The sequence below is a fragment of the Eutrigla gurnardus genome, assembly GCF_963514095.1.
Source record: "Eutrigla gurnardus genome assembly, chromosome: 14".
NCBI classification, from domain to species: domain Eukaryota; kingdom Metazoa; phylum Chordata; class Actinopteri; order Perciformes; family Triglidae; genus Eutrigla; species Eutrigla gurnardus.
In genome coordinates this window covers 24,219,564-24,291,652 of record NC_139937.1, presented here as the reverse complement: position 1 = coordinate 24,291,652, position 72,089 = coordinate 24,219,564, and the positions used below count along the sequence as shown (strand labels likewise).

General features: G+C 44.6%; 3 protein-coding genes across 3 annotated transcripts in view; 2 read left to right on the top strand and 1 right to left on the bottom strand.

The window, feature by feature from the left end:
- Nucleotides 1-22,912: 22,912 nt before the first annotated feature.
- On the top strand, nt 22,913-26,915 carry caspa (caspase a). Its single transcript, XM_084027704.1, has 3 exons — nt 22,913-22,998; nt 23,847-23,866; nt 26,355-26,915. Exons 1-3 carry the CDS (start codon nt 22,950-22,952, stop codon nt 26,679-26,681), a joined length of 396 nt encoding a protein of 131 aa, XP_083883830.1. The 5' UTR covers nt 22,913-22,949; the 3' UTR covers nt 26,682-26,915.
- Nucleotides 26,916-27,057: 142 nt separating this feature from the next.
- LOC311025015 (NACHT, LRR and PYD domains-containing protein 1b allele 5-like) lies at nt 27,058-37,109 on the top strand. Its single transcript, XM_084027679.1, has 10 exons — nt 27,058-27,111; nt 27,211-27,284; nt 27,398-27,612; nt 28,519-28,769; nt 28,854-28,982; nt 29,281-29,416; nt 29,550-29,579; nt 29,699-29,746; nt 30,454-30,525; nt 36,520-37,109. The coding sequence occupies exons 1-10, from the start codon at nt 27,082-27,084 to the stop codon at nt 36,783-36,785; spliced, it is 1,251 nt and encodes a 416-aa protein (XP_083883805.1). The 5' UTR covers nt 27,058-27,081; the 3' UTR covers nt 36,786-37,109.
- Nucleotides 37,110-70,461: 33,352 nt separating this feature from the next.
- The window catches only part of LOC311024879 (uncharacterized protein), a gene marked incomplete at its 5' end in the record, with an annotated part of 15,014 nt that continues 13,386 nt past the window's right edge, over nt 70,462-72,089 (bottom strand). The window contains one exon of the mRNA XM_084027454.1: nt 70,462-71,123. Within this exon, the coding sequence (XP_083883580.1) occupies nt 70,849-71,123 (275 nt within the window). The 3' untranslated portion in view covers nt 70,462-70,848. The remainder of the gene's footprint in view (nt 71,124-72,089) is intronic.

Genomic DNA, 72,089 nt, shown 5'->3' with positions numbered 1-72,089 from the left:
GTCCCCCGGCAACAGTGCCTGGTATACCTCGACGACATCCTGGCTCATGGAAGTTCCTTCGAGACAGCTCTGGGAGCCCTGCGTCAAGTGCTGGAGAGGATAAGGACTGCTGGCCTTAAGCTTCACCCAGAAAAGTGCCACTTCATGCAGCGAGAGGTAACCTTTTTGGGTCACAAGGTGGGAGAGGAGGGCATTGGCACTCTGGGGAACAAGGTGCAGGCTGTCACCGATTGGCCAGCACCCACCAACCAGAAGCAGCTGAAGAGCTTCTTGGGCCTAGCCTCGTACTACAGGAGGTTCGTACGGGGCTTCTCCTGCACCGCTGCCCCCCTGTTTCAGCTGCTACAAAAAGACTGCGACTTTCTCTGGACCGAGCAGTGTCAGGGGGCCTTCACCAGCCTTCAACGGGCTCTGAGCGAAGCCCCGGTTCTTGCCCCAGCTGATCCCTCCTTGCCATTCCTCCTGGATACGGACGCTAGTGGCTCGGGGGTGGGTGGTGTGCTGTCCCAGACTGGCCCCGATGGGGAACGGGTGGTGGCATATTTCAGCCGAGCGTTCAACAAGGCTGAAAGGCGCTACTGTGTCACCCGCAGGGAGCTCTTGGCTGTAGTGCTGTCCATCAGGCATTTCAAGTTCTATCTGTGCGGCCCACTGTTCAGAGTGAGGACAGACCACGCGGCTCTCCAGTGGCTCATGACATTCAAAGAGCCAGAGGGACAGGTCGCCAGGTGGATAGAAGAGCTCCAGGCTTTCAACTTCACCGTGGAGCATCGGCCGGGGGCCCGCCACACCAACGCCGATGCCCTGTCACGTCGCCCGTGTGCCGCGGTGGGGTGCCAGTATTGCGAGCGGAGAGAGACTCGAGAGAGAGAACTGCAGGAGGAAAACGGGGGCTGTACCGCTGTGCGTCGAGTAGAAGAACTCATCTGCCGCGAGCTGCAGATGGTCGACCCAGCTGAATGGAGACAGCAACAGGAGCAGGACCCCGACCTTAAACCTGTGCTACAGTGGGTGGAGGCTCAGCAGCAGCCACCATGGGAGGAAGTGGCAAGGTTCTCAGCAATAACCAAGGGGCTGTGGGCCAAATTCAGGGCTCTGCGGCTGTGTCAGGGGGTACTACAGCGGGCGTGGTCACAACCAGCAACAGGAGAACAGAGATGGCAGGTCGTGGTCCCCCATGGCCTGCAAGAGGCAGTGTTGGAGGCCATGCATGGAGCTGCAGGTTCGGGGCACTTTGGAGTGACTAAGACACTTAGACGCCTTCGCCAGAGCTTCTACTGGGGCCAGTGTCGGCGGGACGTAGAGGACTTCTGCCGCCGCTGCGATGCCTGTACAGCACGTAAGGGTCCCCCCGGTCGTTCTCACGCCCCACTCCAGCAGCATACAGTGGGAGCCCCCATGGAGAGGGTGGCGGTGGATGTAGTAGGGCCGCTGCCTCGCTCCGACAAGGGTAACCGCTATGTACTCTCGGCCATCGACTACTTCACTAAATGGCCCGAAGCTTACGCTATTCCCGATCAGGAGGCAGTGACGGTGGCCGATGCACTAGTGGAAGGCATGTTCAGCCGTTTCGGAGTGCCGGAGACCATTCACAGCGACCAGGGGAGGAATTTTGAGTCCCGGGTTTTTGCCTCTATGTGTGAGCGCCTAGGGATGCACAAAACCCGCACCACGCCCTTGCACCCTCAGAGCGATGGCTTAGTGGAGCGGTTTCATCGCACGTTGGGCCAGCAGCTGGCCATCATCACGTCACAGCACCAGAGAGATTGGGACGACCACCTACCCCTGGTGCTCATGGCTTGCCGCTCTGCCATGCAGGAAACCACCTCCTGTACGCCCTCCCTTCTCATGCTGGGGAGAGAGCTCCGTACCCCTGCCGAGCTGTCGTTTGGCCGACCACCAGACTCCCCAGAGGCCCCGCCAGGTCCAGAGTATGCCAGGAGGCTGCAGAACCGCCTGGATTTGGCCCACGCTTTTGCCCGGAAACAGCAGCAGCAAGCTGGGCTGAGGCAGAAGCGTAATTATGACGTGAGGACCCGAGGGAGACATTTTCGGGCTGGGGAACTGGTCTGGGTCTACAGCCCTCAGAGGAAAAAGGGGCGGTGCCCTAAGCTTGAGAGCCAGTGGGTGGGCCCTTGCAAGATACTGGAGAGGTGGGGAGAGGTGGTGTACAGGGTGCAGCTCCCCGGCAGGGGGAGGAGGGTGGCGCTTCATCGAGACCGGTTGGCCCCGTACCGTGGGGGCTCACAGGGGCAAGCAGAGGGGACACCAGCCTCGCCTATTCAGCCTCCCACGTCTCATCCAAATGGCGACGCCTCCATTTCCCGGCCTGGGATGCCAGGACTCCCACCCCCAACTCCGCCAGAGCTCACTCTGAGGCCCCCGTCAGGCCCAGACCCAGCTGAACCACCCCCCTCACCGTCACAGTCCCCTCCTCACGGGGAGAGCAACTCAGCCCCTGGTCCAGGTGCTCCAGCCCAGGAAGGAGGGCGGCCCCGTCGTCAGAGGAGACCCCCGGGGCGTTACAGGGACTTTGAAGACACTCTCTGGGAAGAGGAGTAGTTAGGAGTGAGACCCGAGTTCTTAGAAGGGCAAGAATGCGCCCTGGGCTCACTGGAAGTGATGGCAGTCTGCCCAGATCTTCCTAGTTAGTAAAAGAAATGTTGGACATTAAAAAAAAAAAAAAAATAAATAACATGCACAATTTGAGCTGTTTTATGCTCATGTATTTTTCTGTTCTGTTCTGTTAGTCTCCTCGAGGGCGAGGATCTTTGTGGTGGGGGGGTAGTGTAGCGACCCTGGTATGTGTACTAGTGAGTGACAGCGCTGTAGTCCAATCACAAGCAGGGTTACTAGGTCCAGCAACATGGGGGCTTGTGATTGGGGGAGGTTGCGCAGTGTGTGTGGGTGTCTTCCTGTGCGAGCTCCGAGTAGGAGTGTGTAAAATGTGGGTGTAGAGCGATACATGTGTGCCTTGTTAAGCTGCTGTAAAGTTGTGAAGTTCGTGGAATAAAGCCAACCGGCTGTTACACCGGATACCTGCCTCCGTTTCTGGTATGATTGCTACAGTATATAATTCTAAAGAACTAAAGTCGGTCCCCTGGTGCTGTGCTGTTTGTAGTTACGTGGTTCTTTAGCCACTAAGGAGAGGTGCAATTGAATGCGAGAGGATGATAAATCACTCAATAGACCTCAGAACAATTTGTCCCCCTCACTTCTGAAATGATGGCTACGCCGCTGTATATATATATATATATATATATATATATATATATATATATATAACATATCCTCTTTGGTTTGCTGCTGTGTTCTATCGCTTGAGCACTATAGTCACGTTGACTTTGTTGTCCGACTTGACGGCGTTTGGCTGCCGTCTCTTTTAGAGCCCGCCCCCTCAGACACCTGCAGCTCTCGTCGGCGTGATAAGTCAAGTCAAGTCAAGCCAAGACCATCCCGAACAAGCCTGACACCGCCCGATCTGCTCATCACAGCCAAGTAAACGGAGAAGAAGGCTCGAAGGAGAAGACACACCTTTTCACTTTTCAAGAGAGCAACAGTCCTGTAACCTCAGCGATCAATGATTTGCCGCAATCATACAAAAGTGGACGGACTCTGACAGCTGAAGTTACGAGCTGTTTAAAAAGGTTTGTAAAACGACATTTACTTCTTTTTGTTCTTTTCTTACTTTCACTTTCGTAGTTTGAACTAATTGTCGGGTTTTAACGTTAAAACGGTGTGAGAACGCTTTCCTGATGACATCACCGTTGTTACTAATGATGCATTAACTAAACTGAGATGTTTTCACCAAACCGTTTGACTAGAAAATAGACGAAGTTCAACCAGGATGACAGAGAGGGAGGATTACGCAACAATTAAATCGACAGCAGATTCACACAAAATCAACTAATGCAATCCACCTTTACCAGCTGCATAATATTACATCCATCCATCCATTTTCTACCGCTTATCCTGTATTTAGGGTCACGGGGGGGCTGGAGCCGATCCCAGCTGTCATTGGGCGAAGGCAGGGTACACCCTGGACAGGACGCCAGTCTATCACAGGGAGACATGTAGAGACAAACAACCATTCACGCTCACATTCACACCTACGGGCAATTTAGAGTCACCAATGAACCTAGCCCCATCCTGCATGTCTTTGGACTGTGGGAGGAAGCCGGAGAACCCGGAGAGAACCCACGCTTACACGGGGAGAACATGCAAACTCCACACAGAAGGAACCCGGGCCGACCCGGGAATCGAACCCAGGACCCTCTTGCTGTGAGGCGAGAGTGCTACCCACTACACCACCGTGCAGCCCTCATAATATTACATATATGTATTATATCTTAACAGTATACACACATTTATCCATATGATTATTAGGACTATATACACACAACCATATATGTATTTATACATAATGGGTATTATATTCATAATTAGTAGTTTTGGTACTTATGGACCTTTGCTTTACTAACATTTTGATTGTTTCTACCGTTATATTACTACTTCCACTTAAAGGTTGAGTAGGTGATTCTCTCCAGCAGTGACGGCGCGGGGGGGCGGGGGGGGGGGGGGGGGGGGGGGCAAGCAGGGTCTCCTGTCAAAGGCTGCGCCCCCCCTTTTTGCCCCCCCTCCCCTCGAAATATTTATGGATTAAAAACTATAACAAATATAGAACAAATTAAGACACTGAGACATTAACAATCAATCATCTGAAGAAATATTGTTTATAACGTTCCTATGGTGATTTTTTTTTTTTTCCTGTGTCGTGCGATTTGATTGGCTGGTTTGCACGCAGACGGCAGGCTGAATTTGACGTTCACGTTAGCGGTGGTTGATGCGTAGCGGCTAGTTAGCAATTGTGTCAACAGAGCGAAATGGACTGATTTGTGATAGCCAAAAAGCGAATAAGAGTGGACGATGGTGGTGGTGATTTACGGACGCAGGACAGAGTGATGACGGACTTGGAGGATGAGGATGAAAGCGAGGATGACGAAGGGGCGGTAGTAGGTGAGGAGAAGAGAGAAAGGAGGAGGAGGGGAGAGGAGAAGAGAGAAAGACAGCATTGGAGAGCGAGTGAAGCAGAGTTTAGAGGACAAGAAGGGAGGAAGAGGAGAGGAAGACAGGAGTGGAGAGTGAATGAGGAGGAGTTTAGAGGAGAGGAAGACAGGAGTAGAGAGTGAGGAGGAGGAGTTTAGAGGAGAGGAAGACAGGAGTGGAGAGTGAGGAGGAGGAGTTTAGAGGAGAGGAAGACAGGAGTGGAGAGTGAGGAGGAGGAGTTTAGAGGAGAGGAAGAGGAGGAAGACAGGAGTGGAGTGTGAAGGAGGAGGAGTTTAGAGGAGAGGAAGAGGAGGAAGACAGGAGTGGAGAGTGAGGAGGAGGAGTTTAGAGGAGAGGAAGACAGGAGTGGAGAGTGAGGAGGAGGAGTTTAGAGGAGAGGAAGACAGGAGTGGAGAGTGAGGAGGAGGAGTTTAGAGGAGAGGAAGACAGGAGCGGAGAGTGAGGAAGAGGAGTTTAGAGGAGAGGAAGAGGAGGAAGACAGGAGTGGAGTGTGAAGGAGAGGAGAACAGAAGGAGAGAGTGAGTTTAGTGAGTTCAGAGACAGTTGTAAGAGTATACGGTATACAACTATACACTGTGCTACACTTCTCAGTTACAGTCTTGTAAATCCACAGATGTTCTCTGTGGTGGATTTGTATTGTTTTTTGTGCTTGTTGTTTGGCACTTCATTTCATTAAAGTTAAATATGCTTGTGTTTGTTTGATGATAAACGTTTAGTAACATGCATTCGACAATATGTAGTGTATCAGCACGGCCACGGGAACAGTACATCTATATCTATTATAGTATTATTTGTTGGTGTCAGAATTCACTAGCACCTCCTATAAACAATCAGACACCCTCATTGCCCCCCCAATAATAATTTTCTGGTGCCGCCGCTGCTCTTCAGAAACACTATCTGTTGTATTATTTGAAATCCTCTCAACATACCGATACCAATAAATACATTAAATGTTGGACATAAAAATAATTTAAAAAAAGTCACCTGTGGCCATGGTAGGACTGGAAAAACCCCGTCCAATCAAAAAAGACGGGTTGGAGAAAATAATTGGCCTGTCCATCAATGCTTACTTCCTGATTGCACTCTGCCGATCTCGACCATTTGTTTGGCGTTCTGGGGGCGGGGCTTTGAACAGAGGTCTGAACGGAGGGGGCGGGGCTTTTTTGGTTCAGCAATGAGTCCAAAGTATGGTTTTTCCAAATGACCTAATAGGGACCTTTATGTACTTCTTCCACCACTCAGGGTAGGATTAGGTACTCTAGATAGTTTAGTATGCCAAGTAAATACAATTATATTGAGGACCCGGTATATAAATACTATGAAATGTAGTACTTGTACTATCTAGTTGTTTTTACAGATATTTCTTTCCTGGGAAAAGCAGAAATCAATGGTTAACTGTTTAAATATGGATTGTTTGAGTAATTTATCAAGCAGAAATGTTAAAAATTCACTGGCTTAAGTTCCTCAAATAAAAGGATTTGCCACTTTTCTCTTTAATGTTACTGGAAATTAAATAACTTTGAGCCCCAGGGGGCTGTACTACGAAGCGAGTTCAACATACCCAGGGTATCTTTCAGAGATCCAGCTTACAGTTTTTTTCAATTGTTTACATGCAATTTTGAAAACCGGGTTCTTTTTTTCAAAATATAATCACAATTATCCAAACACCACACTCAATTTGCATAATTCCTAGAATATTTGATAAATTACACACTTCAGTCAAAACATATACACATATTTGTAAAAATGCTATTAGTTTTCATTTAACCAACACAGTCCTCAATGATCAGACACTATTGCAGCCAGTTTCTGTGATAAATTAAAAACACATTTGTAAAAAAAAACAAATTTTCGGAAATAGCATGTGCTAGATTTTTGGCCAGACATTGTTATGTAAGGGATAATTTAGATGTCAAAAAAATAGTGACAAACCCACAACATTCTTCATGATTAGTTTGAGATATAGGGAGAATGTACACAAATAGGCCTACTATAAACTTACCAAGCACTGCACAACACTGATGCTGCAGACTGAATATTTCAAGTATTTATTTTATCTACCTCTTCCTCTATCTCCTTCTTCTCCTCTTCCTCTACCTGGGCCTCCTCCTCCTCTTCCTCTACCTGGGCCTCCTCCTCTACCTCCTCCTCCTCTTCCTCTACCTGGGCCTCCTCCTATACCTCCTTCTCCTCTTTGAGCTCCCCCTCTCATTCTCTCTCTTCTTCTTCTTCTAGCTCCGTCCATTTTTGTTGAAGACAGGTGAACTCACCTGCTGCCTTTTATAGCACACCTGAGTGCTGCGTTTTCAAATAAGCCCATGTGTGCTTCCACACTTGGTGGATGTGATTATCCAATGTGTTCATTAGTGTGGTCATTGGCAATCCGGGGCTTTGTAATGACAAGGAAGTAACCTCACAATCCTGATCTGTGTCTAAGGTGTGAAAATGTGTGTAGCGTTTTACAAATCCCTGTGTGTAATGTTTTGCAAATATGTGGAGGTGTTTTGCTCCTTGGAGTAGAATTTCGCAAATTGTGTGGAAATGTTTATTTTAGTGTGTAAACAATCGTAAAAAACTATAAGTAACCCTAACAAAGGCAATCGGAGATAAGCGGTCACACGAAGCTGGTTATCAACTTGTTAACTCAACCCAGGGTTTACCTGTCCAGCTATGAGCGCGTGCACATGAAAGAGGCGGCGTTTGCAGCATTTGACCAATCACATACATGGATCAGTCTACGGCAGCGGAGCGGCGTATTTCACGTACGAGGATCGAACCATAATCTTACAGAAATACGAAGAAGTTAAACATATAATACAGGCAAAAAGCAACAGTTTCATCCGCCAAATGCAGGAAGGACAGCTGGCAAAAACTCACCGACTATGTGAATGCGGAAGTCGTGTTAATAGTATTAGTAGTATAATATGACTGCCTCATCATAAGGACACTAGTAGATCTGACTGATTACATGATCACATTAATTTCGCTGATAGCTTAGTGGTAGAGTTACCGCCCCATTTTACGAGGCTCCTTGCAGCGGTCCCGGTTTGAACCACCCTTCAGCCGTCTTTTAAAGCATGTCGTCGCTCTCTCTCGTCCCTTTAACTCTTATGATGTCCTTCCGCAATAAAAGGCCAAACATATAACTTTAAAACAATGAATTTGCTGCTTGGATCTATTCTTATAACGTTGTTTATGACACATTCCTATATTGGTATTTTTTTAATGATTTAATTTTGTTTCGGCGTTGCCATATAACTGAGCCTTAATGTGTTTACCTGTTGAAATGATTGCTTTTCTTGGTGTTCTGATTGTTAAAGTAAGACAGCATTCTGTGAATGATGTAAGTGTTCATGAGACAACAGAGGTCTGCATGAAGCCTGTGAACAAGAAGTGTTAATATTCCCTCATTTTATTTTACAGCTACTTGATCCTCAGTGGCAGCGACTGATAGAAAAACAATGGCCGAAGGTAGGAGCGCCGGTATTCTCTCACACAGCTGTTACTCAAAAAAGCAAGAACATGCAACATGTTGTACAAATGTAGTGACAAATACATATATTTGATATATAATATGATGATATTATGATATAATATATGGAATGGAGTGTAAGAGAAAGAGTTAAATAGCTAAAAACAAAGCAAACTGAGAATAGACACGCAGTGTTTACTTTTACTCACTAGTGCATGATTGTGTCTGAAAGTAGTCCATAGTACATAACGCAGTATTCACTCATGGTATTTCACGACAGTCAACCACACATCACAGAGCCCTGCTGGTTTTTAGGATTTCTTTAGCCTTTTTGAAGAATTAAACTATATATTTGATTTACAGCCACAAACTTAGGATAACATCAGTCTTATCCTTGAAGGTCTTTTTCACTTAAAACAAAAACATCAGTTTTAAAGCCAGGAAGATGTATTCGAGTACATTAAGTGCAGCAAGAGCATTTGAGAAGTCACACACAGTGTGTGTGTGTGTGTGTGTTGAAGTGTGAGTAATTCATTTTCCATGAATTTGTTTCAGCTGCGGGACCCTCGACAGGAGTTCCTGGTGTTGAAAGCGAGGGGGAAGATGAACTTGGAGGTAATATGATGTCTTTTCACCAAATGCCTTTGTTTGTCTGTGATCAGTCGCTGATCAGATTGTCTGGAAACCCAGAATCTTAATTTGAAAAAACTCCTAATTTAACCGTTCGCCTGGCTCAGTCCAAGGTTTAAAAACCTTCCAACCTAAGTAAGACGCTAAATCTTGTTGAATTGGTACAATAAAAACAAACTTTGGAGGGACGAGTTGTTCTCCTGTGCCTCCAGTCTTTATGCTAAGCTAAGCTAAATGTCTCCTGGCTTTGTGTTTTGTACTGGGACGTTGATTTAATCAAATATTTAAAACCTGAGTTACAGACGTTTCTGTCTGAATATAAATCTACAGGACAAATGAAGTGCAGCGAAAGCATTTGAGAGCTCTGTATGTAAGTCTTCTGTGTGTGTGTGTGTGTGTGTGTGTGTGTGTGTGTGTGTGTGTGTGTGTGTGTGTGTTGAAAATACTAGCAGACATAAACACTACGATCGTTTGAAATTGTACAATTTTAATTTTCCTGAATTTGTTTCAGCTCGACCCAAGATTCCTCGCGTTGATGCCAAAGGTTCAGTGATGGGAGGTAATATGACTTCTTTGCACCAAATGCCTTTCAGTTTGTCTGTGATCAGTCGCTGATCAGATGGTCTGGAAACCCAGAATCTTAATTTGAAACAACTCCTAATTTAACCGTTCGCCTGGCTCAGTCCAAAGTTTAAAAACCTTCCAACCTAAGTAAGACGCTAAATCTTGTTGAATTGTAACAATAAAAACAAACTTTGGAGGGACGAGTTGTTCTCCTGTGCCTCCAGTCTTTATGCTAAGCTAAGCTAAATGTCTCCTGGCCAGTGATGGGAATAACGGTGTTATAAGTAGCGGCGTTAGTAACGCAGTTACTTTTTTCAGTAACGAGTAATCTAATTGATTACTCATCTCATTATAACGCCGTTATCGTTACTGCCAAAACATGTGTTGCGTTACTACATTGAAGGCAGAAAAAAACAAATGTTACGCTAAATTAAACAGAGGCACTAGGACCAAGCGGAAAACAGCCGCTCAAGCTGAAGCCTGTTTCCCTTAGTTTAGACCGCCCACAAGCTCCTCGATTGGCTCTGCCGTTTCTTGTGTGATTGGCCGTCCCCGCTGTCACTCCATCTTGCACACCGGTCTGCTAGTCTGCGGTTAGGAGTCCTACAGGAGTCCTACAGGAGTCCGCTACTGTAAACTGCCTGGCTCACGTCAGCTAGAAGGATTGTAATATCAGAGGTTTCATTTACATTAACGTTTGAATCGGTGTCCATGTATGTTTGTGTTTGGTAATTAGACGCAGCCAGGATGTCTAAAAAAAGAAAAGTGGACATAAGAGACTTCTTTAGAAGTCAAAGTGTAAGTTAATCAAAGAAATGCGTTACACCCATCCTGCAACACCTTCACTGGCTCCCAATAAACAGCATATCCACTTCAAGATCCTCCTCATCATTTACAAAGCTCTCAATAATCTGATCAATAAAATGTATTATTATTATTGTTGTTATTATTACTATTGGATTAGAATTGGGTGATAATGTTTTGCTACATGACTTACAACCAGTCAAACCAAAAAAGGGAACAGTAGACTTAAAAGTAGAAATAGAAAACTAGAAGAACTACTAGAAAACACAGTGAACTGAAAGAGTTAGAGTTTTATTAAAAATACTTTTCTCCCCCCCACCTCTGAAATCAAAATGTCCTCCTTGCACACAACATTACGTAAAAACATACGTATATGTCTACTGTTTTTTCCCCCTAATTTACACTACAAAGAGTAAATATATTTATTATTTATTTTTGGTACATTGCTTAACAAGCATAATTTAATTTTGCTTAGTTGTGACCTGTTGAGGTGCAATAAATATCAAGAGTTCCAAAAGATATATTATTTTTATCAATCCACTCTATAAGCATAGTAATTATAATATCTCCAATAAAATTGTTTAGATTTGTTCACTGTGGATTTCTGTTTGTAATGTATTGAGGATCCATTTCATTATAATACATGTATTTTAAGTTCCGTCAAAGAGGGATGGAGATGGGGTCCAAATTATTTGACACATCAGTATTTAAAAATAATTTGAAAGTAACGCAATAGTTACTTTCCAAAGTAACTAGTTACTTTTAGAATTTGTAACTCAGTAACTACTTTAGTTTCTTTCTGGGAGAAGTAACTAATACTTTAACTAGTTACTTTTTTAGAGTAACTTACTCAACACTGCTCCTGGCTTTGTGTTTCGTACGGGGACATTGATTTAATCAAATATTTAAAACCTGAGTTACAGACGTTTCTGTCTGAATATAAATCTACAGGACAAATGAAGTGCAGTGAAAGCATTTGAGAGCTCTGTATGTAAGTCTTCTGTGTGTGTGTGTGTGTGTGTGTGTGTGTGTGTGTGTGTGTGTGTGTGTGTGTGTGTGTGTGTGTGTGTGTGTGTGTGTGTGTTGAAAATACTAGCAGACATAAACACTACGATCCTGAATTTGTTTCAGCTCGACCCAAGATTCCTCGCGTTGATGCCAAAGGTTCAGTGACAGAAGGTAATATGACGTCTTCTCAGGAAATACCTTTCTAAAACAGACATTGATGATATTTAAAGAGTAAAATCTATAATCATCCCAGCAGAGAAATGTAACTTTTGCTTCATGAACATTTCCTTTGAATTTTCCAGGTGGAGACGGCGGCGTCTTTTATAGAGCTGCTTTTGGAAACGCTGGCTGATTTGAGTGATGGGGAGCTTGGGGATTTCAAGAAGGTCCTCTCATCTCAAACTGACTTCAAACATCAGTTTGAGCTCCCATCCATGATGTTTGAGATAACAGGACATCAGGACATGGTGTTTCTAATGGTGTTGTGCTACAACGAAGAGGCTGTGAATAAGACCAAGGAGGTTTTGGAGGAGATCAACAGGACTGATCTGGTGCAGAGGCTGTCAGACAGCAGCTCAGGACCCAAAAGTAATAACAATAAAGACAAAAACATGTCAAAATCCCCAAAATGTTGAAATCAATGACTTTTACCACTTTTCCCCTCAGAGCAAGACTCAGGTGAACACCGGTCTGGATTGACCAGGAAAGTGAGTAATGTTACATCTGTCTGACTGAGTACAACACAGCTTTCATTCACCTAATGCAGGTTCATTCATGGTTTACATATTTATTTAATGAACGTATTATTTTTTCTCCTCCTTGAACCGACACCTTATCGTGGTGGAGGGGTTTGAGCACCTGAATGATCCTAGGAGCTATGTTGTCCGGGGCTTAATGCCCCTGGTAGGGTCTCCCAAGGCAAACAGGTCCTAGGTGACAGGTCAGACTAAGAGCGGTTCCAAACCCCTAATGAAAAAGCTAAAATCGAGGACGTTCACGTCGCCCGGATTGGCGTCACCGGGGCCCCACCCTGGAGCCAGGCCCGGGGTTGGGGCTCGCAGGCGAGCGCCTGGTGGCCGGGTCTGTGCCCACGGGACCCGGCCGGGCACAGCCCGAAAGAGCGACGTGGGCCCGCCCTCCTGTAGGCCCACCACCCGCAGGAGGGTTCAGAAGGGGCCGGTGCGGTGGGATTTGGGTGGCTGTCCTGGGCGGGTGCCCCGGCGACCCAATCCCCGGACGGTGACTCTAGCCATGGGGACATGGAATGTCACCTCACTGGGGGGTAAAGAGCCTGAGCTAGTGCGGGAGGTAGAGCGCTACCGGCTACAGGTAGTCGGGCTCACCTCCACGCACAGTCTGGGCTCTGGAACCCAACTCCTTGAGAGAGGCTGGACTCTCTTCTACTCTGGAGTTGCCCGCGGTGAAAGGCGCCGAGCAGGTGTGGGCTTGCTCATAGCCCCCCAGCTCGGCCGCCATGTGTTGGAGTTTTCCCCGGTGAACGAGAGGGTCGTTTCCCTGCGCCTTCGGGTCGGGGATAGGTCTCTCACTGTTGTTTCGGCCTATGGGCCAAACGGCAGTGCAGAGTACCCGGCCTTCTTGGAGTCCTTGGGAGGGGTACTTGAGAGTGCTCCAACCGGGGACTCCATTGTTTTACTGGGGGACTTCAACGCTCACGTGGGCAACGACAGTGTTACCTGGAGGGGCGTGATTGGGAGGAACGGCCTCCCCGATCAGAACCCGAGTGGGGTTCTGTTATTGGACTTCTGTGCTGGTCACGGTTTGTCCATAACGAACACCATGTTCAAACATAAGGGTGTCCATCAGTGCACATGGCACCAGGACACCCTAGGCCGGAGGTCAATGATCGACTTCGTGGTTGTGTCATCTGACCTCCGGCCGTATGTTTTGGACACTCGGGTGAAGAGAGGGGCTGAGCTGTCAACTGATCACCACCTGGTGGTGAGTTGGATCCGCTGGCAGGGGAGGAAGCTGGACAGACTTGGCAGACCTAAACGCGTTGTGAGGGTCTGCTGGGAACGTCTGGTGGAACCCTCTGTCAGGGAGGTCTTCAACTCCCACCTCCGGGAGAGCTATGACCAGATCCCGAGGGAGGCTGGGGACATTGAGTCCGAATGGACCTTGTTCTCTGCCTCCATTGTTGACGCGGCTGTTCGAAGCTGTGGCCGTAAGGTCTCCGGTGCCTGTCGTGGTGGCAATCCCCGAACCCGGTGGTGGACACCGGAAGTAAGGGATGCTGTCAAGCTGAAGAAGGAGTCTTACCGAACCTGGTTGGCTCGGGGGACTCCCGAGGCAGCTGACGGGTACCGGCAGGCCAAGCGTGCTGCAGCACGGGCGGTCGCTGAAGCAAAAGTTCGGGTCTGGGAAGAGTTCGGGGAGGCCATGGAGGAGGACTATCGGTCGGCCTCGAGGAAATTCTGGCAAACCATCCGGCGCCTTAGGAAGGGGAAGCAGCCCCCCACCAACACTGTTTACGGTGGAGGTGGGGAGCTGCTGACTTCGACTGGGGATATCGTCGGGCGGTGGAAGGAATACTTCGAGGATCTCCTCAACCCCACTGACACGTCTCCCATTGGGGAAGCAGAGGCTGGAGACTCAGAGGTTCATCCACCCATTACACGGGCTGAAGTCACCGAGGTAGTTAAGAAGCTCCCCGGTGGCAAGGCACCGGGGGTGGATGAGATCCACCCTGAGTACCTCAAGTCTCTGGATGTTGTGGGGCTGTCTTGGTTGACACGTCTCTGCAACATCGCGTGGCAGTCGGGGACAGTGCCTCTGGACTGGCAGACCGGGGTGGTGGTCCCTCTATTCAAAAAGGGGGACCGGAGGGTGTGTTCCAACTATCGGGGGATCACACTTCTCAGCCTCCCCGGGAAAGTCTATTCCAGGGTGCTGGAGAGGAGAATTAGGCCGATAGTCGAACCTCGGATTCAGGAGGAACAATGCGGTTTTCGTCCTGGCCGTGGAACACTGGACCAGCTCTATACCCTCCGCAGGGTGCTCGAGGGTTCATGGGAGTTTGCCCAACCAGTCCACATGTGTTTTGTGGACTTGGAGAAGGCATTCGACCGTGTCCCTCGTGGCATTCTGTGGGAGGTACTTCGGGAGTACGGGGTCGGGGGCCCTCTGCTAAGGGCTGTTCGGTCCCTGTATGACCGGAGCAGGAGCTTGGTTCGCATTGCCGGCAGTAAGTCAGACCTGTTCCAGGTGCATGTTGGACTCCGGCAGGGCTGCCCTTTGTCACCGGTCCTGTTCATTATTTTTATGGACAGGATTTCTAGGTGCAGCCGTGGGCCGGAGGGGATCTGGTTCGGGAGCCACTGGATTTCATCCCTGCTTTTTGCGGACGATGTGGTCTTGTTGGCTCCTTCGAGCCAGGACCTCCAGCATGTCCTGGGGCGGTTTGCAGCCGAGTGTGAAGCAGCCGGGATGAGGATTAGCACCTCCAAATCTGAGGCCATGGTTCTCGACCGGAAAAAGGTGGCTTGCTCCCTCCAGGTTGAGGGGGAGTTCCTGCCTCAAGTGGAGGAGTTTAAGTATCTTGGGGTCTTGTTCACGAGTGAGGGAAGGATGGAACGCGAGATTGACAGGCGGATCGGTGCAGCGGCTGCAGTAATGCGGTCGCTGTATCGGTCCGTCGTGGTAAAGAGAGAGCTAAGCCGAAAGGCGAAGCTCTCGGTTTACCGGTCAATCTACGTTCCTACCCTCACCTATGGTCATGAACTTTGGGTCATGACCGAAAGAATACGATCCCGGATACAAGCGGCCGAAATGAGCTTCCTCCGCAGGGTGGCGGGGCGCTCCCTTAGAGATAGGGTGAGGAGCTCCGTCACACGGGGGGAGCTCGGAGTAGAGCCGCTGCTCCTCCACATCGAGAGGAGCCAGTTGAGGTGGCTCGGGCATCTGCATCGGATGCCCCCTGGACGCCTCCCTCGGGAGGTGTTCCAGGCATGCCCCACCGGGAGGAGACCCCGAGGAAGACCCAGGACACGCTGGAGTGACTATGTCACCCGGCTGGCCTGGGAACGCCTTGGGGTCCTCCCGGAGGAGCTAGGGGAAGTGTCCGGGGAGAGGGAAGTCTGGGCGTCCCTGCTCAGGCAGCTGCCCCCGCGACCCGGTACCGGATAAGCGGAAGAAAATGGATGGATGGATGGATTATTTTTTCAGGTAGCGACAAGAGTAGCTGTTCAACAGCTGATTTTGGAAACCCTGAATGATTTGGATGATCTGATGTTTGAGAGATTCAGAAGGTTCCTGAGGTCGATTGTCCGTCAGAAGAACCTCGCATTCTTCCCATTAATGATTAGAGACAGTTATAATGAAGGCAGAAGGATAACCGTGTATCTGATGATGGAGATCTACGGCCAACAGTCTGTGGAGTTAACCACGGAGGCTTTTAAACTAATAAACAGGACAGATCTGATACAGAGGTTACCAAAGCTCAGTTCAGGACTCACAGGTAAGACATAAGCCCCTTTACTCCGCCTTCTCGTTGCAGGATGATCACTCCTTCTTTCTTTTTGGTGTCAAAGGTACAGAGACAGAATGGAGGCGTGGTGGCGGCGTTATGCCACAAAGTCCAGTATAAATGGTGCGATTGTAAAGATTAAAACAAAAACAACATAATCATGTGTCTAATAAATACTTTACATAATTCATAATAATAAAAAGGTAAATCTGATTGAGTTCTGTGTTTTGTACTGAAATTGTTTCCTTTTCTTTTGAAGCAACTGTGTCTCATTAAAAGTGATTATTAGTGATTCAATTAGATTTGAATTGTCTGAGTTATTTAATGTCTTTTCTCCTCAGAGCAACACTTTGTGGATAAACATCAACCTACACTGTTGCTGAACGTGAGTGTGACTATATTTTACATTTTAAATCATCATAAATGATAAAACGAACCAAACAGTGAGTTTCTTAAATTGCCTCTCACTGTTAATGTTGAGCTCTTAAGTAATAATGTTATGATGGAAAAGAGAGAAAACCATTTCTTTGAGCTCCTGTTACAGAAACATGATGCGTTGTACGAGATCAGAAAGGAGTTATTAATTAATATGAATTAAAGGATGGAGGGACTCATATTTGACTTTGATGTTAAGAAATAAAAACACTTAATACTTCAAAAGAAAATGAAATCAGTAGAAAAGATATTAGTGTTTCATTGTCTTGAGTGATCATGCAGAAAAAACTAATCTTATAACATTTACACTCGACGTCTATAACACTGACAAAATGCAAATAAATTAATCTTTAACCGTCCCAATTGGGAAATTACACGTTTACACAGGATTTGAAACGGATTCTTTTGGAAACAGTGAAGACTTTGAGTGAGGAGGAGCTGAAGAAATTCAAGTGGTTGCTGAAGCTAACACTCTTCATGAAGAGGGTCCGACACATAAACTGGGAAACATGGTACAGTAGTGCAGACCTACTGGTGAAACTGATGGTGGAGACCTGTGGTTTGCAGTCTTGGGAGGTGACCATCGACATTTTAAGGGACATGAACAGGACTGATCTGGTGACGGGAATGTTCAACTCAGGATTCAAAGGTCAGAGAGAAAAATAGAAATATATTTTAAAGAAAGTGGTTAAAACTTTATTTAACCGCCCATGAAAAATGTTATGAAATAAATAAAAAGCGCAGGAAAGCAATAACATGCAGCATCAGCCAATTGAATCCAGCCTCTTTGATTTTTGTGAAGTCACTGGAATTGATTTGGTGTAATTCTTTTTTAAAAATATGGTACAATTTACAGTAAAATACAGTACATCTAGGCCAAATAATCACATTTTGCCAATGGGGGAGGGTGCCTTTTTTCAAATCTGTCTCAGAGGCTCAACTGATTTTCAGAATGTAGACCATAGCTTTAAACTATATATTTGCAGCCACAAACTGAGGCGGAGGTCAAGTGTTGAGTGAGACACACGAGCACATTGTTGGTTTTGCTCTTTTCATTATGAGTTTTTTGACCGTAAGAAAAAAAAAGTAGAATAACATCAGTCTTATCCTTGAAGGTCTTTTTCACTTAAAACAAAAAAATCTGTTTTAAAGCCAGGAAGATGTATTCAAGTACATTAAGTGCAGCAAGAGCATTTGAGAAGTCTGAACCTATGTAAGTCTATTTGTGTGTGTGTGTGTGTGTGTGTGTGTGTGTGTGTGTGTGTGTGTGTGTGTGTGTGTGTGTGTGCGTGTGTGTGTGTGTGTGTTGAAGTGTGAGTAGACATAAGCAATTTTAATTTTCCATGAATTTGTTTCAGCTACGGGACCCTCGACAGGAGTTCCTGGTGTTGATACCGAGGGGGGAGATGAACATGGAGGTAATATGACGTCTTCACACCAAATGCCTTTCAGGCTGTATGTGATCAGTCGCTGATCAGATTGTCTGGAAACCCAGAATCTGAATAGTATTTGTACTTCGTTACTTCCCACCTCTGATTAAGGACCTCATGATTTATGAATTTTGAACTGAGTTACAGACGTCTCTGTCCGAATGTAAAACTAGAGGACAAATTAAGTGCAGTGAGGGCATTTGAGAGTGTGTGTGTGTGTGTGTGTGTGTGTGTGTGTGTGTGTGTGTGTGTGTGTGTGTGTGTGTGTGTGTGTCTGCGCGTGTGTGTGTGTGTGTGTGTGTGTGTGTGTGTGTGTGTGTGTGTGTTTAAAAAAGTAGTAGGCATAAACACTAGACTGATCCATCATTGTGCAATTTCAATTTTCCAAAAATGTGTTTTTAGGTGCGGGACCCTCGACTGGAGTTCATGCTGGTGGTTTCAAGAGGCATAGAAGACGGAGCAGAGGTAATATGACGTCTTTGCACCAAATGCCTTTCAGTTTGTCTGTGATCAGTCGCTGATCAGATGGTCTGGAAACCCAGAATCTTAAATTTGAAAAAACTCCTAATTTAACCGTCCGCCTGGCTCAGTCCAAAGTTTAAAAACCTTCCAACCTAAGTAAGACGCTAAATCTTTTTGAATTGTAACAATAAAAACAAACTTTGGAGGGACGAGTTCTTCTCCTGTGCCTCCAGTCTTTATGCTAAGTTAAGCTAAATGTCTCCTGGCTTTGTGTTTCGTACTGGGACGTTGATTTAATCAAATATTTAAAACCTGAGTTACAGACGTTTCTGTCTGAATATAAATCTACAGGACAAATGAAGTGCAGCGAAAGCATTTGAGAGCTCTGTATGTAAGTCTTCTGTGTGTGTGTGTGTGTGTGTGTGTGTGTGTGTGTGTTGAAAATACTAGCAGACATAAACAATACGATCGTTTGAAATTGTGCAATTTTAATTTTCCTGAATTTGTTTCAGCTCGACCCAAGATTCCTCGCGTTGATGCCAAAGGTTCAGTGACGGGAGGTAATATGACGTCTTCTTAGCAAATACCTTTCAGGGTGCCGCTCTTCCCCTCTTCAGATCCACCCGTCGCTCCGCCTCAGTCCAAATATGGTCACATCCGTTCACTGGTTGCAAAACCTCCAAGATGGCGACGGCCAAAATGCCGACCTCGAGGCTTCAGAACCGTAGTCCACACACCAACGGGTGACGTCACCACGACGACGTCCGCAGGAAATCACACAAGCCAGGAAGTGAAGTGATCTGAACCGAGGGGAGAGAGGAGTGACAAAATAAAACAGGAAAGACTAAACATGAATGAGTGATTTGAAGCTCCGAACCGAATGTCAGGGCGGACTATGCAAACATATCTCGTTGTTATTGTACAGTGTTACGTAAGAAAAGGGAAAGTACGTCGGCTAAAGTAGACTCACGTTGTTCCTGCACAGTAAAAGTCCCATAAGGACGGATCAGATAAGCCTGATTGGTCTATTTGTCTCTGGGGGCGTGTACCAAAGTTTGATTGACACTTTTCTGGCCTCGCACGTTTGGCCCATGAAAGTTCCCTTTGAATTGACCAGGTGGAGACGATGGCGTCTGTTATAGAGCTTGGAAACGCTGGCTGATTTGAGTCAGAAAATCAAGAGCTTCAAGAAGATTCTCAGTAAAAAACCGACCTCCACAAACGTTCCACAGACATTCCATAGATGGAGACAACAGAAATACAGGACACGGGCTTTTTATGGTGTTAACCTGCAGCCGACAGTCTGTGAGACGATCAGGGAGGTTTGAGAGAATATGAAGTGATTTGCTCCGGTACAGAGGTTGTCAGACAGCAGACCAAAAGGTAAAAGACCAAAAACTAGCCCTTAAAGGATCCGCATGACATTAAGACATTTATATAGCAGCAAACAACGATTTGCTATGAAGAGATAGTGGAGTAAAAGTACAGATATGTTTGAAAATGTAGGGAGTAACAGTAAAACGTTGTCCATGAAATAAATACTAAAGTACAGATACCTGAAAATTCTACTTAAGTTTACTTCCCACCTCTGATTAAGGACCTAATGATTCAAACAAAGGCTATTCAGGTGTTTTTACTGGGATGTTGATTTAATCTAATAATTAAAAAAGATTATTATAAAGAGTTAGAAGTCTCAGTCTGAATGTAAATCTATAGGAAGAATTAAGTGCAGCGAGAGCATTTGAGACGTTTATCAGGTGAAACCGGTAATTGATCTTTATGATATTAATAAGGAGATTTTCAGTTTATTTTGCATTGACATGTAACATTCTAATTCTTCTATTCTGACAGTGATTATGTGATCATTTTACAGTTCCTCTCTCTTCAGAGCGATACTGTGTGGATGAACATTGTCCTGTGCTGATCCAGAAGGTGAGTGATGTAACGTCTGACTTTGATTCTAAAACAATGGATTCGTCTACATTGATTGATCTTTTCTCTGTTTTAGATCATTAACTGCATCTCTTTGGGTTTTGGGCTGTTGGTCAGACAAAACATTTGAAGATATCAATGTAGATGTAAGGGAATAGTGATGGGTACCTTTAACCATTTTCTGAAATATTATAGACCAAATTATATAACTAAAGTTAATAAATGAAGGGAAGAATCGACAGATTCATCAATAATAGAACTGGTACTGTATATAATAAAGGTTCTGGTACTGTTGTCAATCACAACAGAGCAAAGACAGCCGTTGGGCTGAACGTTATTACGCCTGGAAAAATAGTTCCTTACAAGAAGTACATTTAAAGCTAGAAGGAGGATTTTAACTACGAGGTGGGTTTTAACTAAACTTGACATTTTCAGGTAAATTCTGTAAAGTTTATTGAATATGAACAAAATGTAAACAAACTGTAAACAGATGATCGATGTTGTTGATGGACAGTGACATGTAGTAACACTGGTATGATCCTTTAAGCAGGTAATAAAATAAAAGTCAGGAACCCGTTAACAGAAATACAGTAGTTATAAAAGAGAAGTTGCCAAAGAAATATGTACATCTACATCAGTAACCAGTCAAGTGGACAAACATCAGTTGTTTCACTATCTTGTGAAGTTTGGATGATGTTCTCCACATCCATGTTTCTAAAACAGACATTGATGATATTTAAAGAGTAAAATCTATAATCATCCCAGCAGAGAAATTTAACTTTTGCTTCATGAACATTTCCTTTGAATTTTCCAGGTGGAGACGGCGGCGTCTTTTATAGAGCTGCTTTTGGAAACGCTGGCTGATTTGAGTGACGGGGAGCTTGGGGATTTCAAGAAGGTCCTCTTGTCTCAAACTGACTTGCATCAGTTTGGGCTCCCATCCATGCTGTTTGAGATAACAGGACATCAGGACATGGTGTTTCTAACGGTGTTGCACTACAACGAAGAGGCTGTGAATAAGATCAAGGAGGTTTTGGAGGAGATCAACAGGACTGATCTGGTGCAGAGGCTGTCAGACAGCAGCTCAGGACCCAAAAGTAATAACAATAAAGACAAAAACATGTCAAAATCCCCAAAATGTTGAATCAATGACTTTTACCACTTTTCCCCTCAGAGCAAGACTCAGGTGAACACCGGTCTGGATTGATCAGGAAAGTGAGTAATGTTACATCTGTCTGACTGAGTACAACACAGCTTTCATTCACCTAATGCAGGTTCATTCATGGTTTACATATTTATTTAATGAACGTATTATTTTTCAGGTAGCGACAAGAGTAGCTGTTCAACAGCTGATTTTGGAAACCCTGAATGATTTGGATGATCTGATGTTTGAGAGATTCAGGAGTTTCCTGAGGTCGACTGTCTATCAGAAGAACCTCCGATCCTTCCTATTTATGATGACAGACATTTATAATGAAGACAGAAGGATAACCGTGTATCTGATGATGGAGACCTACGGCCAAAAGTCTGTGGAGTTAACCACGGAGGCTTTTAAACAAATGAACAGGACAGATCTGATACAGAGGTTACCAAAGCCCAGTTCAGGACTCACAGGTAAGACATAAGCCCCTTTACTCCGCCTTCTCGTTGCAGGATGATCACTCCTTCTTTCTTTTTGGTGTCAAAGGTACAGAGACAGAATGGAGGCGTGGTGGCGGCGTTATGCCACAAAGTCCAGTATAAATGGTGCGATTGTAAAGATTAAAACAAAAACACAACATAATCATGTGTCTAATAAATACTTTATATAGTTCATAATGAAAAAAAGGTAAATCTGATTGAATTCTGTGTTTTGTAATGAAATTGTTTTCTTTCTTTTGAAGCAACTGTGTCTCATTAAAAGTGATTATTAGTGATTCAATTAGATTTGAATTGTCTGAGTTATTTAATGTCTTTTCTCCTCAGAGCAACACTTTGTGGATGAACATCAACCTTCACTGTTGCTGAACGTGAGTGTGACTATATTTTACATTTTAAATCATCATAAATGATAAAACAAACCAAACAGTGAGTTTCTTAAATTGTCTCTCACTGTTAATGTTGAGCTCTTAAGTTATAATGTTATGATGGAAAAGAGAGAAAACCATTTCTTTGAGCTCCTGTTACAGAAACATGATGCGTTGTATGAGATCAGAAAGGAGCTATTAATTAATATGAATTAAAGGATGGAGGGACTCTTATTTGACTTTGATGATAAGAAATAAAAACACTTAATACTTCAAAAGAAAATGAAATCAGTAGAAAATATATTAGTGTATCATTGTCTTGAGTGATCATGCAGAAAAAACGAATCTTATAACATTTACACTTGACGTCTATAACACTGACAAAATGCAAATAAATTAATCTTTAACCGTCCCAACCGTTGGGAAATTACACGTTCACACAGGATTTGAAACGGATTCTTTTGGAAACAGTGAAGACTTTGAGTGAGGAGGAGCTGGAGAAATTCAAGTGGTTGCTGAAGCTAACACTCTTTATGAAGAGGGTCCGACACATGAATTGGGAAACATCGTACAGCGCAGACCTACTGGTGAAACAGATGGTGGAGACCTGTGGTTTGCTGTCTTGGGAGGTGACCATCGACATTTTAAGCGACATGAACAGGACTGATCTGGTGACGGGAATGTTCAACTCAGGATTCAAAGGTCAGAGAGAAAAATAGAAATATATTTTAGAATTCATGGTAACAAAGAATGTCGTTAAAACTTTATTTAACCGCCCATGAAAAATTTTATAAAATAAATAAAAAGGGCAGCAAAGCAATAACATGCAGCATCAGCCAATTGAATCCAGACTCTTTGATTTTTGTGAAGTCACTGGAATTAATTTGGTGTAATTCTTTTTTAAATATAAGTACAATGTACAGTAAAATACGGTACATGTAGGCCAAATAATCACATTTTGCTGTTGACTTTAATCAGCACCTCTGTTACGATAAGATAAACCTTTATTAGTCCCACGGCGCGGACATTTACAGGATTACAGCAGCAAAGAGGATAGTGCAACAACAAAAGGCAAAAGAGAATGTAATAAATAACAGATATTAAAAAAATACTACTATTTAAAAATGTAATCAAGGACAGACTGAGTAGTTGAGTTCACATTATTGTATAATAGAATATATGAAATTTTGTTATTGTACATGAATGACCATGAGGAATGGTTGAATAATTGACAGTTATTGGTATAATCACTGGGTGCCGTGTTTATTGTGCAATATTATTGTGGATTTGTACACAATGTATATCAAATTAAATAGTTTGACACAATTTTCACATTATAATCTTATCAAAGGAAGTATTTGTTGTATGGCTTCTGCATTGAGTGAGTAGAGTGTTAATGAATCTGTTATTGATTTTAAGGATGTCATAAAGAAGAAGAATATAATGTTATTTTCTAATTATTTATTTATATTGTTTTGTTCAAAACCAACCAAGTCTTTTAAAGTCTGATTTGGAATCGGTCAGTAATTTTCTCTTTTCTTCCTCCTCAGAGAAATATCAGCTCAAGGATGTGAGTATCAGATGCACGTCACACAGCTTTCAGGTTTCAGGTTAGGATTGCTGTGGTTTGAATTCACAAGAAGGGTTGATCACAGATCACATAAGCACTATATTAATAACTAGAAAATTCCCCCGTGGGAAATTTTGAAAGGGCTACGGGGGCTACTGCCGGAGTGTATACAATACGATGAGATTCTTCGAGATTTCAAACGAGACGGAGTTGTTTTCGAGGCAAATACAGAGACTGCTTGCTGAAAAACTGTCCCTGAAAGGAACGTGCATCAGCAGTTTTGCATGAATTTTCCTCTAAAATGGCTCCGTCTCGTAACGTTACATTATTATCACATAGCGTGTGCAGGTCACAACTTGTCCACAAAAGCGTTTGAGTTGTTGGATTGTGTATTTGATGAGTTTGATGAGTTTGATAGATGTCACCGAGCTCAGCTGTCACTCAAGTACTCAGTACTACCGAGTACTACTGAGACTCAAATACTGAGAACTACTAGGTACTATGTACTGGCAAACAGTTGAGTTTGCCTGTACTACCGAGTACTACTGAGACTTGAGTACTGAGAATTACTAACTACTATGTATTGCTTGAAAAACTACTCCCAATGACTGCTCCTATCGGCCAATCAGAGCGCACCTGCTGTCACTTCTGAGTGAGACAGAGAGAAATAGACAGACTTGTGTCTCCATTTTAAAGTTTAAATGGAGTTTCTAGGTGAAAGTATGACTGAGCAGAAGATGTTTGACAAAAACAAAAATCGCCAAAATCTTCGCACCGTTAGCGCCACAAGACTCTGCTGAAGACACTGATCACTTTTATTTTTTCCCAGTGTCAGAAATGTGGACGCTAGGGCGAGTTAGAAATGTGTGAGTTTCAGCGTTTCTTTGAAAATCCTTTTCTCGATTTGCATTGGATTGAATGGGGAGAAAAACAGATGTGGCCGCGCTTAGAGGTTGCTAGTTCAAATTCTGTAAATCTCACGGCACATTGTGAGAGACAGGACAAGTTTGTCTACAAAATTGGAAAATATCACGTGTTTAGAGTGAAAATTGTGGCCGGGAGGAGTTTGGAAAGGAAAAAAATCTGAAGTATTTCGAGGAGCCCTCACACTCTAAGCAATGATGTCATCCACTCTAACCCAGAATGTTCCGCGCAATACACACCCATTATAATCTCATGATTTCTCCCAAAACGATCATGGTCATTGAACAGTGATTGATAAAAGAATATATGACCTATTGAAACGTGGATTGACACACCAATACACAAGACTTGTGTCTATATTTTAAAGTTAAAATAGAGTTTCTAGGTGAAGGTATGCCTGAGCAGCAGATGTTTGAAAAGCTACAATGACTGCTCCTTTTTTTTCACCCGTCCCATTCATTTCAATGGGAAATTTTCTGTGGTTTTTCGCGACTTACGTCTAACAAAAGCAAGAGCACCCCGATCCTGATCGAACCGCACGTTTTGATATATAATTTGTCCTACAACTCCTAAAGCTCTAGGACTAGTAGCCCATCGAAATTCGTCCGGAAGATGAAAAATTAAAACTAGGAAAAAATCCACAGGCCCCGAGCACTGGTCCCCTCAGCTATTTCATAGCTGTAGGGGCCAGTGCTTGGTGCGATTGCCCCGTGGCCCTAATAATAATAATAATAATAATAATAATAATAACTAGATAATTTCCTCTGGGGACATTTTGAAAGGGCCACAGGGGCTACTGCCGGAGTGTGTACATTTTGATGAGATTCTTCAGAGATTTCAAAGGAGACAGAGTTATTTTCGAGGCAAATACAGAGACTGCTTGCTGAAAAACTGTCCCTGAAGGGAACGCGCATCAGCTGTTTTGCATGAATTTACCTCTAAAACGGCTCCGTCTCGTAATGTTACATTATCATCACATAGCGTGGTGAATGTGAAGGTCACAACGTGTGATAATTTCTCCAAAAATGATCATGGTCATTGAACAGTGATTGATCAAAAACTATATGACCTATTGAAACATGGATTAATACACCAATAAACAAGACTTGTGTCTACTGTTTAAAGTTCAAACGGAGTTTCAAGGTGAAAGTATGCCTGAGCAGAAGACGTTTGAAAAACTACAATGATTGCTCTTTTTTTTCGGTCCGTCCTATTCACTTCAATGCAGAATTTTGCGCAGTTTCGTATTCTGTTGATAAAAGTAATAGCTCACCGATCCCGATCAAACCGCATGTTTTGATATATAATTTGTAGCGAATCGAAATTTGTCCGGAAGATGAAAGATAATAATAAGTAGGATAAGCACTGGCCCCTACGGCTATGAAATTATTATCTCGGTGCGCTTGCCCTGTGGCCCTAATAATAATAATAATAATAACCAGTTTATAAAAGGAAACAAATCATCACAACTTTAAATGCTTACTCGGATTCAAAAGAATTAACATTTTATCACTACAGAGGTTTTATCATGTAAATGCCCTCTGATTGTGTTTAATCCCTTCAGGAAGTGCCATCAGTCCCGTTGAAGCTTTTGGAAACGTTGGAAAATTTCAACTACGATGAGCTCGAGAAATTCAAGCATGTCTTGCAGGACAGTAAAATGGAGAAAGGCGTCCCAAGAATCTCCAGACAGAGAATGGAGCTGGCAGACAAAGCCGGAATAGTGGAGCTGATGATGGAGACCTACGGCCAACAGGCTTTGGAGGTGACCAGGGAGGTTTTAACGCAGATGAACAGGAGTGATCTGGTGCAGAGGTTGTTGGACGTTAGGTCAGGATCCAAAGGCAAGTTTGTTTTTGTTTATTACACTTTAATGCCTTTTTTTTCTTAAATCAAATTGCATGTGGACGGTCAAACAGCCATTTGAATTTGTGGTTTGAATAACGTCCGTTGAAGCACATGCTTTCGATTAGATCAGATCAGTCAGTGTTTCAGCCATGCAAGGGGCTCCATGGTAACGTCGGTGTTTGTCCTTCGGTGTGACGGACACACTGGACCATTATTGGATGCATCACAATTACATTTTGTCCAGAGATCTTTGATGATCCTGGACTTTTCCCTCAAGTACCAGTGAACTCTTGCATGGAGTGACAAGAAATGTTGTTTGTTTGTTGCTAATTATTCACTTGAAATATTTCAAGTTAAATACCACATTAATCACATGACCTTATATATCAAAATAACAATTTGAAACAAATTCAGACATGTCTTCACAAGGGCCTCTGGGACGCATGGAGCCTGAGGGTGATGGAAGCGTTATGGTAATCCTCACATCAGTTCATCACTTTCATTTGTTCATTTATGTGATGTTGCAAAAAGCCCCATCTCCACTTATTTCCAAACATCTTTGTCCTCTGCAGCAGGACTGCAGCGACTGGACTAAAGTTGAACCTGACGTGAACAGTGCAGATGCAGATGAGGCTCCGACGTACAGGTGAAGAAAGAATAAGGTCCTAAATCCTGCATCACAGCAAACTGGAACTATATTCTAGGGATATATGCTCATCTTTTTTATTTCATTCATTATTTTTCCATGGCTTGCTGTAGTCTACAGTCTGATGCGGGAAACTTTGAATGCAGCGTCTCTGGCTTGCGCTGGGTCTGCAAGGAAAAGGTCAGCTTAAAGTATCAGTTCTGCTCTTGGGAAGGACATATGGAGAGGATGGAGTGGATGCAATACATGCCTGCAGGTCCCCTAATGAACATCACAGTCATCGCCGGGAAGCTATTTGAAGTACAGCTGCCACACTGGATCTGCATAGGTAAGTGGACAGAACGTGTGCTTTTAAAGGTCCCATATTATGAAAAACAGGTTTTCTCTGGTCTCTACACCTATAAACTGGTCCTCCCTGAGCCCGTCACCTCCCAGGATGAGGAAAACAAGCAATTCCTGCATGGTCTTTGCAGCCCACCCACTGGTAAAACGGCGCACCTACAGGCTGTTCAGATTCAGCTCCTGTTGTTACGTAACGAAAGGAGTCATTTGCATGGCCCAAAAGCACGGCGAGCACGGACGGAGAGCGCAGCCCGTGATCCGGCTGGTGCTCCTTGAATCAATCCCGGTGCGGGTGAAGCTGGAGACAATCCTCCCTGTCTCACGCTCTCTGGTGCGTCTTCGCCGCTGCCTCCGGTCGGACGGAACTCGGGGGCGCGTGTCAGACAGACCGCCGTGCACGACGGTCAGTGTGCCGGATACGGTCCGTGTTAGCTTGTATTTGTGTGCTAACCACTTCACATCGGGCTGCTTCAGTAACGAGGGTCAGTACAAAGCTGGCTTTGCCTCGACACGGACCCTCGTAAAAGGATCTGTCCCAACCATACAGGACCAACAACTTCACCTGAACCACATAGGCAAGCCATAGAGATACATCCACCGTAAACATTGGAGCATGCTACCGCTAGCGGCATCGTCTCCGTCTCTCTCCAAAAGAGGTGCAGGCACAGAACCAGCCTGTTCTCAGCAGAGCTCATTTGAGCAACTTTTAGACAGCTGAAACTCAGGACCACGGATGGGTTTGGGGCAATGCATATCAAATACAGTGTTGTTGGACCTCTGATAGCTGTGTGGAATTGATGAAAAACAGTATAATATGGGATCTTTAAATTCCAGACAGCATGTGTACAACAGCTGATGCAATCCTTATGTTATGTGCTCTTATGTTGTGCAGACGACAACCCTGAAATATGGGACAAGTTTGCAGTCCTGCACATAGAGGACTCTGGAGATGTCGTGGAGAAAGCGTCCGAGGTCACATCGCACCACGTCAAACTGTCCGAACCAGTTTTCTCTCCGAGAGCGATCCTGATGAAAGTTGGCTTTCCAGTGAAGATACTGTGTGATGTTTTAATATACAAGATCAACACAGCATTCCTCACACTCCATGTTTATCTGATCCCACGTGATCCTGGTCTACAACAGGTTATTTCATATCTTACTGTCACTAATGCCACAAACCACGTGATGAAAACGCAGCACAGGCAACTCATGTTTTTGTCCCAACAGCAACTGGACAAGAGGAAATTATCCTACGGACACAAAATCATCCCAAAGCCACCGCCAGATGAGTCCCTGAAAATGCAAGATCGTTTCATCCTCACAGCAGATTTCCACAGTGCAGAAGTTCGTCCTGAAGTATGTTTGACTGAAATAAGATTATTTAAGTGCTTCAAAACTAAAATCAACCTTTTTATTTAAATATCTATGAACAATGTGAGCGTTATGTTATTATGAATATTTAAATAACACATTTAAATATCTGAAATCATGACATTTTACCAATATTTGGCAGTTATATTCATCATTTTTTACCCTTTCTGTTTATGTCTTTGATTTTGATGAGAAAACGAAAAAAATGTACTAATCGCTGTTGCAAACTCCGGATGCTGAAAGTCTAACTTCCTTTTCCCATATTTTATTTTTTTTTCCTCAGAACATAAAGCTCAGATATAAAAGCAGTATCCCAAGTTTCTTCGAAGTGTTCATAAGAAATCCAGACGCAGACTTTGCACTCAAGCTCAAACACAGTAAAGAGCTTCAAACAGTATGGAACCATATGATTCGAAAAGGTCAGATTTTAATAATATCACCGGAATTCATCTGCACAGCCTATTAAACACTTAACTTTCACCGTCACTTAAATATGTATCATGAGTGAAGCCAAAATATGTCTCTTTTCTTTTCCTCCTTTTTCTTTTTCAGAAGAATACCAAAACACCGGTCACATACAAGGTAAGACATTTGGTTTGGTCTAGGAGTGGGTTGATAAAACCTAGCAGCATATTAAATATTCATAAACGGTGTTTTAGTAAGAGTGTTATCAGGATGTAACCGTGCTTCCTATATGACAGTTGCAGACATCGCTGGACTGACGTCCTCCACACCTGCTTCCGGTGACCGTGAGTTGTTTTTAACACGAGACATATTAATATTTGAAATATTGGAACCAACATTTGTATGTTTTTTAAGCATTGAGGACGAGGTATTTCTATGTGTAATATTATGTTTATATATTATGTGTCTTCATAATAATAAAAATAATATATATAACAATTGAATTATACCATTTATATAAATATGAATATTAATAATAATTACAGATTTAGCTTAACGTGTTGAGTTGTCGTATTGCATATTGAACAAACCCCGTAACAAAATAATCAATAGTGCAAGAGAGAGAAATGTCTCTTAAAAGAAAAATAAATAAAATTCAATAAAATTTGCTCATAAAATCTTTCAGACAGACATAGCCAATAAACCATGGCTTTGGATTTTTTTTTTTTTTTTTTTTTTTACAAATTGTCACTATGAGTTATTTCAGCATCCTTTTTATGCGCGCGCAGGACACTGTTTGTTTACGTCAACGTTTTGAAGACGCGTTACTATGGCGACGTGCCACCAGAGCGTTTAACAGCTGAGAACGTAAATCCAATAGATGAAGATAAAAAGGCTAGTTGCTCTACGAGGGCGCCAACATAAGCAGCAACACGTATATGATGAACAGCAACTTCACTTGTTGAAGAGTAAATATGCAAAACGAGCTAAAATTCACCTTTCATAATTGTTTTTAAGCCACAAGCTCAAATTCATTTTGAAACAATTTCAGACGGGAGACGGTCAGCTGAAGCGGCTGCTGTGAACACCGTGGCAGGAGGTGGATGCACAGGTGGATGCACAGGTAAGGTGCTGTCTTCACAGTGAACGCATTCGACGCTGCCTGCGATCGGACACCGAGTTTGCACATTGAGGATAGAGCCAAGAGACATTTAGTTTAGCTTAGCATACAGACTGGAAGCAAAGTGAAACAGTTAGCCTGGTTCAGTCCAGAACTCCTAAAAACCACAACCTTGTGACGAGCTCGCTGTTCTCCGGTTCCTCCTGTCTCTGTGCTAAACTAAGCTAAATGTCTCCTAGATTTGTGTGTGTGTGTGTGTGTGTGTGTGTGTGTGTGTGTGTGTGTGTGTGTGTGTGTGTGTGTGTGTGTGTGTGTGTGTGTGTAGAGTACAGACATGAGGGCTGTATCTATTCAATTCAATTTCATTTATAGTGTCATATCACAACAGAAGTCATCTCAGGACACATTGAAAATGTAATAAATCATGAGCATATTCTAGTCCTGTTCAGAGTCCCAACATCCCCAGGAGCGTTGCAGCGACAGTGGTGAGGAAAAACTGCCTTAAAGCAACACTTAAGAACCATTCCTCTTCGGTCCCCCTACAGGTTGGAAGGGAATTGTCCATTACTGCCGTCGTAAATAATTTAGCCTACCCCAGCCTACCGTCGCACGCACGTTATTTGTTTGTATGCAGAACCGGCTCTGGAAACGATGAACGATTTGAACGATGTCCAGTGACAAGGTAGAGTAGCTAACGCCTTAGCTAAGATTAGCTAACATGAGCCATAGCTATAGTTACATATATATATATATATAAGGTAAGGTAAGGTAACTTTATTTGTACCCGAAGGTAGATTTGGTTGCAGGTACAAAGAAAGAATGAATTGGCTGCTTACACACACACGCAGACAACATTAACATCATCGACCGACAGACATAAAAGTGACAACAGTGCTCCAGACATAGGAATATGGATAGGAAGCATACAAAAGGGTATTACTATCAAAAGATAAATAAATACTAAATGCAAGCCATCATGGAAGATACAAAAAAAAAAAAAAAACAGGTCAGAATAAATAAATAAATACAATCCATAGGTTAATAAGTTAGTGAGTGGCTTAATTACTTATTGACTATTTAACGTTTTGACAGCTGAGGGAACAAAACTGCCTCTGTATCTCTTTGTTTTGCAGGCAGGCATTTTGTACCTACGGCCTGATGGGAGAAGTTGAAATTCACCATATAGTGGGTGGGATCCATCTTCTAAGATAGACCCAGCTAGTCTCTGTAGCTGCCTTGTATGCAGGGGTGCTGGGTTCAGCTGTGGCTCTCCGATCAGCCTACTAGCCCACCTCACGATTTGGTTCAGGGAATTCTTATTTTTTAGGGATAGGTTACTAAACCAAGACACCAGGCTAAAGGATATAACAGATTCAATGAAGCAGCGGTAGAACATGGTTAGCATTTTACTGTCAATGTGAAACGATGAAAGTTTCCTCAGACAATATAAACGCTGGTTCCCCTTTTTGTACACAGCTTCGCAGTTTGTCTCAAAGTTTAGCTTATTGTCGATGATGGTCCCAAGGTATTTATAGTTATCCACACACTCAACAGTCTGACCCTTTATGCTGGTGAGTTCCTTAGCACTGGGGAGTTTCCGGAAATCTATGTGCATGTCTTTAGTTTTTGAAATGTTCATGTGTAAAAAGGACGTATCGCACCAGTCTACAAAATCCTGAGCGACTGGGCCATGGCCTGTTTCATTCCCTTGTAGCAGGCTTACAATGACAGAATCATCTGCATACTTTAAAATAAATCTGTCTTCTCTTTTGCTGCGGCACATGTTAGTGTAAAGGATGAACAGGAGAGGGGACAGAACACAGCCCTGAGGGGAGCCAGTGGAGGAGCAGATCTGGTCAGACAGTACTCCATTGACTCGCACTCTTTGCGTCCTATTGGTTAAAAAGTCTAAAACCCATCCAACAAGATTTTTACTCAAATCAAATTGCTCTAAAAGTCTTTCTGTTAAAATGTGGGGTTGAATTGTATTAAAAGCAGAAGAGAAATCTATAAATAAAAGCTGAGCATGTGTTCCTTTCCCTTCCAGATGTTTAAAGAGCATGTTCATCAGAGTGACTGTGGCATCCTCGACACCTCTATGTGGCCTATAGGCAAACTGCAATGGGTCAATATCAGACTCTGTTTTCTTTAAAATTTCATTTCTCACTAATTTTTCAAAAGCTTTCATGACAATAGATGTCAGAGCAATAGGCCTAAAATCATTCAGAATTTTTGGGCAGCTTTTCTTTGGAACTGGAACGGCTACCGCATCTTTCCAACATTTTGGGACATGCTGATTTTGAAGGGATTTATTGAAGATGTAATGAAATATTCGACTAAGTTCTCTAGAACACAACTTAACCAGTCTGCCACATATATTGTCAGGTCCATGGCTTTTATTTGGATTTATGGAAGAGAATACCTTTTCAATATTATCCTCTTCAATTGTGAAGTGGTTCTGGTCAGCTAATTTATGACTGAGCTCCTGTTTTTCTTCACTGAAATCATAAGTGTCAAAACGGGAAAAGAAATGATTAAGATCATTTGCAAGGTCATAATCTGTGTTAAAACCCTCTAAAGTGACAGTGCTTATATTCTTTGAGTTACTAGTGCCTGCAATGGCTTTCATACTTGACCATGCTGAGCCCAGGTTATTTGCAGCCATTTTATTTTCCAAAATAGTTTTATAGTCCTGTTTTGCCCTTAGAATTTCAATTTTCAAATCTTTCGTGGCTTCATACAATTCAGAGGCAGTCCCAAGTTTGAAAGCACGTTTCTTAGCCTGTATGCTGGATTTGACGGATTTTGTTACCCATGGCTTGTTATTAGAGTAAATTTTTATCCTTTTAGATGGTATGATATTGTCTCTACAGAATGTGGCATAAGAACATGTTACATCTGCTAACTCGTCTAAGTCCCCCCCACTTGCCTCTATAAACATGTCCCAATCAGTACAGTCAAAACAGGCTTTTAGACACTGCACAGACTCTTCTGTCCAGTTTTGAATGTCCCTTGTATAGACCTTTTCCCTCTTCAGTACAGTTCTGTATGTGGGCATGAGGTACACACAGTTGTGGTCTCCATGGCCCAGAGGAGGTAGCGGAAATGATTTATATGCCTCCTTTACTGACCCATAGCACATATCAAGAGTCTTATCCCGTCTGGTGGGACATGTTATATATTGGTGGAAGTTGGGGACTGACTTCTTAAGGGAAACATGGTTAAAGTCACCCATTACAAAAGCCGGGGCGTCAGGGGAGATAGACGGCAGTTTTTGTACTACGTCAAACACTGTTTTACAAGCGGAGGGGGCGTGCGCTCTCGGGTGGATGTAAACAACTGTGATGAAGATCTGGGGAAACTCGCGAGGTAGGTGAAAGGGGCGTAACGACACTGATAAAAGTTCCACATCTGGAGTACAAATGCGCTCTCTCACTGTAACAGACGTACAGTATCTCTGATTGATATAAAGACATACCCCCCCTCCCTGCGTTTTCTTTGTCACCTCACTGTTCCGATCTAGGCGGTGCGGAGCTCCAAAGCCGCTGATCATCAGGTCCGAGTCCTGGTCGCGCTCGGTTAACCATGTCTCTGTAAACGCCATCACGCAGCACTCTTTAAAATCCTTAAGAAAGCGGGCATTCCCCTGGAGTTCATCCATTTTATTTCTTAGTGATTGAACATTTCCGAGGATCATAGAGGGTAGCGGGAGCCGGTTAAGCGGCATCTTCCTCAGTCGTAGCCGGACTCCTCCTCGCCTCCCCCTCTTCCTTTTCCTCTTCTCCCTTGTTTCTCCGTGGATGTTATTTGGATATCTTCGGATGAGACCCGGAATCTGTAGCGTGGTGTCTAGCACGCCAGCCGGTCTCACAAAGTTAAGTTGCAGCAACTCACTTCTGCTGTATTGCCTCCTGCCTGGGCAGGCAGCAGAGATGATATCCGGATAAAACAGGAGAGGTAACAAAAACAGCGATACGACCCAAAAAAGATCCATGTTGCTGCAGTCAAAAGCACCGTGCACAATTTAAGTCGCTTGGGATCTCGATGTCACAGACAAAAACAGACATCAAACAGTAAAAACACGATAAAAACATTGACAGCCAAACAAACTTTTCCTACAGGTCGCAGCGTGCGTATGCGCCCCGGGAAGACAATATATATTATCACAAAAGCTAACGCCTTAGCTAAGATTAGCTAACATGAGCCATAGCGATAGTTACATATATATATATTAGCACAATAGCTAACGCCTTAGCTAAGATTAGCTAACATGAGCCATAGCGATAGTTACATATATATTAGCACAATAGCTAACGCCTTAGCTAAGATTAGCTAACATGAGCCATAGCGATAGTTACATATATATATTAGCACAATAGCTAACGCCTTAGCTAAGATTAGCTAACATGAGCCATAGCGATAGTTACATATATATTAGCACAATAGATAACGCCTTAGCTAAGATTAGCTAACATGAGCATAGCGATAGTTACATATATATTAGCACAATAGCTAACGCCTTAGCTAAGATTAGCTAACATGAGCCATAGCGATAGTTACATATATATTAGCACAATAGATAACGCCTTAGCTAAGATTAGCTAACATGAGCCATAGCGATAGTTACATATATATTAGCACAATAGCTAACGCCTTAGCTAAGATTAGCTAACATGAGCCATAGCGATAGTTACATATATATATTAGCACAATAGCTAACGCCTTAGCTAAGATTAGCTAACATGAGCCATAGCGATAGTTACATATATATTAGCACAATAGATAACGCCTTAGCTAAGATTAGCTAACATGAGCCATAGCGATATTTACATATATATTAGCACAATAGCTAACGCCTTAGCTAAGATTAGCTAACATGAGCCATAGCGATAGTTACATATATATATTAGCACAATAGCTAACGCCTTAGCTAAGATTAGCTAACATGAGCCATAGCGATAGTTACATATATATATATATTAGCAAAATAGCTAACGCCTTAGCTACGATCAGCTAACATGAGCCATAGCGATAGTTACATATATATTAGCACAATAGCTAACGCCTTAGCTAACATGACCCAATAAAATAATCAACAATGTATTGTACACAGATGCACACTGTTGGAAAAAAAATGATTACCGGTATTATTTACAAGTCCAGCAGCAACAAAGCCAAGTCACCATCCGTCTTGCATTTTGTCGCCTCCTTCAGCTCTCGAGTGTGAGCCGGTCCGATATTCACTCTCGTACAAGCTCTTTCTTTGTCTTGCTCCCGTTTTCTTTCCTTCGCCTCATCGGACATTATACTCCTCCTTTTCTTTGCAGGCTCTGCCATGACACCAATTTAAAAACTACCTAGCTGCAAAGTATCTTCTACGCACCTGCCGGGTGTTCTCCCACTGATCTCCACGCAGAGCCTCCACCTACCGGCTTTTGTAACGCTTGCCGTAAAGCGGGTCAAATTTGTAGTCTCATTAGAACTACAAAAACACTACCCGACGAGGCAAAGTTACATAGTGCGGTTACAGCCAATAGAGGGCTGCAGAGCGAATGCTGAAGTCCCGTTCACCCGGTTTTGAGGTGATGAACCCCTGAAACTATTTTGGAAACATTATTTTAAGGCACTAAATACTCTTTAGTGTTGCTTCAAAAGGCTTTTAGGCAGAAATCTGGTGCAGCCCAGGCCCTCGGGTTCCAACTGCATTTGGTGGTGGTAGTAGTATAGTAGAAGTATAGTATATAGTATCCATCTTCTCATCTTACTCTTGGCATGAAAGTGCGTCTCCCAAAAATGTCGTATCGTAGAAACTTTAGATGCAAGAGCTTTACAGAATTTGGAGAACACGTAACTTCGTAGCTGTAAACTGAACCCTTATTCTTTCAGATGTAGTTTAATGCCAGAGTTAGAAATCCACTATTTGATCATCAAAATGAACCTTTTCCTCTGAAGAAAATGTACAAAGTTGTAATCAGGCATTCCTCCTTCTTTCCTCAGGGGCTCAGTTTGTGGATAAACATAGACTCCAGCTGATCAAAAGAGTGAAAAACATTGAACCCATTTTTGATGAGCTCCTCGACAAAGGCATCATCCAACAAGAGAGTTACGATGAAATCTTGGCTAGCCGCACTGATCAGGGGAAGATGAGGAAGCTCTACTCCGGTCCCCTGACTGCTGCCGGACCTGACGGCAAAGACGTCTTCTACGCAATCCTCGAGGAAAGGGAGACATATCTCATTGCTGACCTCAAGAAGAAGAAGTGAAATTCATCATCAGACCAAATCTACATTCTACCTGAACACAAACAGTTTTTATATAATCAAAGTGGGGGAGATATTCATTTTAATGCTACGCGAAATGTTTAAACGGAGCCGTTTCCTCTTAAATCCAATGAAATGTATACTTATGTGGTCCAGCCCCGATCAATCAATGAATTATCAGACAATCATGTGAGAAACGAACAAGTTATCATCAGACATGTTTTTATCCAACAAATAATCAAATGGAATGAAAGTCTAGTTTAAGTAAATGAAAACATAACATAAGCTTCATTTATACCAAGTGTGCTTTTTTTAAATCACTTTTATCACAAAATGGTTTATATTTTTAAATGTATACATTTATAATAAAATCTTCATGAGTGAAGTCAAAATATGTCTATTTTCTTTTCCTCCTTTTTCATTTTCACAAGAAAACACCGGTCACATACAAGGTAAGACCTGTCTGTCTCTACATGTCTCCCTGTGATAGACTGGTTACCTGTCTGTCTCTACATGTCTCCCTGTGATGGACTGGTTACCTGTCTGTCTCTACATGTCAGCCCTGTGATAGAATGGTTACCTGTCTGTCTCTACATGTCTCCCTGTGATAGACTGGTTACCTGTCTGTCTCTACATGTCTCCCTGTGATAGACTGGTTACCTGTCTGTCTCTACATGTCTCCCTGTGATAGACTGGTTACCTGTCTGTCTCTACATGTCTCCCTGTGATAGACTGGTTACCTGTCTGTCTCTACATGTCAGCCCTGTGATAGACTGGTTACCTGTCTGTCTCTACATGTCTCCCTGTGATAGACTGGTTACCTGTCTGTCTCTACATGTCAGTCCTGTGATAGACTGGTTACCTGTCTGTCTCTTCATGTCAGCCCTGTGATAGACTGGTTACCTGTCTGTCTCTACATGTCAGCCCTGTGATAGACTGGTTACCTGTCTATCTCTACATGTCAGCCCTGGCTGTGATAGACTGGTTACCTGTCTGTCTCTACATGTCAGCCCTGTGATAGACTGGTTACCTGTCTGTCTCTACATGTCAGCCCTGTGATAGACTGGTTACCTGTCTGTCTCTACATGTCTCCCTGTGATAGACTGGTTACCTGTCTGTCTCTACATGTCGGCCCTGTGATAGACTGGTTACCTGTCTTTCTCTACATTTCAGCCCTGTGATAGACTGGTTACCTGTCTGTCTCTACATGTCTCCCTGTGATAGACTGGTTACCTGTCTGTCTCTACATGTCTCCCTGTGATAGACTGGTTACCTGTCTGTCTCTACATGTCAGCCCTGTGATAGACTGGTTACCTGTCTGTCTCTACATGTCAGCCCTGTGATAGACAGGTTACCTGTCTGTCTCTACATGTCAGCCCTGTGATAGACTGGTTACCTGTCTGTCTCTACATGTCTCCCTGTGATAGACAGGTTACCTGTCTGTCTCTACATGTCTCCCTGTGATAGACTGGTTACCTGTCTGTCTCTACATGTCTCCCTGTGATAGACTGGTTACCTGTCTGTCTCTACATGTCTCCCTGTGATAGACTGGTTACCTGTCTGTCTCTACATGTCAGCCCTGTGATAGACTGGTTACCTGTCTGTCTCTACATGTCAGCCCTGTGATAGACTGGTTACCTGTCTGTCTCTTCATGTCTCCCTGTGATAGACTGGTTACCTGTCTGTCTCTACATGTCAGCCCTGTGATAGACTGGTTACCTGTCTGTCTCTACATGTCAGCCCTGTGATAGACTGGTTACCTGTCTGTCTCTACATGTCTCCCTGTGATAGACTGGTTACCTGTTACCACCCCCGACCCTGAATACAGGATAAGCGGTGGACGATGGATGGGTAGATTTCTTAAGTGTTATAGAAAGTGATGTCACCAGCTAGGCTGTTGACCTGAATCCAATTCTTCTTCTTTCCCTCTAGCCTCAGGCGATCGCTTTGTGGATAAACACCAGTGTGATCTGATCGACAGAGTGAACAACATTGAACCAATCTTGGATCATCTCCTGAGAGAAGTTGTAATCCAGCAAGAATTTTATGACAGAATGTCTGCCATTCCAACCACCCGGGAGAAGATGAGAAAACTCTACGGAGGTCCCCTGAATGCAGCCGGACGCAAAGGAAAAGACATCTTCTTCAAAATCCTCGAGGAGAAAGAGCCGTTTCTTGTTGCCAGTCTCAAGAAGAAGAACTCATAAATACTGTGTTGAATTCAAAGCAAATGTCAGGCCAGACCCCCTACAACGGTTTAGTTTGTCACCTTTTCCACCCTCATGAGTTTGCAGGTATGGGTATAGTAGTGTATCTGCTGCTGAGGTAGGAGTATCATAGAATATAGTGCACATCAGTATTATTACACTGTCACTGTCTCAACGTGTCATATAAAGCTTTTGCTAATGTAAATATCTACAAGCAAGAAATTAGCTCAAATTGTTAACACAACCTTGAATGTCGTTATCAGCAGAGGAACCACAGGGAGCCTTCACATGCACATCCTGGGGCAATAAAAGCCTACACACAGGTCCAGCAACAGGTATCGTTTACTGGTAGGAACCATGAGGAATTCCTAGTTTTACACCGTCAAGCTGATTAAAGCTACTAAAACATTGCATCTATGTTTGTTGTTGTGAGTTTCTCTTTTTGGGGGTGAACCAGGGTCTAATGCAGGACTTTAATGCCGAAATGGACTATCCCATCCATAGTCATGGCAGGCCTATATTCTGTTGTTGCTTTACATTATGAACTAATATAAATGTAGATTAATCTGACAGCTATCTTCCTCTCACCTTTGGGTCCTGAGCTGATCTCCAGACGGCCTCGGCACTGGATCAGATCCTGATTCCACGTCCATGAGAGCCTCCCTGGTCGCCCTCTATTACCTTTTGTACGCCTCTATTCTGATCTGGTTTCATGTTTTTGTTTTGTTGCCTTGGGTTCATCTCCTGCCCGATCACCAACTCGTCCCAGATCCACCCTCATCTGCAGTTCTGCACAGCAATAATCAGTTGATTCCCTCACCTGAGCCTTCCCGCCCATTTACTGGACTTTCATTAAGCTACGTCACTGTAATGCGACGGCTGATGAACGGCTTCCGGTCCAGCAGCTCCTCTTTCCGGTCGCTGTTACAATCAACTCTGTTGCCTGTAAACCAACTGACCAACACAATAATGTGGATTTAACCGTTCAGTTATATTTTTGCTATGTTAACCTTTTAATTTGTTATTGTTCTGCCCCGCGGGGCTTTGGGTTTTGTTTCCGGTGGGACACTTTTCAGTGACGGACCAGTCTGAATTAGCCGCCTGCAGCGCGCTACCTAACGTGGGTTGAAAGCGATGCATGATGGCTAGAATTGTGTCCGACTTAGCAGCCGACTGCAAAGACGTCACAGGGTCGCGACCATATCACGTGACCCAAAACGTCACGGGAACCAGAGCTGCGTTTCAATGGGCGCGTTTCGGATCGCATGCATTTGCGCCGATGCATGAACGAGACTTGAGAGTTTCCACAGGAACTCGTCATAAACACGTCAAGTTCCCACCACGTCCAAGTCGGACACAGGTGCACTTCACGGACCGTTTTTTATTTTTTTTTTATTTAAACTTTATTAATAATTGTATACATAACAAAAACTGTCGCTCCAGGGGAAACTTCACGCACTTTGGACAAAGAATATGGCCTGCTCAGTGACGCTGGCTTTCTTCGTCGCTGACGAGTTCGAGCCGAGGCATTTGAAGTCCCGATGTTGACGGAGGCTGAGTAATTTTCTCACGTGGGAAATACCACGTGATAATTCTAACCAACTAGGGCAACGTTGAGGGGAGTGTCTTATGTCCGCACTTATTTCAGACCATCTGCAGAGAAAAGCATGCGAAGGGAGGTACCTGGAGATACCGCGAGTTTTTAAAGTCATGTGACATGTCGCAAAGGGAAGTTATCACCAGCATTTGTGACGTTTTTTTCCCAGAATGCCTTGTTTTGCGAGGCAAATGCATGCGCATGCTTGATTCCAAACAAGCCTACTACCAGCATTTGTGACGTTTTTTTCCCCAGAATGCCTGGTTTTGCGAGGCAAATGCATGCGCATGCTTGATTCGAAACGCGCCTAATAACAGTTTGAGTCGCCCTCGCTCACTTGCCCTCAGCACTTGCCCTCGGGGGAATCCCCGCCGCCATCTTAAGGGCTGTTCCATTTCCCTGAACAGCTGAAGTGAACTCCGTGAGATCGACCCTTGAGGGCTGAGTGATCGAGTGAACAACGATGGCCACTTCAGAGCTGTATATCACCCACAATGCATTGCAGTGGTGCACGAAAAATATGTCCATGCGGTGGCGATAATGAACCTCAAACACCAGTGTCTGCTGTCTATTCACCACCAAGGAAGAAGAAGAAAGAAGAAAGTAGAAAATGAATTCAATTTAATTCGCGCTATACTGCCTATTCCAAATTACACAAAATATGCGGAGACTCATTTCATTGAGACGAAGACGTATTCTGCGCTTGATGGCAATACGGCTGCTTATATACTTACACTTGTAAACGTTGGGCTCTGCCATAACTCTGCAACAGACAGTCGAATTGCACAATTTAAGAAAATGAATTAAATTGAATTCGTCTATTTGACGTCTAATTAACGTCGGTCAGGCAGCTCGATTCGACGTCTACCAGAGGTGCTGAAATTAAGTTTTTCTGACGCCGTTCTCATGACCGACGTCATTTCGACGGCATATCAACCTTTGTCAAAATACACATGTAATGTGTTGCATTTAAAAATATGTTTACCTAAATCTAGTTTCAACTAGTGCCTACATAACTGGCATTACCACATCCATACATTCTATGACAAGCACAGCTCTTGTGCTGTATACATGTGCAATTCTTAATGCTCTAATCTACAACTATTTAAATTAACTTATCAATTTCAGTAAAAAAAATCCTTAAAATGCAGAGGTCAAAAAGTCCAATAGACAACACCAGCAAATTTCACATTTGCAAACTTAAAATATCACAGGAATGGTGAATCTGGTCAAAACTTTCATAGTAAATAAACTCACCTGTGATAAAGTAAAAAATACTCGAGTAATGTTCACCCATACTGTAAAATACAAGTAGTACATGGACTAATCTCAGGTAAAAAAAAAGAAAAGAAAAAAAGACAGCATTCAGGATAGGGATGTCCCGATCCAGCTTTTTGCACTTCCGATCCGATACCGATATTGTAGCTTTTAGTATCGGCCGATACCGATACCGGCCGATCCAAGCATGTATTAAAGATTAAAAATGCCGGTTGATGGAAATTATCCAAAATTAGGGTCTGGAAAAATATGGCTGGAAAATGAGGAGCATCACATTAATAGCTACAGATACGGTAAAACACTACAACGACATGAGTGCATATATTGTCTTATTTTATCAAGTAAAATATAAGTTATAGGTTTACTCAACAGCTTAATAGTTCATAGAAATTCAGGTAGAAATAGGTTAACTCAGAGTTCCACAGCTTATCAAAAACAATCCTCCCCCCACAGGGGGTCCCTTGCTTTGCATTCACACTGCTCCAGCCCAAATGGGCTTTAGCCCGTACACACGTCATCACGTCCTAATACTACACACACAATATGGCTTGATGTTGTTTTGAAGGAGTGCATATATTTATCGACAACACTCGACCTGCATCAGCGCATGAGCGGATCTGTGCGAGCAGGCAGCGTGGAAGCCGGTCCGGTTCCGGTACCGGTCCGTTTCCGCTCACACCACGAGTTTGAAGAGTGCAACAGCTTATCAAAATACAGTGTAGTGGCAATCTAACTACAAAAAGGCCACTTGAGGGAATCTGAAGTCGTTTCCAACTCATGCTGGTGTGTTACAAAAATGAGGTCCTCCATGGGGAATGAGTTTGACACTTTATTAATCATTAAATCTTTAAAAAGGCATCTACAAAAGGTCGGGTGCCAATAGACTTAAAATTAACTCATAAAAAAACACTACATTGTGATACAAAACCCATTCAGCCATCACACACACAGACACGGTTGAAAAACTGTGTGGCTTCTCTGATCATGATTTCCCAGTCACTCCTGAAATGTGTCTCCCTCATCTAACCTCTGTGACCAATCAACCACCCATGTCCACAGGTGCCCAGGTAACCCACAGCAACCACAGTGCCTCGCCACCGACACACCCACATTCACTCACACACACAGATCCAAATTGGCTACAACACACCGGCCCCTAATTGTTACTGTATAATAACATAACAATTCAACACAATAGAACAACTGAAGCCAATTACAATAATACATTTTTTTTTTCTTTTTTTTATCGCAGTTGGTAATGTTCACATGTCCATAGAGTCAAACTTGATGCTAAGGTATGACGTGAGTCTCTACAAGAGTTTCATCAGCTTCCAGCAGAAGACAGATCTTCATGATCGGTCGCTCCAATGTGCTGTAATTGGTCTGTATTTTGACAGACCGCACGAGTCCTCCTGTGCCCGGAAAGGTCTGCAGTATCCTCCCTAACAACCAGGATCCGCGAGGAGCAGTTGAGTCCGCCACAAGCACAATATCTCCTGCAACAAAGTTTCTCTTGTCCTTCATCCACTGTTGTCGCTCCTGTAACAGAGGTAGGTACTCCCGAATCCATCTGTGAATCCATCCAGAAGAGATCGGCAAGAAATTGAACTTGCCTCCAACGTCGTCTGGAGTAAAGGTCGCTTTTCTCAAAAAGGCCAGGCGGTAGAGCAGGTTTGCCTTTCAACAAAAGGATGTGATTTGGAGTCAAGGGTTCCAAATCATTAGGATCATCTGAGATTTTGTGAGGGGACGATCATTCAGTATGGCTTCCACCTCGCACAGAAGAGTTTGCAATCCTTCATCGTCTGTGTGTTGCTGCTGAAGTACAGTGTTCAGTACCCTTCGGACCATTCGAATGATTCTTTCCCATACTCCTCCGTGATGGGATGCAGCAGGAGTGTTGAAGCTCCATTTCACTCCAGACTGAAGTAATGCACCTTGAATTTTCTTGTGGTTAAGTGCAGACAGAGCTTCTCTCAGTTCACGTTCTGCCCCCACAAAGTTGGTTCCGTTATCTGACCTGAGATGTGAGACTTGGCCTCTTCTAGAAATGAATCTGCGCAGTGCATTGATGCAAGAACTGGTGTCCAAAGAATATGCCATTTCCAAATGCACAGCCCTACTGGCCATACAAGTGAATAAGACGCCGTAGCGTTTAATGAGGCTGCGGCCTGCCTTCACCTCAAAAGGGCCAAAATAATCAACACCCACATTTGTGAATGGTGGGAGGTCAGGTTGAAGTCTCTCTTTTGGCAAATCTGCCATCTTTTGCTCCCCAGCTTTCCCCTGTAGCGTCTACACATGACACAAGAAGAAAGGAGCCTTCTGACAGCAGAATTTGCGTTAGTGATCCAATAACGTTGGCGAAGTCTGGAAAGCAGGTGATTTCTTCCACAATGTCCCAGCTGTTCATGAATGTGGTGTATGATGAGAATGGAGATGTGCTGATCTTTAGCAAGAATGACTGGATGTTTCATGTCATCTGGCATAGCTGCTTTGCTGAGCCGTCCTCCCACTCTCAAAAGCCCATTTTCCAGCACTGGGTCGAGTTTGTAAATGTGACTGCTTTTCTTCACTCCAGATGTTCCACTTTTCACTGCTGCTATTTCACCACTGAACCTTTCTAGTTGGCAATACTGAATGATGGCACTTTCAGCTGCTGAAGTGTCTTCGAGCGACAAGGTTTGACCACCCAGTGTGGCTCTGAATGCTCTCATGGTTCTTTCAACTTCATTCTTTTGCTGAATTGTGTCAAGCCCATTGCTCGACACCAAAGCTGTTAGAGCCAAAATGCATTTTTGTTTGTTTTTATTTAATGAATCATCTGGCTTTGCCAGGAAACAACAAGATCAGGTGGTTGCTATGTGACCTGTCAATCACCTGTGGTTGCCATGGGAACCTACTTATTCGAAGCAGTGATTGAAGCAGGTGGGGTGCTTCGAGTTGGAGGACAAACAGTTTTGGACCGTGTTAAGTGTTCCGTATCACGCAGGTCGGGATTCATTGTTTAAGTTAAGAGTTTTGTTTCGTTGAGATTTTTGCTGTCAATAAATGGATTGACATATCCGATACGAATTATACAACTCTGGACATTGAATCAATACACATCACGCGTCAAACTTTGTTAAAGCCCTCGTTGCCCCTCGCAGTAGGGCACATATAGGTAAATGTCCCTACATTAAGTCCAAAACTAGCCTTCGTTTACTTGGAATGGGCTATTGTGACTGCGGTCAAGCCAGCCGACACATCGTGAACGACAGTCAAGCCAGCTGACCCAGTTTTTTGCTGTACGTGATAATAGTATCTTTACGGTAATAATGTCTCAGAACTGGTTTCAAAATAAAAGCACTCGTCGGGTACATAGCGAAAGACTGTCAACGAAAGCAAATACTGTCAACGGAAATGGACGGACGTTGTGATATGTACTTTCAAAATAAAGGCTCAAATAATTGACAATTGTAATCTTAAGCCAATAGTTTTTTTATTGGAATTTCTAACAAGGCCATGTTTCCACATTCTAATTTCACTTCAGGGTAATAGTAGACGTACACTGCCTCATATTGCCACCCAGGAAGTTTCAAGTCTTTCCTGTGTCTTTCAAACTAAGGTAAACTTAAGTGTTAAATATGAGACACATTACATGTGATTTTGGATTCAATTTAAAAGGAAACGCCCTGTTATCACAGACTAATTCCACGTCAGGGTCATAGTATATGACCTGGTAGTGTGACCCAGTAAGTATCAAAACATTCTGATGTATAGTTTCAGAATAAAAGCCTGTCAAAATGTCAAATATGACACATATTACACATGATTTTGGATTCAATTTAAAAGGAAACGCCCTGTTATCAAGGAATAATTCCACCTCAGGGTTATAGTATATGACCTGGTAGTGTGACCCAGTAAGTATCAAGACATTCTGATGTATAGTTTCAGAGTAAAAGCCTGTCAAATATGAGACAAATTACAATTGATTTTGGATTCAATTTAAAAGGAATCGCCCTGTTATCAAGGAATAATTCCACTTCAGAGTTATAGTATATGACCCTGTAGTGTGACCCAGTAAGTATCAAAACATTCTGATGTATAGTTTCAAAATAAAAGCCCATCAAAGTGTCAAATATGAGAATTATTACACATGATTTTGGGATCAATTTAAAAGGAAACGCCCTGTTATCACTGACTAATACCACTTCAGGGTTATAGTATATGACCCTGTAGTGTGACCCAGTAAGTATCAAGACAATCTGATGTATAGTTTCAGAATAAAAGCCTGTCAAAATGTCAAATATGACACATATTACACATGATTTTGGATTCAATTTAAAAGGAAACGCCCTGTTATCAAGGAATAATTCCACTTCAGGGTTATAGTATATGACCTGGTAGTGTGACCCAGTAAGTATCAAAACATTCTGATGTATAGTTTCAAAATAAAAGCCCATCAAAGTGTCAAATATGAGACAAATTACATTTGATTTTGGATTCAATTTAAAAGGAAACGCCCTGTTATCAAGGAATAATTCCACTTCAGGGTTATAGTATATGACCTGGTAGTGTGACCCAGTAAGTATCAAAACATTCTGATGTATAGTTTCAGAATAAAAGCCTGTCAAAGTGTCAAATATGACACATATTACACATGATTTTGGGTTCAATTTAAAAGGAAACGCCCTGTTATCAAGGAATAATTCCATCCATCCATCCATCCATCCATCCATCCATTTTCCTCCGCTTATCCGGGACCGGGTCGCGGGGGCAGCTGCCTGAGCAGGGACGCCCAGACTTCCCTCTCCCCAGACACTTCCCCCAGCTCCTCCGGGAGGACCCCAAGGCGTTCCCAGGCCAGCCGGGTGACATAGTCACTCCAGCGTGTCCTGGGTCTTCCTCGGGGTCTCCTCCCGGTGGGGCATGCCTGGAACACCTCCCGAGGGAGGCGTCCAGGGGGCATCCGATGCAGATGCCCGAGCCACCTCAACTGGCTCCTCTCGATGTGGAGGAGCAGCGGCTTTACTCCGAGCTCCCCCCGTGTGACGGAGCTCCTCACCCTATCTCTAAGGGAGCGCCCCGCCACCCTGCGGAGGAAGCTCATTTCGGCCGCTTGTATCCGGGATCTTATTCTTTCGGTCATGACCCAAAGTTCATGACCATAGGTGAGGGTAGGAACATAGATTGACCGGTAAACCGAGAGCTTTGCCTTTCGGCTCAGCTCTCTCTTTACCACGACGGACCGATACAGCGACCGCATTACTGCAGCCGCTGCACCGATCCGCCTGTCAATCTCACGCTCCATCCTTCCCTCACTCGTGAACAAGACCCCAAGATACTTAAACTCCTCCACTTGAGGCAGGAACTCCCCCCCGACCTGGAGGGAGCAAGCCACCTTTTTCCGGTCGAGAACCATGGCCTCAGATTTGGAGGTGCTAATCCTCATCCCGGCTGCTTCACATTCGGCTGCAAACCGCCCCAGGACATGCTGGAGGTCCTGGCTCGAAGGAGCCAACAAGACCACATCGTCCACAAAAAGCAGGGATGAAATCCAGTGGCTCCCGAACCAGATGCCCTCCGGCCCATGGCTGCGCCTAGAAATCCTGTCCATAAAAATAATGATCAGGACCGGTGACAAAGGGCAGCCCTGCCGGAGTCCAACATGCACCTGGAACAGGTCTGACTTACTGCCGGCAATGCGAACCAAGCTCCAGCTCCGGTCATACAGGGACCGAACAGCCCTTAGCAGAGGGCCCCCGACCCCGTACTCCCGAAGTACGTCCCACAGAATGCCACGAGGGACACGGTCGAATGCCTTCTCCAAGTCCACAAAACACATGTGGACTGGTTGGGCAAACTCCCATGAACCCTCGAGCACCCTGCGGAGGGTATAGAGCTGGTCCAGTGTTCCACGGCCAGGACGAAAACCGCATTGTTCCTCCTGAATCCGAGGTTCGACTATCGGCCGAATTCTCCTCTCCAGCACCCTGGAATAGACTTTCCCGGGGAGGCTGAGAAGTGTGATCCCCCGATAGTTGGAACACACCCTCCGGTCCCCCTTTTTGAATAGAGGGACCACCACCCCGGTCTGCCAGTCCAGAGGCACTGTCCCCGACCGCCACGCGATGTTGCAGAGACGTGTCAACCAAGACAGCCCCACAACATCCAGAGACTTGAGGTACTCAGGGCGGATCTCATCCACCCCCGGTGCCTTGCCGGGGAGCTTCTTAACTACCTCGGTGACTTCAGCCCGGGTAATGGGTGGATGAACCTCCAAGTCTCCAAGAGACCCTCGAAGTATCCCTTCCACCGCCCGACGATATCCCCAGTCGAAGTCAGCAGCTCCCCACCTCCACCGTAAACAGTGTTGGTGGAGGGCTGCTTCCCCTTCCTAAGGCGCCGGATGGTTTGCCAGAATTTCCTCGAGGCCGACCGATAGTCCTCCTCCATGGCCTCCCCGAACTCTTCCCAGACCCAAACCTTTTCTTCAGCGACCGCCCGCGCTGCAGCACGCTTGGCCTGCCGGTACCTGTCAGCTGCCTCGGGAGTCCCCCGAGCCAACCAGGTTTGGTAGGACTCCTTCTTCAGCTTGACAGCATCCCTTACTTCCGGTGTCCACCACCGGGTTCGGGGATTGCCACCACGACAGGCAGCGGAGACCTTACGGCCACAGCTTCGAACAGCCGCGTCAACAATGGAAGCAGAGAACAAGGTCTATTCGGACTCAATGTCCCCAGCCTCCCTCGGGATCTGGTCAAAGCTCTCCCGGAGGTGGGAGTTGAAGACCTCCCTGACAGAGGGTTCCACCAGACGTTCCCAGCAGACCCTCACAACGCGTTTAGGTCTGCCAAGTCTGTCCAGCTTCCTCCCCTGCCAGCGGATCCAACTCACCACCAGGTGGTGATCAGTTGACAGCTCAGCCCCTCTCTTCACCCGAGTGTCCAAAACATACGGCCGGAGGTCAGATGACACAACCACGAAGTCGATCATTGACCTCCGGCCTAGGGTGTCCTGGTGCCATGTGCACTGATGGACATCCTTATGTTTGAACATGGTGTTCGTTATGGACAAACCGTGACCAGCACAGAAGTCCAATAACAGAACCCCACTCGGGTTCTGATCGGGGAGGCCGTTCCTCCCAATCACGCCCCTCCAGGTAACACTGTCGTTGCCCACGTGAACGTTGAAGTCCCCCAGTAAAACAATGGAGTCCCCGGTTGGAGCACTCTCAAGTACCCCTCCCAAGGACTCCAAGAAGGCCGGGTACTCTGCACTGCCGTTTGGCCTGTAGGCCGAAACAACAGTGAGAGACCTATCCCCGACCCGAAGGCGCAGGGAAACGACCCTCTCGTTCACCGGGGAAAACTCCAACACATGGCGGCCGAGCTGGGGGGCTATAAGCAAGCCCACACCAGCTCGGCGCCTTTCACCGCGGGCAACTCCAGAGTAGAAGAGAGTCCAGCCTCTCTCAAGGAGTTGGGTTCCAGAGCCTAGACTGTGCGTGGAGGTGAGCCCGACTACCTGTAGCCGGTAGCGCTCTACCTCCCGCACTAGCTCAGGCTCTTTCCCCCCCAGTGAGGTGACATTCCATGTCCCCATGGCTAGAGTCACCGTCCGGGGATTGGGTCGCCGGGGCACCCGCCCAGGACAGCCACCCAAATCCCACCGCACCGGCCCCTTCTGAACCCTCCTGCGGGTGGTGGGCCTACAGGAGGGCGGGCCCACGTCGCTCTTTCGGGCTGTGCCCGGCCGGGTCCCGTGGGCACAGACCCGGCCACCAGGCGCTCGCCTGCGAGCCCCAACCCCGGGCCTGGCTCCAGGGTGGGGCCCCGGTAACGCCAATCCGGGCGACGTGAACTTCCTTGATTTTATCTTTTTCATTAAGGGCTTTGGAACCGCTCTTAGTCTGACCTGTCACCTGTTTGCCTTGGGAGACCCTACCAGGGGCATTAAGCCCCGGACAACATAGCTCCTAGGATCATTCAGGTGCTCAAACCCCTCCACCACGGTAAGGTGTCGGTTCAAGGAGGAGTGTCGGTTAAAAGGAAACGCCCTGATAACAGGGCGTTTCCTTTTAAATTGAATCCAAAATCAAATGTAATTTGTCTCATATTTGACACTTTGACGGGCTTTTATTCTGAAACTATACATCAGAATGTCTTGATACTTACTGGGTCACACTACCAGGTCACATACTATAACTCTGAAGTGGAATTATTCCTTGATAACAGGGCGTTTCCCTTTAAATTGAACCCAAAATCATGTGTAATATGTGTCATATTTGACATTTTGACAGGCTTTTATTCTGAAACTATACATCAGATTGTCTTGATACTTACTGGGTCACACTACAGGGTCATATACTATAACCCTGAAGTGGAATTAGTCAGTGATAACAGGGCGTTTCCTTTTAAATTGATCCCAAAATCATGTGTAATAATTCTCATATTTGACACTTTGATGGGCTTTTATTTTGAAACTATACATCAGAATGTTTTGATACTTACTGGGTCACACTACCAGGTCATATACTATAACTCTGAAGTAGAATTATTCCTTGATAACAGGGCGATTCCTTTTAAATTGAATCCAAAATCATGTGTAATAATTCTCATATTTGACACTTGATGGGCTTTTATTTTGAAACTATACATCAGAATGTTTTGATACTTACTGGGTCACACTACAGGGTCATATACTATAACCCTGAAGTGGAATTAGTCAGTGATAACAGGGCGTTTCCTTTTAAATTGATCCCAAAATCATGTGTAATAATTCTCATATTTGACACTTTGATGGGCTTTTATTTTGAAACTATACATCAGAATGTTTTGATACTTACTGGGTCACACTACCAGGTCATATACTATAACCCTGAAGTGGAATTATTCCTTGATAACAGGGCGTTTCCTTTTAAATTGAATCCAAAATCATGTGTAATATGTGTCATATTTGACATTTTGACAGGCTTTTATTCTGAAACTTTACATCAGATTGTCTTGATACTTACTGGGTCACACTACAGGGTCATATACTATAACCCTGAAGTGGAATTATTCCTTGATAACAGGGCGTTTCCTTTTAAATTGAATCCAAAATCATGTGTAATATGTGTCATATTTGACATTTTGACAGGCTTTTATTCTGAAACTTTACATCAGATTGTCTTGATACTTACTGGGTCACACTACAGGGTCATATACTATAACCCTGAAGTGGAATTAGTCAGTGATAACAGGGCGTTTCCTTTTAAATTGATCCCAAAATCATGTGTAATAATTCTCATATTTGACACTTTGATGGGCTTTTATTTTGAAACTATACATCAGAATGTTTTGATACTTACTGGGTCACACTACCAGGTCATATACTATAACCCTGAAGTGGAATTATTCCTTGATAACAGGGCGTTTCCTTTTAAATTGAATCCAAAATCATGTGTAATATGTCTCATATTTAACACTTCAGTTTACCTTAGTTTGAAAGACACAGGAAAGACTTGAAACTTCCTGGGTGGCAATATGAGGCGGTGTACGTCTACTATTACCCTGAAGTGAAATTTGCATGTGGAAACATAGCCTTGTTAGAAATTTCAATAAAAAAATGGCTTAAGCTTACAATTGTCAATTATTTGAGCCTTTATTTTGAAAGTACATATCACAACGTCCGTACGTTTCCGTTGACAGTATTTGCTTTCGTTGACAGTCTTTCGCTATGTACCCGACGAATGCTTTTATTTTGAAACCAGTTCTGAGACGATATTACCGTAAAGATACTACAATCACGTACAGCAAAAAACTGGGTCGGCTGGCTTGACTGTCGTTCACGATGTGTCGGCTGGCTTGACCGCAGTCTATTGTGGAAATGTTTGTTGCGTGAAAGAAGAGGATTTTCGCGCTCAGGACGGATGATGGACAGGAGGATGGACGGCGTTGGATTTTTGTGCATTCGTTTTTTCATTTTTTATTGAACATTTAATGTTTTTGCGAGTTCGCGTGTTTTGCGAACCAGCACGCCGGTGCCTATTCACGGAGTACGGAGCTACAGAATATTAGCTCGGCTTGACGGCGACCGACAGCGGAGGAACCGGCACCAGGAGAGGCGGCGATCCGACCCACATCATCCCGGCCCGGCGACCGACAGCGGAGGAACCGGCACCAGGAGAGGCGGATATCCGACCCACATCATCCCGGCCCGGCGACCCACATCATCCCGGCCCGGCGACCGACACCGGAGGAACCTGCATCAGAGCGGCATGTGCATCGCTGGACCAGCGAACCCCCACCGCTCAGAGGAACGTGCAGCCAGAGGAGTTGGTAGCACCGACGTTTAACAACGGCACGGCGCGGCATTGAACCGGCACCGTCACCGCACGGAGCTGATGGCAGCGCTCACTTGAGCAGCGCTGTTTATGTTTGAAGACTTTTCGAAGAAAAGCGGACCGGATCGGCAGCGCTGCGCATGGACAAAGGCTGGGGTATGTAGCGCGCCACCAGCTGGTATATGGCCATAAAACTTTGTGTGCACACAGGTTCATTTGAGAAAAAAAGACAAATCCAAATGCATTGGTGAACTAAAGGTTTTTTGTGTGGTTTTTGTTGCAACCCGTTCGTGGGTCCAAGAGCTCAAGGTTTTGGTGTCTAACTGAAAGATAAGGGTTTTTGCATTTCTGACCGGTTTTACTAAAGTATATTTTTGACTGAAGGTATTTTCACATTTCATCCGATGGTATATTTGGGTCTGTGTTTTGCAAATGATGGACACCGTTAGTGGTGTACAGGGTCAAACTGATGATGCGTTATTGGTTGAGAAGCCCACTCCCATGCCCACTCCGGTTGAAAGCGAAACGCATCCAAATGCTGACAATGAAGCTCCACACGAACCACCTGAGGTTGAACACGCAGCGCTGCTGCCGACTGAAGAGCAGTCACAGCCCAGTGAGTCGGCAGTAACTGAACCCCAGCCTAAGGAGGAGGAGGACAAGCAGACGGCCACAGATGCCACTGTTGAAACGGAAACCCCAATGTTAAAAAAACGCACAAGTATCATGACACCAAAGGCTTATTTGGATAAACTGGAAAAATTACAGAAGGAAAGAAAATCTAAACTGAACAAGGCAACCAACCTGCAAAAAACAATTCAAGAGCTCATGGACACTGGTGAAAGCAAGCACAAAGTGCAATGTGAATTTATGAAGTACATCCACATCATCAAGGAAGCAACAGGGGCACATGACACACTTCTGCCCATGCTACCTCCAGATGAAAAAGCAAAACACATTACTTGGTTTAATGCAAAAATGCTCAATGTAAATGATTTTATTGAGGAGGTTAACACCTGGACAAATCAAAAGGTTTCTAAACCTATGGAGAATGTCACTGAGGAGGAACAAAGTGAAATAAGCCCACACGACAGTATTTCCAATATAGAAAAGGGACATAAAAGTCATACAAGCACTGGGTCTAGCAGGTCTAGCAGATCCTCCACCTCCTCAGAACGCAGACGTGCAGAGGCAGAGCGAGCTGCACTCGCTATACAAGCAGCAGCATTGAAAGAAAAACATGCTCTGGAGGAGGAGGAAGAAATGGAGGAAGAAATGCAAAGGAGGAGAAGGGAAGCTCTCAGGAAGAAAAAGGAAATGTTGGAACTGAACACAAGACTGGCAGCTGCTGATGCAAAACTTGCAGTGTTGACATCTCCCAGCCAATCAGTTTCAAATGCAGCATCTGATGGAATGGCACAATACTTTATGGAAAGAAAAAGTGTAACACAACCCTCAGTGGCGTTCAATCCACCACCACAGTGGCGGCTACAGCAGCGGCAGCAGCCACCACCACAGCGGCGGCTACAGCAGCGGCAGCAGCCACCACCACAGCAGCGGCTACAGCAGCGGCAGCAGCCACCACCACAGCAGCGGCAGCAGCAACCAACACAGCAGCAGCTACAGCAGCAGCAGTCACTTTTGGCACCACAGCAGCAGCTATCCAGCCAACCATCACCTGCCTTGCAGATACAACGCACCTTTTGGAATGAAGCACAGGACATTTCAAGCCATATGAACACTCATGTGCAAGCAACCAATCAAGCAGCCAGCTCCCTTCAAAGTGGCAGTGGAATCCCAACCGTGTGTGATCTGTTGTACAGACAAAATGAAATTACAGCGTTGCTTGTGGAACAGCAAACCTCTCACCTCCTGCCACCGAGAGAGGTCCCCTGTTTTGAGGGGGATCCTCTTAAGTACCGATCCTTTGTGCGGGCCTTTGTCCACTGTGTGGAGAAAAATGCAAAGAATACAGGAGATTGTCTGTACTACTTGGAAAAGTACACCAAGGGTCAACCTAAAGAACTCGTACGCAGTTGCCAACACATGGTGTCAGAAATGGGATACGAAAGAGCCAAGTATTTGCTTGAGCAGCACTATGGTGACGAACATAAGATTTGGGCGGCATATATGGAGAAAGTGCTCAGCTGGCCGTTAGTGAAAAAAGAAGACATCAAATCTCTCCAAGCTTATTCACTTTTCCTGAGAGAATGTTGCAATGCTATGGAGAGTGTGCAGTATTTGGATGAATTGAATATGCCAGCCAACATAAAAACGATAATTTCGAAACTTCCATTCAAGCTAAGGGAGCATTGGAGAGCATCGGCATGTGCCATAACAGAAAAACAACATCGCAGACCCAGATATACTGACATTGTGGCATTTGTCGAGCGCCAGTTGAAGATCATCTCTGACCCCATCTTTGGAGATATTCAATATGACTCACCAAACTCAGGAAGCAGGACCACAAACAGAACAAAATCACAAAGCAAACCCAAGTACAAAGGAGACAGCTTTGCTACGATCACCACCATAGAAACCCCTGCAGTGAAAAATCATAATGACTCCAAACACAACCCAAAACCAACAAATGCATCTGCTCCCACAGCCAATGCTTGTCTCTGCTGCTCAAAGAATCACACTCTGGATCAGTGTCCCCAGTTTAAAGAGACAACACACAGAGACAAGGTCACCTTGATAAGGCAAAAGGGAATTTGTTTTGGCTGCCTTCGTGTGGGACACCTCAGCAGGAACTGTGAGAAGCGGTTAACCTGTAAGATATGCAACAAAGAACATCCCAGCCTCCTCCATAGGGGAAGTGCAAGCAACCTGGGAAAGCCCAAGAAACCTGTGGTGAGTAATGCACAGATTTCATTGCAGACATGTAGCCAAACAGGGGCCGGTGGCAATGATGGGACTTTGTCAATCCTGCCTGTACAAGTGAAGTCCAGCAAGGGACACAAAATCATCAACATATATGCGTTTTTGGATCCAGGCAGCACCGATACTTTCTGTTCTGAAAGTCTGATGAAGCGGCTAAACTTGAATGGGAGAAAAGCCACCATCAGTTTACTCACCATGGGTCCTAAAGCATCCGTCTCCAGCTACATTGTAACAGACCTGGAGATTGCAAGTCTTACTGGAGACCAATTTTATGAGCTGCCGAAAGTCTATACTCAGAAGAGGATGCCTGTGAGCCGTAATAACATCACCAAGGAAGAGGAGTTGTCTAAGTGGCCATATTTGGAGGGGGTTGTCATTCCTCGTATTGAAGCGGAAGTGGAGCTATTGATTGGTACCAATGCCTCCAAACTGCTTGAACCTTGGGAGGTGGTGAACAGCCAAGGCAATGGACCTTACCCCATTAAGACCCTATTGGGGTGGGTCATCAATGGTCCCCTTTCTGGTCACACTGAGGAGCAGAGTGAAAGGAAACACACTGCCAATGTTAACAGAATCTCCATATCAAACCTTGAGGTGCTGCTGAACAATCAGTACAACCATGATTTCAATGAACGGTCATCAGAGGACAAAGAGGAACAGTCAAGGGATGATATGAAGTTTATGGAAATCATGACTGAGTCGTGCAAGCTTGAAGATGACCACTACACTTTGGACCTCCCCTTTAAGAGAAAAGATGTCTCCCTCCCAAACAATCAGTGTGTTGCAAGGCAACGAATACTTGGGCTGAAAAGGCGGTTTGGGAGAGATGAAAAGTTCCATAAAGAGTACACAGACTTTCTCAATGATGTAATCAGCAAAGGCTATGCTGAACCTGTGCCTGAACATGAAATTGGACGTTCAGATGGAAAAGTGTGGTACATTCCACACCATGGGGTGTACCACCCCAAGAAAAGAACTCTGCGGGTTGTCTTTGATTGTGGCGCAGAGTACAGAGGAAAGTCTCTCAACAAGGAGCTTCTACAAGGCCCTTACCTCACCAGCACTTTGCTAGGAGTCCTGACACGATTCCGTCAAGAGCCTGTAGCCTTAATGACTGATGTCAAAGCGATGTTCCATCAAGTAAACGTGGCACAGAAAGACAGAGACTTTCTTCGGTTCTTGTGGTGGCCAGATGGCGACGTATCCCAAGAACTAGTCGAATACAGGATGACTGTGCATCTGTTTGGGGCAGTTTCTTCTCCCAGCTGTGCTTGTCATGCCCTGCGAAAGACAGCAGAAGATCACTGTGACAGTTTCCCTGTCGATGTAATTGACACAGTCAACAGGAACTTCTATATGGATGATTGCCTTAAGAGCTTGCCATCAGAAGAAGAGGCTGAAAAAATGGTCAAAGATTTGACTGACATTTGTCAAAAAGGAGGCTTCCATCTGACCAAATGGATCAGCAACAATCGTAGAGTGTTGCTATCCATTCCTGAGGAAAACAGATCCAAGAATCTACATGAATTGGACTTGGACAGAGATCAACTGCCAGTCGAAAGAGCACTTGGGCTTGTTTGGTGTGTTGAGAGTGACACCTTCAAGTTCAAGTTGGCTCTAAAAGAACAGCCTCACACTCGACGTGGGATTTTGTCGATGGTCAGCTCAATCTACGATCCACTGGGATTTCTTGCCCCACTCACACTCCCAGCCAAACTTATACTGCAAGACATGTGTCGGAGGAATTATGAGTGGGATGATGAAATTCATCCAGTTCTCCAATAGCAGTGGGACAAGTGGCTGAGAGACTTGGAAGGAGTGAAGGCATTTGAAGTGGGAAGATGCCTCAAGCCTGTGGATTTTGGAGAGACGATCTGTGGTCAGTTACACCACTTCTCTGATGCCAGCGAAAGTGGATATGGCACAGTGACCTATCTGAAGATATGGAACAACAGCAACCATTGTCATGTCTCTTTCCTGCTAGGCAAAGCCCGAGTTGCCCCTCTTAAACAGGTGACCATTCCACGCCTGGAGCTCACGGCAGCTGTTCTCGCTGTACGTGTGGACACGATGCTCAGAGGAGAAATCCAGATTCACCTTGAGAAATCTTGTTTCTGGACGGACAGCACGTCAGTTTTAAGATACATCAGAAATGAAAACAAAAGATTTCACACTTTCGTGGCAAACCGAATTTCTGCCATCCGAAGAGCATCTGACGTCACACAATGGAGGTACATTCCTACCACCCAGAACCCTGCTGATAAGGCCTCAAGACAGGGCTCCAGACTAACATTTTTCACTAGGAGCACAGTGGCCCCTAACTTAAAATTTTAGGGGCGCAAGCAGAAAATTTAGGAGCGCACACCTAAATCGACTTGCAAAGTTTTCCTATAATTTTCACTGTATTACTGATAAATGCTTTGACAATAAATGCAGAAACTACAATCTTGTGCAACAGTTTTAACAACATTAACCAGTTAAACAGGCTTTTTTCGCCACGACTGCCTCCTCACAGTCTGAGTCGGACTCATTCTCGACGTTTGTGTCCTCCGGAACATTGGGCCCTAGTTTCGTGGCGCAGCGCAGGGCGGCGCAGGGTGGCGGAGCCGGCGCAATGCAAGTTTCGACCCGCGCAGCCTTGCGCACGGTCAGTTTGGCAGTTTGGTGGATCGCCTGCGCCAAGATGGGTGTGGCGGCGCAGCAGGGGGAGGCGTCACAGATTCAGCTTGGCGTAGCGGAAGTTTCGTGGCAAAAAGCCTCGCCGAGACTGCGCTGAAAGCTCGCCAGCTCCAACCTGGTCTACTTTCGGCGCAAGGCGTAAATAAAGTCCATTCATTCAATGCGAATCACAGCTGGCGGAGTGGAAGTTTGGCTGACTGCGCGCAGTGCGTACACATCACCGAGACCTCACAGGCAGGTTTCCACAGTTCCAGGCACATTTAAATGCAATAAATAATCACAACAAACACTATTTAATGCAACTAATTGAATCAACACGTGAATTTATATCTATATACAGTGTTTCCCCCAGAAAATGTGTTAGTTAAGGTGGTGTCTGTCAGGGGGGGGGGGATGATGAGCATCACATTAATAGCTACAGATACTGTAAAACACTACAACGACATATGAGTGCATGTCTTATTTTATGAAGTAAAATATAAGTTATGGGTTTACTCAACAGCTTAATAGTTCATAGAAATTCAGGTAGAAATAGGTTAACTCAGAGTTCCACAGCTTATCAAAAACAATCCTCCCCCCACAGGGGGTGTCTCCCCCCCATGTAAATGATTATTGATTTATGAATGAATTGATAGGTGGCTTATTTTTGGCATATATTAATTTCTTTTTGGCCTGGAGGCAAGGGCGTAACTTTGAGTTGAACATTGGGGGGGTTGAGATTTCCGCCTGTGAAGCAGGTGTATATATATATATATCTTTGGAGACTATGGTGGGGGGATTGCGATCCTGTAGGGGGGTCCGGGGGCATGCCCCCCCGGGAGAAAATTTTAAATAATTTCATTTTAATGCATCAATTTGGTGAATTCTGAGAAACAAAATATGACATATCAATTACTGACCAATTTCTTACAAACTGCTGGTACTGATACAAATGTTGACATACTAAATGGGGTTGATGAGTTTAAGCATTCAAGAAAAGATGAAAACAAAAATGACTAAAACACAATTTGTTTATTATTATTATAATAATAATAATAATAATAATAATAATAATAATAATAATATAAGTGGGTGACTATTCCTCAGCCTTCCTTGGTGTTTTGGTTTTGACTAAAGCCTCGTTCACATACGTCACCACTCGCCCATCTCTGAAAGACAGCTGTCAATTAATGTGAATGTGTTCTAGTGGAATGTGGTCAGGACAGGCGATGCGATGTGGTCGATCGGAGATCAAATTATTTTAACTTTCTGCGATGTGAGTGAAGCGAGTACCAATCACAATGTAGAATAGAGATGATCGACAGTTGACGTCAACAGAGAGTTCCACAGATAGTTGCCGTTTGAAGTCGCCGGCGGCAGTGAATTTTTTTTTGCCAGCGAGTAGAATTCAGCGAGAAAGCGAGTGGCGAGTAGTGGCGTATGTGAACGGGGCTATACGCACACGCACTGTCGAACTCGCCGGCTGGGGGGGGGGGGGACAAACTAACTTTTGTTCAGTAACATGATTTGACTCGTGAGAGGTGGCACTGGAGCCCTAGCAGTAGCTACCTCCTGTTGGGAAGATACTTTTATTCTTTTGCTTTTTTTCGCGTGCTTTCTTCATACCACCGCTGATGCGGGGAGAGACCGGGAGAGACCGGAGAGACAGTAGAGAAGCGCAGGTCCGGCAAGGTGGGCGAAACCAAATCTCAGAGCGGGAGGGGGCACAGACAAACGTCACTATTTTTTACTGGTAAATTGAGAAAATCTACCACACTGTTGTGATTATAATGCTTAACATTCAATATCAATAATTATGATATCAAATTGGGTGGGTTGTGGTGGCTGGTTTGGATTATTGGGTGGGTTGCAACCCACCCATCCCCCCCATAAATTACGCCTATGCCTGGAGGCCCTGCCCGGCCTGTACAATGGTAGGGGAAACACTGCGGCGAATAATGCTAGTATATGGATTTTTTTTTTTTTTTCTTTTTCTTTTTTTTTTAAGACGTTAGTTTAGGCGGCAGCCCTTTGTTGTTAAGGCGGCCGCCTTAACAGGAAAGCGCTGCGGGAAACCCTGATATAGATTGTCCCGTCACATCTGACGTCAGATCAAAGGCGGATGGCACGCGTAACGGAAACTCAGCCTCTCGGACCAAAACATCTCCCTCTCTCTCTCTCCTGTTTTTTATAATATGGGCATTGTTATTATTATGATACGCGCGCACAGCGTGTGATGCGCGTGGTGGGAGCGGCGGCGCTGCTTCTGTCATCGGGTTGTCAAGTGACGGAACTTGCACTGAACCTCCCCTAACGCATTAAAGGAGAGGAGAGGAGCTCATTTGATTGGTGAAGATCTGAATCGGCTGTATTAATCCCAGTCCACGCCTCGTCTCCTCCTCGTCTCCCACTCATGCCTTCTTCTCCTCCCTCTTTCCCACTTGCGCCGGTGGGCGAGACGGGAGGTGTGCCTGCGCGAGCCTGCGCGGTGCACGAAACTTGCAAAGTCCAGGCGGACACACCCCGTCGGCGCGGCGCAGGTGCACTGAAAGCTCACTGCGCCTGGTCTACGAAACTAGGGCCCATTATGTTTAACACAACTGGGTAGAAAGTACGAGCTGATAGTCCGCTTCGCCGCCATTGTCCATTGTTTTGATGCCGGTATGTGAAATCTGTGGATTCGCGCGATAACCCCAAAGAACCGCCTCTTTTCACATATTAGCCTATCACAGTGGTCATTCGCCCCCCCGCTCTCACGCACATTGGCCAGCCGTCTCCTTTCTTCTTCTTTTGGAGTTAATGTCGGTTGGCAAACCAGCTCATTTTTGCATTACCGCCAACTAGTGGGCTGTAAGTTTGTCAGCAAAAAAAAAAAAAAAACAGCAAATTTACTGGTCGCGCATGCGCGAGTAGATTAAAAATTTACTCGCACTGTCACAGATTTAAGTCGCAAAATGCGACCATTTGGTCGCAGTCTGGAGCCCTGCCTCAAGAGGAGTGAAAGTGGATGATTTGCTGACCAACAAAGGTTGGATAGTAGGCCCTGAGTTTCTGTGGAAACAAGAGGAGGAGTGGCCAGAAAGTCCCTTGGAGCACGCCGACATTGCTGGTGATGACCCGGAGGTCAAAAAGGAACTTGTCACCAATGTGCTCACTGTCAGTGCACCAAGTGCCACTCACCAACTGATCACATACTTTTCAGACTGGAAAAAGCTGAAGCGGTCAGTTGCTTGGATTCTCAAGTTAAAGACGACTCTACTGGAGATGGTTCGGAAGAGAAATCAGTTGAGTCATGAAGCTGCAAACAAAGTCGAACAGGAAATGAAACGCTGGAGAGCTGCATGTGGAAACCAAAGCTTAACACCCGTCGATCTCACAAGAGCCAAGACTGCCATTGTTCGCTTCGCCCAACAGCAAAGGTATCCGGAGGAGCTTGCTGTTTTGACCTCTGGGAAGGGTGAAGTAAAGAGGAAGAGTTCCATCTACAAACTCGACCCCAAGCTGAAAGACGGCCTGCTGAGAGTTGGAGGGAGGCTGAGAAGGGCAGCAATGTCTGAGGAGTCAAAACATCCCACTATCCTCGCGAAAGACCTCCATATCTCAACTCTTATTCTGAAACACATTCATGAACAGCTCGGCCATGGTGGGAGAAATCATGTAGTCTCCAGACTAAGAAGAAAATATTGGATTACAAGTGCCAATGCATCCACAAGAAAAATCCTGTCCGACTGTGTCATTTGCAGACGCCATAGAGGTAAATTAGGTGAGCAGAAGATGGCCGACTTACCTCTCGAGCGAATCATCGCTGATCTTCCTCCATTCACCAACACTGGAGTTGACTATTTTGGCCCAATTGAAGTCAAGAGGGGACGTTCCTTTGAAAAGCGCTATGGAGTCCTTTTCACATGAATGGCATCAAGGGCAGTGCACTAGGAAGTTGCATATTCATTAGATACGGACTCCTGCATAAATGCTATACGCAGGTTTGTTTGTCGAAGAGGCCCCATCTCTCATCTGAGGTCTAACAACGGAACCAATTTTGTTGGTGCTAAGAAAGAGCTGAGGGACGCTCTTGCTGCTTTAAATCACAGCAAAATACAATCTGCATTTTTGGAGGATGAAATGCAGTGGAGCTTCAACCCACCAACAGCATCACACCATGGCGGTGCATGGGAGCGGATTATAAGGATGATTCGGCAGATATTAACATCAGTTCTCCACCAGCAAACCTTGAATGATGAAGGACTTCATACTGTGCTGTGTGAAGTTGAAGCCATCCTCAATGACCGCCCCATAACAAAGATGTCAGGAGATCCCAATGATCTCGAAGCTCTCACTCCTAATCACATCCTCAACATGAAAGGAATGCCAGTCTTACCACCTGGATTGTTTGAGAAGACTGACCTCTACCTCAGGAGGAGATGGAGGCAGGTCCAGTACCTCTCTGACCTTTTCTGGAAGCGGTGGCTGAGAGAGTACCTACCTTTGCTACAGGAGAGGCAGAGGTGGAGTAAAGAAAGACGGAGTCTTGTCCCTGGCGACATCGTACTGATCACAGACGCCACAGCTCCACGTGGTTCCTGGTTGCTGGGAAGAGTCCTGGAGACGTATCCTGACAGAAGAGGACTGGTGCGTTCTGCTCGAGTGAAAACTAAAACAAGCACACTGGATAGACCAGTAACGAAGCTATGCTTGCTTCAAGAAGCTGAAACTTCAAGCCTCTAAGACAGAAGGGTTTTTTTGTTTATTTTTTTGTTTGTTTTGAATCATGTATTAAATATTTGGCTCATTGTTATAAATTTGTTGAATTGTGCCTGGCCTCCTGCCATTCCCAATTAGGGGCCGGTGTGTTAGAGCCAAAATGCATTTTTGTTTGTTTTTATTTAATGAATCATCTGGCTTTGCCAGGAAACAACAAGATCAGGTGGTTGCTATGTGACCTGTCAATCACCTGTGGTTGCCATGGGAACCTACTTATTCAAAGCAGTGATTGAAGCAGGTGGGGTGCTTCGAGTTGGAGGACAAACAGTTTTGGACCGTGTTAAGTGTTCCGTATCACGCAGGTCGGGATTCATTGTTTAAGTTAAGAGTTTTGTTTCGTTGAGATTTTTGCTGTCAATAAATGGATTGACATATCCGATACGAATTATACAACTCTGGACATTGAATCAATACACATCACGCGTCAAACTTTGTTAAAGCCCTCGTTGCCCCTCGCAGTAGGGCACATATAGGTAAATGTCCCTACAAAAGCTTCTATTTCTTTCCTCTTCTGACTCAACAGCTGCAGCACTTTTTTCAGTTGGAGAAACCAGGCTACTGAGGTCTTTAACCTTTTCCATGAAGAAGAGTAGGTCAGTAGCTGAGTTGTTACTTTTGGTGCATCTTTGATGATCACAGTGTTCACTATGGCCTCTCCTTTAACCTCTGGGTCATCACTGCTGATGGAAGTGGACTCCACAATGTTAGTGGGCCATTCTCCTTTACTCTTGAAAAGAAAGTCTGGGCCATGGATCCATCTGCTGGTTGTAAGAAGATACTCAACCTTGACCCCACGAGAGGCCTCATCAGCTGGGTTCTGCTTGGTGTCCACGTACCTCCATTGTGAGATGACAGTAGCTTCTCTTATAGCAGAAATCCTGTTAGCCACGAAGGTGTGAAAGCGCTTTGTTTCATTCCCGATGTACTTTAACACAGTTGTACTACCTGTCCAGAAGATAGAACTTTCCAGGTTTAACTGCAGCTCCGCTTTCAACATCCTGTCGACCCTCACTGCAAGCACAGCAGCTGTTAGTTCCATCATAGGAATTGTCACTTTCTTTACTGGAGCAACTCGTGCCTTTCCCAGGATGAAAGCCAGGTGAACCTGGTTCTGTTCATTCTGCAGACGAAGGTAGGAAACCGTGCCATACCCATCCTCGCTGGCGTCGGAAAAATTGTGCAACTGGGCACTTATGAGTTGTCCGAAATCTTTGGGCTTGATGCATCGTGTCACGCTGAATATGCTGAGCCTTTTTAGATCTTCTAGCCACCTGATCCACTGCTGCTGGTAGCTTTGAGGGATTGGCTCATCCCAACTGTAGCTCAGCCTACAAAGGTTTTGCAACATCAACCTGGCGGGTAAGGTAAAGGGGGCCAAAAATCCAATGGGGTCATACACTGAACTTACAGTAGACAAAATACCTTGTCTTGTGCATGGTCTTTCTTGGACTGTCATCTTGAACCTAAAGGTGTCGGTTTCTGCGCACCACTGCAACCCCAGTGTTCTCTCAACAGGGAGACTGTCTCTGTCAAAGTCCAATTCTTTGACTTCTTTGGCCCGCTTTTCCACTTCAATGGATTCCAGCACCGATCTGTTATTGCTGATCCATTTTACCAGCTGAAAGCCTCCCAAACAACATGCAGCTGTCAGGTCTCTCACCAATGCTGTAGCTTCAGTTTCTGAAGACAAGGACTTCAAGCAGTCGTCCACATAAAAGTTGTGCTTGATGGTATCAATGACATATACTGGAAAGGCTGCCTTGTTGTCCTCAGCGACCTTTCTTAAAGCAAAGCTAGCACAGCTAGGTGATGATATTGCGCCAAACAGATGAACTGTCATTCTGTACTCAGTGAGACGTTGTGCCAGATCGCCATTCGGCCACCAAAGGAAGCGGAGGAAGTCTATGTCCTGTTTTGCAATGTTGACTTGGTGATACATTGCCTGTACATCCGCCATCACTGCAATAGGTTCTTGACGAAACCTTGTGAGAACTCCAAACAGAGAATTTGTCATGTCCGGCCCCTGCAGTAACTGACTGTTGAGAGAGGTGCCTTTAAAACTTGCACCGCAATCAAACACCACTCTCAGGGTTCCCTTTTTTGGATGGCGCACGCCATGATGTGGGATGTACCAAACCTTGCCTGCTTTCCCTTCCAGCTGGTGTTCTGGCACTCTCTCTGCGTAACCTTTACTTATGACATCACTGAGAAACTGAGTGTATTCTTCTTTGAATATAACATCTTTCTCCATTTTCCTTTTCAGACAGCGGACCCTCTGCTCAACAACGTGGCGATTATTGGGCATGATAACATCATCGTTTCTGAAAGGTAATCTCAAGCAATAATGTCCATTGTTAAGTTCGGCCGAGGTATTCATAATATCCATGAATTTGAGATCTTCTCTGGACATTTCTGGCTTTTCATCTGTTGATTTTTCATTGAAATTGGGTTATATTGCTTCACCAGCAGTTCTTCTATGTGAGCAATGGATATTCGGTTAGCAGTAATGTTATGACAGCCGCTGTTAATATCACTGCCTCCTCTCAATGGTCCATTGATAACCCAACCCAGTAGGGTTTTGATGGCATAAGGTCCTTCTCCATTGCTGTTTACCACCTCCCACGGTTCCATTACCTTAGGAACTTTGGTTCCGATTAGCAGTTCCACATCAGCATCAATGACAGGAATTTCAACAGAGTTGAGATGAGACCAGGCACTTAACTCTTCCTGCCGTGGAATGTTATCACTGGTCACAGGCATCCTGCACTGTGTGTACACATCAGGTAATTTGAAGTAGGTGTTACTATTGAGTGCTGCTATCTCCAGTCCTGAGATGATGTGACTGTCCACAAATCCTTCTTGGTTCATTGTTTTCAAGAGAAATTTGGCGCTTCTTCCTCTGACCTTTAGCTCCCTCATGAGTCGCTCAGAGCAGAAAGTGGCAGTGCTGCCGGGATCTAAGAACGCATACGTGGTGAGTATCTTGCTGCCTTTGTTGGCCTTGATCTGTACAGGTACAATTGCCAAGACACAATCCTGTGGTCCGGCCCCTATATGGCCGCATGTCTTAGGAGGAACTACATGACTGTTCTCTGTTGTCTCCTGCTGTGTGTCCTCTTGTTTGATCTCTTTCTTTGAATGAATGTGGAGGATGGTAGGATGCTTCAGGTTACACACTTTGCAAGACAGACGCCTATGACAGTCTTTGCTCATGTGTCCAACAGTTAAACAACCGAAACAAGCACCATTCTCTCTTAAGAAGTCGATTTTCTCTCGATGCAACTTCCTTTCCATTTTGGGACACAACTCCAATTTGTGACCCTCTTCACACAGCAGACAAGACACCTTTATTGATTTATCAGGTAAGTTTTTCTCCTTTTGCATTTGAGTCACAGGTTTAGAATAGACAGCTGCCACAGAAGTTGCAAAACTACTTCCTTTTCCCTTGATTCGAGCCTGTGAGACTTTGTTTCCAATTTTATGATCTTGTGATGAAATGGCTGTGTCCTGAATGTTTCCAAAAAGTGGATTAGAAACAATAGACACTTGTCTCTCAATGAATTTGACAATGTCACTGAAGCCTGCTTGACAGTGGTGCTTCTCCTGCAGCTCATAAGCAGTGTTTCTCCATTTGTCCCTCAATTTATAGGGTAGCTTCAGGATAATGGCACGCATGTTGGATGGCATGTTCATCTCTGACATGTAACTGACATCCTCCATTGCATTACAGCAAACACGGAGAAACAATGAAAAAGCTTGCAAAGCCTTGATGTCCTCTGACTTTACTGGTGGCCATCCCAGAGCTTTCTCCATGTATGCACTGGCTATTTTTTGCTCATTTCCAAAGCGTTCTAGTGAAAGTTATTTTGCTCTTTGGTATCCTCTGTCGGGTGGCATGTGTTGACAGCTCTTAACCAGTTCTCTTGGTTGTCCTTTTGTATATTGTTCTAGGAAATACAAGCAGTCTATACTGCTAGCAGCCTTTCCTTCTACTCCGTGCTGAAATGCTCTTATGAATGCACTATACTCAAGTGGGTCTCCATCAAAGGTTGGTATATCTCTTGGAGGGAGTGACAATGAGGACCGTTGCTGTATCGGAAGAGCAGTAATGTCATTTTGCCGTTGCATGATAGTTAACAGATTGTCTTGATCCACATCGGTTTGCATTAAGTCAGTACGTTGAATAGATTCCTGTGTAAAATGCATGGTGGGTTCCTGTATGTGATGCACATTAAATGTTTCCTGAAATCCTTGAGACATGCTTGGTTTTGGATTTGGAACATAAGGCCTTGGTCCACCATGTGCAAATGTTTCCGTGGGTCGTGCACCCATTGATATGGCAGCTTTGCTCCCTCCTAGCGGTGGATGTGGCTGTTTGAACTGTGCCTCCAGTGGCATTGTAGGTTTGCTGCTTCCTGTAGGTGGATGATGGAACTGATGGTTTGAATGTTTGAGCTGTGCCTCCAGTGGCATTGTAGCTTTGCTGCTTCCTGTAGGTGGATGATGGAACTGATGGTTTGAATGTTTGAGCTGTGCCTCCAGTGGCATTGTAGCTTTGCTGCTTCCTATAGGTGGATGATGGAACTGATGGTTTGAATCTTGTGGAACAAATTCTGTAGCAGAGGGTCTGAGAGATGATTTACGTTTTGATCTTTCCAGATACGAATTCATTCCATTTGAATAGGCTCTGGAGCTCTGAGCATCAGATTCTCTGTACTTCAACACAGTAACCTTTGCAGTGTGAGCAGCAATTTGACTTTGCAATTCCAGAAGCTCCTTTTTCTTTCTGATTCGCTCCTCCTGGGCTTCCAGTTCATGTTTTTCTTTGAGGCCTGCTGCCATTGCAAGGAGAGCAGCCCTTTCAGCCTCTGCCTTTAAACACGCAGAGGATGTTGAAGACCTGTGGCTGGAGCGGCCAGCTGATGAACATGTTTTACGACCAATGTTAGAAATGCTGTCGCCAGGAGCAATATCATCATTGACCACAGAAACAGACCACAGAAACAGTAGCATTATCAAGCAAGTTTGTATTTGCAGCATCATCATCATCATCATTAAGCACATTTGCATTTCCAGCAGCAGCTTCATTGTATCTTTCAACGTCATCATCATCATCATCATGCTCCTTTTTATCAAGCAACCACCTTTCCATTTTTTGTATTATTTCTTTATTATTTTGCATTCGAGGTTCATACCATTCATCTTGTCTTGACATTTCATCCTCAGGTAACATTGATTTCAATGATTGTTGCAACTCATTGGTTTCCATACACAGCTTTAAGAACACTTCACGCATTGTTTGCACCTCAGACACATTTTCCTTTGAAGTCATTAATTGCTGAACTTCCTTTGTTAATTTATGTAGTTTCTTTATTCTGAGATTCCTTTCCTTTTGTTGTGATATTATTTTTGCTTCCAGTGCTTTAACTGTGAGTTTGACTGATCTTTTATCACGTTCAATTTCCTTTTCAGCTTGATTGACAGCTGCTGCCACGTCATCCATTTTGACTGATTTAAAGGCCGGAGGCTTTATTTTGAATTGTAGCAGGATTTACCCGTATCCTTTTTGTGAGAAGGCCAATCTCTTCCACACGGCTTAACAATTCTCAATCAGTCCTACCGTGATTCTTCAGCGTTGCTTTGGCCAGGCTTTCTTTGTCTGCATGCATCCACTTGATTGGAATCATCTGGCATGGAATAGGGTGGAGTGCAGCAAGAAGCTAAGTTTTTCAACAAAATGTAGTGGCAATCTAACTACAAAAAGGCCACTTGAGGGAATCTGAAGTCGTTTCCAACTCATGCTGGTGTGTTACAAAATTAGGTCCTCCATGGGGAATGAGTTTGACACTTTATTAATCATTAAATCTTTAAAAAGGCATCTACAAAAGGTCGGGTGCCAATAGACTTAAAATTAACTCATACAAAAACACTACATTGTGATACAAAACCCATTCAGCCATCACACACACAGACACGGTTGAAAAACTGTGTGGCTTCTCTGATCATGATTTCCCAGTCACTCCTGAAATGTGTCTCCCTCATCTAACCTCTGTGACCAATCAACCACCCATGTCCACAGGTGCGCAGGTAACCCACAGCAACCACAGTGCCTCACCACCGACACACCCACATTCACTCACACACACACACACAGATCCAAATTGGCTACAACACCACCTTTACCAGCTGCATAATACTACATATTACATACATAATATACTGTATGTATTATATCTTCACAGTATACACACATTTATCCATATGATTATTAGGACTATACACACACAACCATATATGTATTTATACATAATGGGTATTATATTCATAATAAGTAGTTTTGGTACTTGAGGACCTTTGCTTTACTAACATTTTGATGGTTTCTACCGTTATATTACTACTTCCACTTAAAGGTTGAGTAGGTGATCCTCTTCAGAAACACTTTGGCTGTATTAGAAACCGCATACTATACTGCTAGTACGTACTGATTTGACCAAAATGTAGTATGCAGTATGCAGTATGCAAACAAAAGCAAAATCTGCAGTATGCGAAAAGTTCCCGGATGTCATACTGATTCGGAGAATATTTCCAGTATGCATCCGACCAGTCTACTCTGCCTACTGTTTCCCACAATGCAATGCGCTGGAGCCTGGATAAATCGAGTAATGACGGAGCAAGAGAGCGTTTCCAGGGGAATACAAATGCCGGAGCAGTATGGCGTTTATATTTGTTATATTTGTTTACATAAGTACAGTGCATAGGCTACTTGATTATTGTGACGAAAGCTATATAGGTACAATAGAAATCCAGGCTGTTGTACATGAAATGGGACGACGACGCATGTTGGCCGGCGGAACACCTCTGGAGACGGGCTGCTGCCTCTGAGACGACCCGCTCCTTCCGGAGCTTCACTTCTCCGAAAACATCGAGGCAAATTACTAAACAGCCGTCATTTGGGTAAACTAACCGCACATAGGGGATCTAAACGGTTACTTTCTCGCATGAAAAAATATGAAAATTTAATAAAGTGACATAATAACAGCGCTACAGCGGGAAATAAAACAGCTTTGCGCCTGTTTTACAACTACCGCTGCCGGTCGCCACGAAATGCATTCTGGGAAACTTGCATACTGCATACTGCGGTGTGAACGGCGTCGGTCTGCTGAAGTAGCATACTGAATCCCACATTCAGTACGCAGTATACAGTATACTAGCGCAGTATGTAGTAGGCAGTACGGCAGTATGCGGTTTCGGATACAGCAACAGTTTAATTCAGACTGGTCCGTCACTGAAAAGTGTCCCACCGGAAACAAAACCCAAAGCCCCGCGGGGCAGAACAATTACAAATTAAAAGGTTAACATAGCAAAAATATAACTGAACAGTTAAATCCACATTATTGTGTTGGTCAGTTGGTTTACAGGCAACAGAGTTGATTGTAACAGCGACCGGAAAGAGGAGCTGCTGGACCGGAAGCCGTTCATCAGCCGTCGCATTACAGTGACGTAGCTTAATGAAATTCCAGTAAATGGGCGGGAAGGCTCAGGTGAGGGAATCAACTGATTATTGCTGTGCAGAACTGCAGATGAGGGTGGATCTGGGACGAGTTGGTGATCGGGCAGGAGATGAACCCAAGGCAACAAAACAAAAACATGAAACCAGATCAGAATAGAGGCGTACAAAAGGTAATAGAGGGCGACCAGGGAGGCTCTCATGGACGTGGAATCAGGATCTGATCCGGTGCCGAGGCCGTCAGCTCAGGACCCAAAGGTGAGAGGAAGATAGCTGTCAAATTAATCTATGTTTAAGGGTCAAATATTAGTTCATAATGTAAAGCAACAACAGAACATAGGCCTGCCATGACTATGGATGCGATAGTCCATTTTGGCGTTATAGTCCTGCATTAGACCCTGGTTCACCCCCAAAAAGAGAAATTCACAACAACAAACATAGATGCAATATTTTAGTAGCTTTAATCAGCTTGACGGTGTAAAACTAGGAATTCCTCATGGTTCCTACCAGTAAACAATACCTGTTGCTGGACCTGTGTGTAGGCTTTTATTGCCCCAGGATGTGCATGTGAAGGCTCCCTGTGGCTCCTGTGCTGATATCGACATTCAAGGTTGTGTCAACAATTTGAGCTAATTTCTTGCTTGTAGATATTTACATTAGCAAAAGCTTTATATGACACGTTGAGACAGTGACAGTGCAATAATACTGATATATTCTATGATACTCCTACCTCAGCAGCAGATACACTACTATACCCATACCTGCAAACTCATGAGGGTGGAAAAGGTGACAAACTAAACCGTTGTAGGGGGTCTGGCCTGACATTTGCTTTGCGATGCAGAAAACAGGAGAATTCAACACAGTATTTATGAGTTCTTCTTCTTGAGACTGGCAACAAGAAACGTCTCTTTCTCCTCGAGGATTTTAAAGAAGATGTCTTTTCCGTCGCGTCCGGCTGCATTCAGGGGACCTCCGTAGAGTTTTCTCATCTTCTCCCGGGTGGTTGGAATGGCAGACATTCTGTCATAAAATTCTTGCTGGATTACAACTTCTCTCAGGAGATGATCCAAGATTGGTTCAATGTTGCTGACTCTGTCGATCAGATCACACTGGTGTTTATCCACGAAGTGATCGCCTGAGGCTAGAGGGAAAGAAAAAGAATTGGATTCAGGTCAACAGCCTACCTGGTGACATCACTTTCTATAACATTTCAGAAAACTACCCATCCATTGTCCACCGCTTATCCTGTATTCAGGGTCGGGGGTGGTAACAGGTAACCAGTCTATCACAGGGAGACATGTAGAGACAGACAGGTAACCAGTCTATCACAGGGCTGACATGTAGAGACAGACAGGTAACCAGTCTATCACAGGGCTGACATGTAGAGACAGACAGGTAACCAGTCTATCACAGGGAGACATGTAGAGACAGACAGGTAACCAGTCTATCACAGGGCTGACATGTAGAGACAGACAGGTAACCAGTCTATCACAGGGCTGACATGTAGAGACAGACAGGTAACCAGTCTATCACAGGGAGACATGTAGACAGACAGGTAACCAGTCTATCACAGGGAGACATGTAGAGACAGACAGGTAACCAGTCTATCACAGGGCTGACATGTAGAGACAGACAGGTAACCTGTCTATCACAGGGCTGACATGTAGAGACAGACAGGTAACCAGTCTATCACAGGGAGACATGTAGAGACAGACAGGTAACCAGTCTATCACAGAGAGACATGTAGAGACAGACAGGTAACCTGTCTATCACAGGGCCGACATGTAGAGACAGACAGGTAACCAGTCTATCACAGGGAGACATGTAGAGACAGACAGGTAACCAGTCTATCACAGGGAGACATGTAGAGACAGACAGGTAACCAGTCTATCACAGGGCTGACATGTAGAGACAGACAGGTAACCTGTCTATCACAGGGCTGACATGTAGAGACAGACAGGTAACCAGTCTATCACAGGGAGACATGTAGAGACAGACAGGTAACCAGTCTATCACAGAGAGACATGTAGAGACAGACAGGTAACCTGTCTATCACAGGGCCGACATGTAGAGACAGACAGGTAACCAGTCTATCACAGGGAGACAT

What these genes read in the sequence shown, in the direction of transcription:
- caspa (XM_084027704.1), top strand. Translation starts at nt 22,950, where the DNA reads ATGAACAGGACTGATCTGGTGACGGGAATGTTCAACTCAGGATTCAAA. An exon ending in GTTCAACTCAGGATTCAAAG is followed by an intron (nt 22,999 to 23,846) that starts GTCAGAGAGAAA and finishes CTTCCTCCTCAG; the next exon opens with AGAAATATCAGCTCAAGGAT. An exon ending in AGAAATATCAGCTCAAGGAT is followed by an intron (nt 23,867 to 26,354) that starts GTGAGTATCAGA and finishes TAATCCCTTCAG; the next exon opens with GAAGTGCCATCAGTCCCGTT.
- LOC311025015 (XM_084027679.1), top strand. Translation starts at nt 27,082, where the DNA reads ATGGAGCCTGAGGGTGATGGAAGCGTTATG. An exon ending in AGGGTGATGGAAGCGTTATG is followed by an intron (nt 27,112 to 27,210) that starts GTAATCCTCACA and finishes TGTCCTCTGCAG; the next exon opens with CAGGACTGCAGCGACTGGAC. An exon ending in GATGAGGCTCCGACGTACAG is followed by an intron (nt 27,285 to 27,397) that starts GTGAAGAAAGAA and finishes GGCTTGCTGTAG; the next exon opens with TCTACAGTCTGATGCGGGAA.